General features: G+C 43.0%; 3 protein-coding genes, 1 long non-coding RNA gene and 1 pseudogene across 8 annotated transcripts in view; 1 reads left to right on the top strand and 4 right to left on the bottom strand.

The window, feature by feature from the left end:
- Positions 1 to 8452: 8452 nt before the first annotated feature.
- Positions 8453 to 10771, bottom strand: LOC135538497 (uncharacterized). The gene is made up of 3 exons (XR_010455433.1): positions 10686 to 10771; positions 9044 to 9166; positions 8453 to 8894 (listed from the first exon to the last, which is right to left on the bottom strand). It is a non-coding gene; the product is annotated as an uncharacterized LOC135538497 (long non-coding RNA).
- A 3068-nt stretch (positions 10772 to 13839) lies between these two features.
- Positions 13840 to 17215, bottom strand: LOC135538491 (uncharacterized). The gene is made up of 8 exons (XM_064964376.1): positions 17162 to 17215; positions 17010 to 17084; positions 16839 to 16877; positions 16653 to 16727; positions 16264 to 16368; positions 16039 to 16173; positions 15578 to 15859; positions 13840 to 14602 (listed from the first exon to the last, which is right to left on the bottom strand). Exons 1-8 carry the CDS (start codon positions 17213 to 17215, stop codon positions 14513 to 14515), a joined length of 855 nt encoding a protein of 284 aa, XP_064820448.1. The 3' UTR covers positions 13840 to 14512.
- Positions 17216 to 22952: 5737 nt separating this feature from the next.
- Positions 22953 to 30481, bottom strand: LOC135538492 (uncharacterized). 4 transcript variants are annotated; one of them, XM_064964377.1, is made up of 11 exons: positions 30397 to 30481; positions 30107 to 30161; positions 29959 to 30019; positions 26258 to 26319; positions 26106 to 26180; positions 25935 to 25973; positions 25749 to 25823; positions 25360 to 25464; positions 25135 to 25269; positions 24672 to 24953; positions 22953 to 23657 (listed from the first exon to the last, which is right to left on the bottom strand). In XM_064964377.1, the coding sequence occupies exons 4-11, from the start codon at positions 26309 to 26311 to the stop codon at positions 23568 to 23570; spliced, it is 855 nt and encodes a 284-aa protein (XP_064820449.1). In that variant the 5' UTR covers positions 26312 to 26319; positions 29959 to 30019; positions 30107 to 30161; positions 30397 to 30481; the 3' UTR covers positions 22953 to 23567. The 4 variants fall into 4 exon arrangements, with proteins under 4 accessions (XP_064820449.1, XP_064820451.1, XP_064820450.1 ...); XM_064964379.1 differs by lacking the exons at positions 29959 to 30019; positions 30107 to 30161; positions 30397 to 30481 and adding an exon at positions 27576 to 27641; XM_064964378.1 differs by lacking the exons at positions 29959 to 30019; positions 30107 to 30161; positions 30397 to 30481 and adding an exon at positions 26948 to 27344.
- Positions 30482 to 57715: 27234 nt separating this feature from the next.
- LOC135538498 (uncharacterized protein K02A2.6-like) lies at positions 57716 to 61533 on the top strand (annotated as a pseudogene).
- Positions 61534 to 61970: 437 nt separating this feature from the next.
- LOC135538493 (uncharacterized) overlaps positions 61971 to 65899 on the bottom strand; it is a 7886-nt gene continuing 3957 nt past the window's right edge. The window contains exons 4-12 of one of the 2 annotated variants that reach the window (XM_064964381.1): positions 65370 to 65431; positions 65218 to 65292; positions 65047 to 65085; positions 64861 to 64935; positions 64478 to 64582; positions 64253 to 64387; positions 63779 to 64066; positions 63480 to 63622; positions 62634 to 62765 (exon numbers count right to left, since the gene is read on the bottom strand). In XM_064964381.1, coding sequence (XP_064820453.1) covers positions 62720 to 62765; positions 63480 to 63622; positions 63779 to 64066; positions 64253 to 64387; positions 64478 to 64582; positions 64861 to 64935; positions 65047 to 65085; positions 65218 to 65292; positions 65370 to 65423 — 960 coding nt within the window. In that variant the 5' untranslated portion in view covers positions 65424 to 65431 and the 3' untranslated portion in view covers positions 62634 to 62719. Of the gene's footprint in view, positions 62766 to 63479; positions 63623 to 63778; positions 64067 to 64252; positions 64388 to 64477; positions 64583 to 64860; positions 64936 to 65046; positions 65086 to 65217; positions 65293 to 65369; positions 65432 to 65899 lie in introns of both variants that reach the window. The other variant, XM_064964382.1, reaches the window with a different exon arrangement.

Genomic DNA, 65899 nt, shown 5'->3' with positions numbered 1-65899 from the left:
TTTATGCAAAATAGCTATTTGTAAATAAACAGTATAACTTGAAGACATGTAATTGTAAATAAATAATAATTGTTGATTTGCTATACTTAGACTAGGGAGTAATTTATGGCTTCTCTTTACTGTGCACAACGACCAATTAATTATAAAAATGTTTTGGTGCTTTAAAAATTTTTTTTGTGACATCCAATTGGTAGTTACAGTCTGTCCCATCGCTGCAACTCCTCTACGGACTTGAGAAAGGCAAAGGTCGAGAGCAATGCGTCCCCCGAAACACAACCCTGCCAAGCCACACTGCTTCTATACACAGAAGCCAGCCGCAGCAATGTGTTGGGAGGAAACTGGCGCTGCAGAGTGCATCAGTTATTTGGAGTAAGGATACAGATCCTGCCCTGTGATGATGACGTTGTAGAGTAAGACAGTGTGTGGGACCAAAAATGTTATGAGCAGAAACAGCCAGGGCAGGGCAAACATGGGTACGCTGACCCCCAAAAGAAAGCCCTTAACCATAAGTGAGTACACTGTGGCCATACCCATAAGGGAGGGGGATACAGGGACAAACCCCTCCACTTGATTCTGGGCAGATGTACCAAACACTACCAGCCCCAGAATTGTGTACAACACCCCTGTGCTGATAGAGAGCAGCTGAAACATGAGTAGGAACCAAACAGTGCCCACACTCTTCTCAATCCCACCACAGAGGAGCACCAGAAGCCCGATGCTGAGGAGTATCTGGTTCACTGTCTTGTGGTGGAAGGGGTATGTGATGAGCTTGTGTCACTCAGCCCCTCCTTGCTAACTTACCATGCCCATTGCCAAAAACTGTAGTTCCAAGACTGAAGGCATCCTTTGATAACCTGAGACATGTATTGACAATAAACAAAACAAATGACATGATAATAACAGGATCAATGCCACTCGTTAGCCTCAACTCAGGAGTAAAACTCTTGAACCTCTGAACTACAGTTGTGGAAAATTCTATTCAAAGACTAAGGCAGGGTTTACTTACTGACTTTATTGTCCCCATGGGGAAATTTTGTTGCAGTGTCATGTACACGTTTAAAGTGGCGTTTAAATACAAAACTAAATTTACAATACAACTTTCATAACAGTTACATACCAATAAAACATTTAAAAAATGACTAGCCTGCTGGCCTTACTGATTCGATAGGAACATCAGCCCGAGCTATTTAGGAGGGATATCACACCTGGCACAAATGATTGTTTTGTTCTGTTTTTCTTGCTGAGGGGTGCCCTGTACCTGTGCCCAGTGGGGAGTAGTTCAAAGCCCGGGTAAAAGGGGTGGCTTGGGTCTAAAATGATTTTGTGAGACTTGCGGAGGGCCCTGAGCTTAAAGATCTCATCCAGGCCTGTCTGTTTGACTCCAAGTACTTTGTTTGCTGTGGTGATAATTCTATATTTAACAATGTAATAAACATATTTAATACGAACAGCTGCAGAGGAGAGCCACCTGTAATTTCACAGCAAGGATGAAATGGTTACATTTCCCTTATATAGTGGGAGGTGATAATACTATCATATTGTATTCACACAAGTGTTTTCTATAAATCAATAGTTCCGGAACACAATGGCCTTGTGTTAGGACGCAGACATACCAGTAGTCTATGAAACGCATAACACCACAGTCCAACACAGAACATATTCCTTGAGAAGTTACAACAGCTCAACCCACATTCTTCCACCACATCTTTCAAAACTGATTTTTGATGCTCAGTACATATGTCAAACTAATACCAGTGGATAATCAAGCAGAATACAAAAATGTCAGTTACGACACCTGTCCTCCAATATTGCACAACACTTTAACTAAGACAGGGTAGATCGAATGCTAAACCAAAGCAAATGTAATGGATTTCCGCATTTTTATTAAATCACGTTCACAACCAAAGTTATTTGATGTGCAGATCATGAAGTGCACTAAGGCAGTGATGCATTTAAAGACACTGCCACCTGCTGGCTTGTGCCTGAAATGTGATGATCAGAGTTCTCAACAGCCCATTTGAGTTAGATAGATATATTTGACAGTTTAGTAAAAAAAATAAAACTGTTTAATAAAATAAAACGTGTCAGGGACAACGCAATAAAATCAACGAATTCCATTGTGGTCCCTTAGTGCTTGTTACTCAATGTGCAAAATTGTTTTTTTGGGGGGCAAGGAATGGTTTCTTTCTATTGATGTCCTGTTAGCCTATCTATGTAAAAAAAAAACATCCAACCAACCATCGATACAACCATTACTCAGTCAGTAGGAAATATGCACATCACTTTCGTTATTCAGCTAGCGACAACCAGTGAGAAGACAATACCACTAGTTAGGCTCCAAACAAGCCTTTCTCTTGCGATGTATTATGTGCAGTCATAAAGCTGTGACGTATTATGACGAAACCAAGCATTAATTCCCTACATACACTGTGTTCAGATTTGATTTCATCTGTATAATCTCTTTCTTCACTCAGGTTGTTGCAGGTAACCTTTGGCCTTTTGGTGCACAGCCTTCCCAACCTGTATACAGGGTACCACATACACTCAGAGCTCTGGAAAGAATTAACAAATGCTTCTGTAATCAGCATCTCTACATGTATGGCAGAAATTCCATTCCAGTGTCTGTTGATTTCCAACACAGGCACACCTCATTCTACTGAATGGGGTACTGATTAGGTGATCACCTGAACCAAATCTTATTTAATGAGGAAAAGTATAAAAACCACTGCTGTGGTCATCACTATCCTCTTGCAATAGGACCAGCTGGATGTTTAAATCAGTGCTAGTAGTACCTCAAAAGTAATTGGGAATCAAAAAATAACCATTAACCATGCCAGAAGACTTGAAAAGGAACATTTTGAGTGAGGAAAAGAAGGGCTTCACTGGCAGAGGGATGCAGGATGCTTCCATCCTTAAAATGTCAAAGACAGCAGTTCATTGGGGTGGCAGGTAGCCTTGTGGTTAAGAGCGTTGGACGAGAAACCAAAAGGTTTCAAGATCGAATCCCAGAGTTGATAAGGTAAAAATCTGTCATTCTGCCCCTGAACAAGGCAGTTAACCTACAAAAAAAATGGCAAATGCAGCTGAGGTGAAGTGCACGGTGAGGATGGTTTGAAACAGGCTCCTAGGGGCAGGGCTGAAGTTGTGCTAGAAAAAAGCCCATCATCAATGAGAAGCAAGGAAGTGCCAATAGACCATAGGCAGGGCTGAAGTTGTGCAAAGCTCGAAAAAAGAAAACTTGCCCTTCATCAATGAGAAGCAAAGAAGTGCCAGGCTGAGGTTTTCAAAAGACCATAGTAGAGGACTGGAGTAAGGTCATCTTCCCCAATGAGTCCAATTTTCAGCTTTGCCCAACACCTGGTCATCTAATGGTTAGACGGAGACCTGGAAAGGCCTACAAGCCAGTGTTAAATTTGGTGGAGGATGGAATCGGGCAGATTTATCTTTGTGAAGGACGCATGATTCAAGCCACGTACAAGGTTGTCCTGGAAGAAAACTTGCTTCCTTCTGCTCTGACAATGTTCACCAACTCTGAGGATTGGTTTTTCCAGTAGAACAATGCTCCATGTCACACAGTCAAGTCAATCAAGGTGTGGATGGAGGACCACCAGATCAAGACCCTGTCACGGCCAGCCCAGTCTCCAGACCTGAACCCCATTGAAAACTTCTGGAATGTGATCAAGAGGAAGATGGATGGTCACAAGCCATCAAACAAAGCCAAGCTGCTTGAATTTTGAGCCAGGATGGCATAAAGTCACCCAACACCAACGTAAAAGACTGGTGGCCAAGACGCATGAAAGCTGTGATTGAAAATCAGGGTTATTCCACCAAATAATGATTTCAGAACTCTTCCTAAGTTAAAATATTAGTATTATTCGAGGTCTGACAACACCGCGTCGGTTTTTGTTATTTTGATCAGCAAATAAATGCTCTAAATGACAATATTTGAATTTGCAATTTGGGAGAAATGCCAGTAGTTTATAGAATAAAACAAAAATGTACATTTTACCCAAACACATACCTATAAATAGTAAACCCAGAGAAACGGATCATTTTGCAGTGGTCTCTTAATGTTATACAAATCTGTGTATATACACACTCACACATATATATATTATATATATATTCATACAATATTGATGGAAATGTTTCCCCCAGAAAGCAATGGATCGTAATAATGAAAGAATCAAAAGAGCTTTAAGACACAGCCCTTACGTGGTAAATATACAATACATGTCTGTTTTGTCCTGTTTTTGTTATATTATCACCTTTTAAATTGAGTGATGTGTTGACGGATGAATCCAATGAGGGTAAACACCCCTGATTCTGTGATGTGGTCAACCGGCAAGGTGCACAGAAGAACAAAGCCTATAAGTCATTTCGAACTGAAATCAGTAACATATGCACATTAGTTATACATTCTGCAATGAGCAAAGCAGTGTATAATTAATTATTTACTGTTTATAGCCAATCATTGTGAGCTGTGGGCAGGACCAGACATCTAGGGACGGATGGAACATCAATCCAGAGCCTCTCAGCCAGGTCATCTCTGCTGTTCCATTAGACACAACAGTTAGATCAATCTGTTGATTCATATGGCCATTTTGATTGGCTTGGTTGAATTGACAATCATCCATTCGAGATGCTAAAGAATCCTATACTATGGAAGGTCTTTAGCCCCACCCCTAATGTTATGCGAGTTTTCAGTTACCCATGTGACTGCATTTTCAGTTACCCATGTATTATTCACTACTTGTACAACCATGTTGGATTGCCTACATACTCTATATTTCCTTGAGGGTCAATGCCAGTGTATTCTATGGCTGCCATGAGTACATGCCTTTCTCTGTCTCCTCAGTCTGGAAGGGTGACTCGGATAATAGAGAGAGAATATCATGACGTGATCTCATCCTCCATTTCTGATGACTTTTCCATCTACTCCTTCACTGTGAATCGGAGGAAGAAGAGTTGTACCCTACCGTACATGTCTGTTGAGTGACATCACTGTTAGGAGGATGGTCTCTGACATGTTGACTGATACACAGTGTGATGATGAGGATCATGAAAAGAGGACACCACCGCTGAAAGTTGAGGATGAAAAAGTGACAAGTTTGAAGTGAGGGAAATGGATGAGGATGATGACCTGTTTGTCTCCTCCCCCCCACTTACACATTTTTGAGTAACTCTTTCACTGAATGTGGAGAATGGACTATGACCAGCTAGCTCTCTGACACACAGCTTGATGATGGCAATGATGCCTCTACTGAGGACAGTCCAGAGCCTCCAAAGGAACCACAAGGACCACTGAAGGACCATCAACTGGTAGGGATCTTTTAAATTTGTGTGTGTGCGTGTCACATCTCAGTGGTTTGACCCTATATCTGTTGAGAGTATTGTGGCCAAGCCCAACATCCTCCTCCCTGCCTCTGTGAGTGACCTGAAGAAGGTGTCACACCAGATGGAGGTGGTCCCCACTGTCCGGCCCTGCAGGCAGCAGCTGGACAAGAAGACACAGTGGACCAACACCAACGAGGAGAGTCTGAGGAGGATCAAAGAGAACCTGACCTCAATAGAACTCAACCTGGAGGAAGGTCTGAAGACGCACAATGACGGTCAGGACATCAATCAAGAGGCAGAAGAAGAATGAGGGGTGCTGTAGAGGATGGATTGCGAAGTGAATGGGGAGGAGAAAGGAGAGACTGAGGGATGAAGACGTGGCTAGGGAGGTCAAGAGGATGGGCGAGCAGGTGAGGGCACTGATCCAAGTGATGAAGAGAAACTGCAGTGAAGGTGATCTTAAGGCAGTAGACCTGGACAGTTGGCTGAATGACTTGGAGGTTGAAAGTGGCATTCAAGAAATGCACTGGAGAGATGGCTGACATTATAGACAGCATGGCAGAAATGCAGACCAGTATAGCCGAGAACAGGCTCCTCAAGTCATAAAAAAAAACAATGTCCAGAGCTTTGTAAGTTACTCCAACTTATTGAGTGTAGTCATGTATCTGCAATGTGTATAGAGTAGTTATAAAGTATATCTACAGATTGTTTTTAACATAGCCTTTTCCTGATATTTTACTTGACTTTCTGGTCCTACAAAGTCCAGGGAAGGTCTATGGTCCTGTGTCTGACAAGACTAGCCTCTCTGCTCTTGTGACCTCAGCACCCTGGACCCTGGCTGAAGCCCTACAGGCCCTGCCCTCTGCTGTGGCCCCTCCCTCCCCAGAGAATGTCCCAAGGTCTCGACTCCTCTCAGCTCTGTCATTATCACTCCGTCCGCTACAGAGAACTTCCAATACCGCCACATGCCTCACCTGGCCCCCATCACCAACCTGAGCCAGACCGGCAGGAAACGGCTCCAGGAAATGGCAGTAGTGGCCCCACAGGTGGGAGGAAATACAAGAAGGGTATATTGGCCACATGTCCTTCTACAGTATCGCAAAGCTCTAGATTTTGCAGATCAAGAGAAGAGAATCCATAAACTTACAATCCTTTATCTCCTTGTCCAAAGAATTCAGGAAGGGAAGGTCAAAAAGACAAAGGGCAAAGCCAAAAAAGTAGTGAAGCAAGAGAAGGCCAGTAAGATACAACAGATGGAAAATGTTGGAGAAAGTAAGGAGGAAAAGAAAGAGGAAAAGAAGAGTCTGAGGAAGATGTGAGGAAATAGAGGGAGAATTGAAACATAACCAGGGAATACTAGACCAGAGAATTAGAGAAATAGAATGAGGTAGCAGAGAAAGAGCATCTATCTGATGTGTACATGGACATATTGTACTTTTCATAATAACAAGTATGTTAATTGTCAAAACTATTTAGTTATCGATTTTACATTCCCTCTCCCAGTCGCAGCTTGATGTTTGTCATGAATATTGCCCTGGAGGCAGAAATTTCTCAAGATATGGCAGATGCAAAGCCAAAATTGGCAAGATTGTAAATATTTGTGGAAAATAATTGTGTTTTATGGACTTAATTTAGGGTAAGGATTAGCAGTGTGGTTAGGGTTAAGGTTAGGTTTAAAATCATATATTACTTTATGCCTGTGCCAGCTTGTGACCACTTTGCAGAACTGCCGCCAGGGCAAGATTCATGACAATAAATGCCAAACTGCATCCCAGTCATCCTCTCCCTATCTCTAAAAGGCTGCAGAACATGCAAGCTAGTGATGCAGGGATTGTCTCATAACCCACAGTCCCCAGGCGGGTGGGTTGCAGGCAGGTTCAATAAAGTGACAACAATAGGCTACATAACAAAACCCATAAATGAATAATTATTGTACAATTTACACTAAGTGTACAAAACATTAAGGACACCTGCTATTTCCATGACAGACTGACCAGGTGAATCAAAGTGAAAGCTATGATCCCTTATTGATGTCACTTGTAGATGAAGGGGACAGGACAGGTTAAAGAATGATTTCTAAGCCTGGGGACAATTGAGACATGGATAGTGTATGTGTGCCATTCAGAGGGTGAACAGGCAAGACAAAAGATGTGTCTTTGAACGGAGTATGGTAGTAGGTGCCAGGCACACCGGTTTGTGTCAAGAACTGCAACACTGATGGTTTTTTCACGCTCCGTTCCACCAACCAAAGGACATCCAGCCAACTTGGCAACTGTGGGAAGCATTGGCTTCAACATGGGCCTGCATCCCTGTGGAACGCATTCAACACCTTGTAGAATCCATGTTCTGAGGACAAAATGGGGTGGGGGGCTAACTAGATATTAGGAAGGTGTCCTTACTATTTTGTACACTCAGTGTATAACCTATAGGCTACACTGCGCAGTTAGGGGCCGTCTGTAAAGGTACTATCTTTACCAGCATCATAAAAGCTGATATTATTTCATGGGCCTATTGCAACGAAGATTGGCCACTAGAATATTGCCAGTTTATATTCATAACTAAAAGTTCACCCAATTGTATCTTCTGTTATAAAGACCATATTCAAATGAATAAAGACAAAAATAGAAAATGGTTTCCCATCTCAAGAGATTAAACAAAAAAATGACCACAATAAGTGCCTATTAAGTAAAGGCTGACCATAACAGGGCTTCATATGATATTTTTTTTCTTTTAACCCCTTTATCTCCCCAATGTTCGTGGTATCCAATTGGTAGTTATATTCTTGTCTCATTGCCGCAACTCCCTACGGACTCGGGAGAGGCGAAGGTAGAGAGCCATGCGTCCTCCCCGAAACACGACCCTGCCAAGCTACACTGCTTCCTGACAATGCCCGCTTAATCCGGAAGCCAGCCACACCAATGTGTCGGAGGAAACATCATACACCTGTCGACCGTGTCAGCATGCATGCGCCCGGCCCGCCACAGGAGATGCTACAGCGCAGTGGGACAAGGACATCCCTGCCAGACAAACCCTCTCCTAACCGACGCTGGGAAAATTGTGCGCCAACCCAAGGGGAATGGAAGCTTTTGAATTAGACAGTTCAGACAAAAAATACAATTTCTAAAAAATGTCTAGCCCCTTTATCTATTGGTAACAGGGTTGACGTATTATGCTCAACACACTAAGTTTTCCACCACAAAACAAAAAAATTAAAAAAGAGCAGAACCAGCTCACGAGCTCAACTAGCACCTGCATTTTGGAGCTATGTCTAAAAAGCTTTTTGTCTTTTACAACTCTCCCATTCACCTGTGTGAACTTCATCTTCGTTGCATGCCAGCCTTTTACCGGCTGCGGAGAGACTTTTCTGTTTGCATTTTGTTGTGCACCAGGTTTTCATGTCTTTTCATGTTCTGTTTGTGAGAGCTGGCTCTGACCCATAACAGTCAATCCTCTTTGCCGGGAACCTTCTTTAGCACTTTACATTTTCCCAAATGCTTCCAAACTGATGCTTTCTCACAGCTGCTCTTAGTCTTGGGTTGAGAAGTCATTCTCCAAACCTAATCGCAAACAAAGAAAAGATTAAAACACATGACGGTCCAACACAATAGGGGAGGGGGGCATAGGGAAGGTATAGGAGAGGAGATAAAAAGAAAAGACTTCCTCCGTGTCAGGTAAGCAGTCTCGAAGTGTACCCTCACCAACTTACCGGACTGAGTGAGTTCTGAACATCCCTCGCTGTCCTCTGTTCCTGCGTCCAAGTCTTCTTGGGTCTCTTTCTGGTGTCTGTCTTGACTCTTAATACGTTTTCTCAGTTCTTTCCCAGGCTTGCCTGAAAAACACAAAAGGATGGAACATACATAAGAGTAACAACAAATCCACGTATTAGCAAGCAACGACATTACATTTTTGTTCAGAACTCACTCAGCCTGGTAAGTTTGACGGTAGACTGCGGATGTTCCCTTGCTTACGAAAGCAGCCGGTGTCTACCGTCACAGAATTACCAGGCTGTGTGAGTTCTGAACACCTGTCACTCGAGCTTTCGCTGTCAGGTTCATACTCACTGATGCAACCGGTGTCACTCAACTGGTGTTTTGTATCATATTTGTATAACAGCTGATGAAACTATGAATAAATGTTATCAGTGTAACTTCCTGAAAGTTGCCGATTGAAAATACAATCTACATAAGACATTCTAAATCAGCAGGTTTTGCATTGGTGGAGTTTTGGCTTGCTTGGTGACATCACCAGGTGGTCTAAGTTAATAGACCAATTAAAAAGAGTTTGGAATCTCTCTGCCAATAACAGCTCATTTTGAGGCTACATTTCCCTCTCATTAGTGGATTGATCCATGTTTAACCATGTTTTGAGGCTATATAGTGTTTGTTTACATGTACTTTGTTTACCCACATTGAAGTAAAACAAGCTTTTATGCTGAGTTCTGATGGGGTACAACTGTTGAACTAAGCTCATGAAGCATTTATAAGTTATATTCTTCAAGAATCAATGAGTATATATCATTCAATTGCAGGTTCAAAAATGGATTTTGGAACTGCGGATTGCAACTTTAAAATGAAGGAAATGAGGGGGTGGTTGACGGTTGGCTACATACCTTGGCACTAGAGATTCCTGCTTTTAGATTACAATTTTAAAACAATTAATTAATAAATGTATAGTATGACAGATTACCTATGACAGCAACAACTCTCTCCAAATCAAACCTTCCCTTCTAGCACCGCACTGTCTCTGCCAGTCCTGCAGCAAATAAAACATGTTTTCACACAAAAAAAATGTAATTGGACCATCCGGATATCCATATTGATTAGTGAAATATTCCAAATGCCTTTCCCTAGCTGCCATTTCAAAATACAATCACCTCTAAACAAAATGTCTCACATTGTGACTTGCGCAAATAACTCAGCATGCCACAGGAAAGCAACCGAGCTTGGACTACATTTGCATTACAATGTAGGTACCAGTAGCTAGTTTAACATTACTCCTATGGAGTTATTTAACATTATGCACAACACAACATTCTTCCATTTGAGAACATCTAAGACATCATAGCAAAGATAAACAATGCAATAATAATCCATTCCGAAATGTATTAATGTCTATTCCAGCAACCTTTAGCAGCTAGCTGGCTAATTAACCTATCAGTATAGCCAGGAAAAATGGCTCGCTAGCTAACTGCTAGCAAGCTAACAAAATGCTACAACAGAGCTAATACTTTTCCATGCGTCTACGAAATGTAGCCCGCTACAGCTACATTGGCCGAGTAATTGTTGAATAATAACGAAGCTAGGTAAATTCATTTAAAATAATATCGCTAGTAACTGCAAAATACTTACAGCTGAAATACACTGCTGTTTTCTTTATGAGCATGGTGAACTGAGGAAGCCGCATCCACGTGTCGTGTTGTGGGGGAGGGGACAAGTTCCCCAAATAGACCCTGGCTTTGGATCAGATTTGAATTCCCCCCGCTAATGGTCCGTGTTAGGTTTGGGGAGGGGAAGCTGATCCTAGATCTGTATCTCGGGGAAACTTCGCCCCAGCACATGCAAAGAAAGAGAGTTGAGGAGAAGGGGAGGAGAGAGAGCGTCGCTCTCAGGGTTGACAGATCATGTTCAAAATCTACCAGTAAGAAATTGGTTTCAGAATATAATATATTATCTTTAGCAGTTCTAATGTCTTCATTTGCCCCATTTCATTAGTCTTGTTGATTGATTGCTGATATCTAGTTTCACAGAAAATATGGTGTTGATGAATAGCATCCATCCATGTATAGACATATAGTTCATACTAGTGGTCCTACCCATTACCCACTTCACTCCATTAACCCTAAACTTGCTGCTCACATGGTGGTTAAATGTATTTGACTTTAGGTTAGTTAAGGTTAAGAAGGTAAAGATTGTGTTTTGCTGTGTTGGGAGCACTAGTGGCAATGCTGCCTCACCCAGATCACAAATTACCCTATATAGGTATATATTGTAGCAAGCTTAACCCAACACTTACCAACCACCTTCTGATCTCTTGGTGTAATGAATAAGGTGTTGGCTTGCTTGTCGCTGGAGTCCCAGTTGGAGCTACCCCCAAGTTTGTTGCATAGGTATCAGAAGTAGGATAGTGCCTGTGAAGCCATCAAAGATGTGTGTACACGTGAGAGACTTGCTATAAAGAAGTGTGGCCGGCATGCTCTCCCCAAGGAAGGAGGTCTCAGCTGACTAACTTTAATCCAACACCGAGCGAACACATCGAGAGGTTTGGACATATTGGAGTAGGACTTAAGGTGTTGGCTTGACAGGACCCATTAAATGGACCCATTAAACAATGCCCACGTTAATTTCCCCGTCTCATGTCCTGTCCTTATATTAGTTGCATAAGTAATACAGTGTGCTATACAACAGGAAGCTTATAAGAAATCCCACTATGCCCTCCTACGAACCATCAAACAGGCAAAATGTCAATACAGGACTAAGATCTAATCGTACTACACCGGCTCTGACGCCTGGCCTGTAGGGCTCCTTGCCTTTGTTGAAGTCCGGTTTGATGGTAACCACTCAATTTCCATCTGCTCTTATCGTGCAGACAAGCATTCCTCCTCCTTTTGGCCAAGTCTGAGAAATACAATAATAAAATGCCACTTTTCAATGCCTGAATTGGAATCTACTTCAAAGTTATTACATACAAAGCAATGTAATAAGTGTATAGGCTACATAGTGGTTTTTCCCCTTGTGGTACTCACTTGCCCGCTCGTCCCAGGTTCCCCATGATGTGCAGGTTGGTCTTCACAAAGTCCTCTGAGGGGTCCCAGGTAATCAGCCTGGACTTGGGGATGGTGCGGTCACTGCAGACCAACAGAATACCACAAACACATTTTGCATACAAGGGTATGGTGTAATGTGAACATACCGGTACACTGTTTGTCTTCAAAGCAGTACGATGCACCAATGCTGCTTCAATTACATTCACTTTAATAATAATTCACTTTGGTGAGTAACAGGGACCTACACTGGGCGTCTGTCCTGTCGTCTGTGTCTGACATTGGCCATCCTATGTGCCAGTAAGGTAGGATTGGACATGACCTGCGTCACCATACTCTGGGAATGCTGTCGTGAGTATATCAAAAACAGCTTTAAAACACTAACGTTTCTTTTGGACAGAAAATAGGTAAATGCTTTGTTTTGAATAATGAAATTGTCACGTCTGCTCCAGCTCCCTCTCTTTGGCGCTTGAGGTCGCCAGGCTGCTCATCAATACGCACACCCGTCACCATTTTTATGCGCACCAGCGCTTCATCGGACTCACCTGGACTCCATCACGTGATTGATTACCTCCCCTATATCTGTCACTTCCTCAGTTTCATTCCCATGTCTGCATCAATGTTGTTTTGTTTCTCTTGTCCAGACACTGTTCGTCTTTAGTTTCATGTCTATTTATTAATAAATCCTCCCCCTATGCTTGCTTCCCGTCTCCCAGCGTCTTTGGTTACAGAACCGTTACAGAAATGGAGATTCTGTTGAAAACCACCCCTTCCAAATTGGTGGAGCAGTCAGAATCGGTGTAGGTGAAAATCCTGCAGTTCCATCTGCCCCTGGTCCGCTCCTGAGCCATGATCTATGTGTGGTATTGTCTCTCCAGCGGAGTCTGGCATACTGACTCACTCTGGAACAAAACCACTTCATATTGTGCACACACACCTTACTATGCAACATCAAACTATCCTAAACAGCAAATTCTTATTTGTTATAAGGACACTGACTGAACAGCTTCTCCTGCCAGACTACCACAAACTCCTCCTCATCATTTCTGGCTGAAACAAAACCAAGATGTTGTGGTCCATATCTAGTCACCACAAAAATGACATCTACTCAACTAAGAAGCATCTGACATCTTTCTGTTTCAAAACATCTAACATCATCTTCATGTTTCAAAACTGTGTTAACACCTGATTGAGTCTGTGAGTTGAGGGTGTCCAGCTCAATGCCTCCCCTCTCCTGTTGAGTCAAAACCTGCTGCTGAAGGTGTTGGGAGAGGGCTGCTGTGGAGGTGACTCTCTGAATACGAATCCTGTAAACACCATTGTAAATATAAACAAAGTAAACAGGATTCTAGCTAGTTAAATGCCATGTTTTCATGGCAAACTCAGGGATCAGGTCAAGAAATATACTGGGTGTTTATCATCATCTGCTTTGAGAGCTAACGACAGTGTCTTGCTTGTAATGGCAATGCAAGGACTAAAAGCCACACAAACGCCAACTGCAACTTACTTAATTGTAAGGTTTTTGACAGCATATTTATTGGTTCACTACCACCACCTACCGTGGGATACAGTCCAGAGCAACAGAACAAATCCCCCCCCCCACTGATAACAGGTAAGATAATATCAGTATAATAATATTCCCTTGATGTAAAAGTTTAAGAACCACTGATGTAATTAATTAAGACAAAAATCTGTCTGACACAAATAACTGCAATTTAGAAATCTTTATTGGAAATGCACGTTTCAAACAGCACAATTCAAGTACAGATGAGTGTAGCTAAATCAGATACATGCTAATTTAGTTTAAATGTGATGTATTCCTCCAGTCCCAGTTCATTTCTACTCTTTTGACATGCTTCAGACCAGATGCATGCTTCACGTCAGTGTACAATGGTCCAACATTTGCATATCACAGTGTTTGAAGCTTTTAAGTTCTGCATCTCTCTGCTGTCTTTCATCTGAATCCATATCCTCCAAGGTCTAAACAGGTGTAGATTTCCATCTCTGTGTGGGAGACCAGATATTGCAAGGAGACCAGTAAGGGGCCCTCAACTCTTCACTTTGGCCAAAGGAGACCGAAGACCCCAATACCAGTGACACTGCCCTAAGGTTGGTGATGTCCTTTGCATGAGACTGTGGAGACAGAGGTCTTATCTCTCTGTGGTTACTAAAGATGTCATGGCACTTATGGCATGAGTAGAGGTGTTGACCCTGCTTCTCCTGGCTATATTTCCAAGGCTAAGCATGTAAATCCAACTCATTATCATAGGCTGTATGGGGATCAATATATATATATATATATTTAATAACGCTGCATGTCTCAAAATATAAGAATGAGACCAATATATGTATTTTGCTAATCATAGTTCTTGTCTCTGAAATTACGTTTGTGTGTGTTGTAGGAATAACCAATACTCAAAATCTGTGTGTGTGTGTGTGGTAGAAGTAATAGTTGGCCATTATTTCTTTGAACATCTCAATTTGGACAGCAGCCACTGAAGAAACCTGTCAATCAAAAACCACAGGAGAATTAATAGTATTATAAACTGGGTGGTTCGATCCCTGAATGCTGATTGGCTGAAATCCGTGGTATATTTAAGCAATAAGGCACGCGGGGGTGTGGTATATGGCCAATATACCACAGCTAAGGACTGTTCTTATGCACAACACAACACGGAGTGCCTGGATACAGCCCTAAGCCATGGTATATTGACCATATACCACACACCCCCAAGGTTTCTTATTGCTATTATGAATTGGTGAACAACGTAATGAGAGCAGTAAAATTAAATAATTCGTCATATGGTATACGGTCTGATATACCACGGCTGTCAGCCAATCAGCATTCAGGGCTTGAACCACCCAGTTTATAACAGACCGTATACCACGGGTTTGACAAAATATTTATTTTTACTGCTCTAATTAAGGTGGTAACCAGTTAATAATAGCAATAAGGTACCTTGGGGGTTTGTGGTATATGGCCAATATACCACGGCTAAGGGCTGTATCCAGGCACTCCGTGTTGTGTCATGCTTAAGAACAGCCCTTAGCCGTGATATATTGGCCATATATCACACCTCCTCGTGCCTTATTGCTTAAGTTTGCACTTACACATCAGATAGCTGCTCTTTCTCTGCTACCTCATTCTATTTCTATAATTCTCTAGTCTAGTATTCCCTGGTTATGTTCCACTTCTCTCTCCTCTATTTCCTCACCTCTTCCTCAGACTCTTCTTTTCCTCTTTCTTGTCCTCCTCCTTACTTTCTCCATCATTTCCCATCTGTTGCATCTTACTGGCCTTCTCTTGCTTCAATTCTTTTTTGGCCTTGCCCTTCTTTTTCTTATTGAACTTCCCTTCCTGAATATTTTGGACAAGCAGATAAATGTAAGTTTTCTCTTCTCTTGAGCTACTATACCTACAGCTATACTATACTATAGAAGGACTTATGGCCAATATTCCCTTCTTGTATTTCCTCTCACCTGTGGGGCCACTCCAGCCATTTCCTGGAGCAGCTTCCTGCCGGTCTCGCTCAGGTTGGTGATGGGAGCCAGGCGAGGGCAGTGGCGGTATGGGAAGTTCTCTGTTCGGGGCGGAGCGACAGGGTTGAGAGGAGTCCGAGGCCTTGGAACATTTACTGGGTAGGGAGAGCCTACAGCAGAGGGCAGGGCCCGTAGGGTTTCAGCCAGTGTCCAGTGTGCTGAGGTTACAAGAGGAGAGAGGCCATTCTTGACAGATACAGGACCTGAGACCTCCCCTGGGCTCTGTAGGACCAGAAAGTAAAGTAACATATCAGGAAAGTGCTATGTTCAACACAGTCTGTAGAAATATTTTATAACTACTTTATACACATTGCAGATACATGACTACACTCAATAAGTAATTGTCTGCATAATTTCCAATCCCCCATGTATATATAAAATATTTAATATGCAGAACTTACCAGGAAGTCTGACTCATCAAAGGAGTGGAGAGACAGATCATCATCCTTGTCCATATCCCTCACATCAAGCTTTGTCACCTTTCTATTCTCAACTTTCAGCTTTGGTGTCCTCCTTTCATGATCCTCATCATCACACTGTGTATCAGAGTCAACTAATCAGAGACCATCCTCCTCCCAGTGATGTCACTCAACAAAGACATGGACGGTAGGGTACAACTCTTTTACCTCAGATTCACAGTCAGTGAAGGAGTAGATGGAAAAGTCATCAGAACTGGAGGATGAGATCACGTCATGATATTTTCTCTCTATTAGCCGAGTCACCCTTCCAGACTGAGGAGACAGAGAAAGGCATGTACTCATGGCAGCCATAGAATACATAGAATATGTAGGCAATCCAACATGGTTGTACAAGTAGTGAGTAATACATGGGTAACTGAAAATGCAATAAATGCAACTCCCATAACATTAGGGGTGGGGCAAAAGATCTTCCATAGTACAGGATTCTTTAGCATCTCGAATGGATAATTGTCAATTCAACCAAGCCAACCAAAATGGCCATATGAATCAACAGATTGGTCTATCTGTTGTGTCTCTATGGGAACAGCAGAGATGACCTGGCTGAGAGGCTCTGGATTGATGCTCCATCCATCCCCAGATGTCTGGTCCTGCCCATAGCTCACAATGATTGGCTGTTAACAGTAAAGAATGAATTCAACACTGCTTTGCTCATATTGGCCTTGAACTGTGTATCAATAAATAATATAAGGACTGTTATGTGGTTGAATTTGAATGTGACTTACAGGCCTTTTGTGGATCTGAGGGGTCTGCACTGAATTAGACTGTCAAGACAGCATTCAATGAAGTTAGATAGGGATATCTGCATTTGCTTTAATTCTGAGAACTGCAGTTTGTACATGCAGAATGCATAACTAATGTGTATGTGTTTTTGTTTCAGGTCAGATATGACTTACAGGCTTTGGCCTTCTGTGCACCTTGCCGGTTGGCCACAACACGGAATCAGGGGTGTTCACCCTAACTGGTTTCAACTGTGAACACAACACTCAATTTAAAATGTGATAATATAACAAAAACAGGACAAAACAAACAAATATTTGATATTTACCACATAAGGGCGGCGTCTTAAAGCTCTTTTAATTCTCTCATCATTACGATCCATCTTTCTTTCTGAGGGAAACATTTCCATCAATTAATAGACACAAAACACATCCTGACTCACACACAGACACACACACACACAAAGATGGCATCCCAAATGGCACCCTATTCCCTATATATGTATATATATGTTGGTAAGGAGGTGCCCCAAAAGGCCAAAGATTACCTGCAACAACCTGAGTGAAGAAAACTATTGAACAGATTAAATCAAATCTGAACACCGTTTATGTAGTGAATTAATGCATGGTTACGTCATTTTGGGTCACAGCTTTATGACTGCGCTTAATACGTCACAAGAAAAACGCTTGTTTGGAGCCGGACTGGTGGTATCATATTTTCACTGGTTGTAGCTCAATAACGAACGTGATGTGCTTTTTATATCTTACTGACTGAGTAATGGTTGTATCGCTGGTTGGTTGGACGTTTTACATAGATAGACCAACATGATATCAATAGCAAGAAACCATTCCTTGACAAATATTTTGTTGTATTATTGTTTTACTTTGAGTAACATTAAGGGACCACAATAGAAACCGTTTACTTTATTGTGTTGTCCCTGGCATGACACGTTTTATTTAATTAAACGGGTTTTATTATTTTATTAAACTGTCCAATCAAATATATCTAACTTTCTATCTAACTCACATGAGCTGTTGAGGACTCCTTGGTCATCACATTTCACGCACAAGCCAGCAGGTGGAAGGAAGTGTCTTTAAATGCAGCACTGCCTTTAACGCACTTCATGGTCTGCGCAACAGTATCTTTGTGGTTGTGAAAGTGATTAATCCAAATGCGGAAGTTCAGTACATTTGTTTTGGTTTAGCAAGCTAGCTTCTCAAGTCTTGGCTAAAGTGTTGTGCAATATTGGAGGAAAAGTGTCGTTACTGACATTTTGTATTGTGCTTGATTATCCTCTAGTAGTTTGACAAGTTTGTACTGAGCATCAACATGATCACCCGAATAGTTTAGAAAGATGTGGTTCAGAGGTTCAAGAGTTTGACTCCTGAGTTCAGGCTAACAAGTGGCATTGTTGCTGTCATTATAGTATTGTAATGAAACAGACAGGGAGCAGGTCTCGAACCCTTGGACCTTCTAGCCCGAGGTCCGGCGCGCTATCGACTGTGCCGCAAAAGCATGCTCGTGCGACAGAGTCCATTTCCGCGCTTATAAACCCAGGTTCGTTACAGTATCATCAGTTTTGTTCAGTCACTACATATTTCGGTTTATCAGAAGATGTCTAAAGTCTTGGAACTACAGTTTTTGCCAATGGGCATGGTACCTTAGCAAGGAGGGGTTGAGTGACTCAAGAATCATGCTCAGTAGCAAGCTAGCCACTTTGAATGGGTCTGTTGTAACGTTATCTAGCGTGCTACAACGTGTAGCTAACGTTAATGACGTAACATATTGTGCCAGTCGGCTTCAGCAGCAAGCTTGAGCACAACACATCAATGCCGCTGATGTCTGTCAACCCGATAATATCCGTTTAATCCTCTCCTCTTCCAAGCTCATCACATACTCCTTCCACCACCAGACAGAGACCCAGATACTCCTCAGCATTGGGGTTCTGGTGATCCTCTGTGGTGGGATTGAGAAGAGTGTGGGCACTGTTTGGTTCCTCCTCATGTTTCAGCTGCTCTCTATCAACACAGGGGTGTTGTACACAACCGTGGGCCTGGTACTGTTTGGTGCATCTGCCCAGAATCAAGTGGAGGGGTTAGTTCCTGTATCCCCCTCCCTTATGGGTATGGCCACAGTGTACTCACTTATGGTTAAGGGCTTTCTTTTTGGGGTCAGTGTACCCATGTTAGCCCTGGCCTGGCTGTTTCTGGTCAGAGTAACACTTTTGGTCCCACACTCTCTTCCTCTGCAACGCCATCATAGCAGGGGGGATCTCTATCCTTACTCCAACCTTATTGTGGTTGAAAATAACTGTGATACACTGCAGTATGTCACAGCTTTAAGTGGGCTTAATAGTGTAGTTAAGTGGTAATATGTTTATGTGCGGCGCTGTGGTCTAAGTCACTGCATCTCAGTCTACAGTCCCTGGTTCGAATCCAGGCTGTATCACATTTGGCCGTTATTGGGAATCCCATAGGGCGGTGCACAATTGGCCCAGCTCTGTCCGGGTTTGGCCAGGGTAGGCCATCATTGTAAATAAGAATTTGTTCTTAACTGACTTGCCTAGTTAAATAAAGGTTCAATTAAAATAAATAATATGCTTGAAATGTGTGTTGAGTCCTCATGCTGAACATAACGGGATGTTTTGTTTGGAAAATCTACCATCACTGTGTCACACATTCTGCTTATCTTGCTCTGGTGAAACATACGGAAGGGGCTGGAACCCACTTCTAGACATGTCTGATGCTGGAGCATCAGTCCTAGATAAGAAGATGCCTTTCAGGCTGCTGAGGGACAGCTTTGGTTTTAGAAGTGTTTTCTTTCCCATCCGGTCAGATAAATAGTCCAAACAACCAACCCAACCGTGTCCTCATGGCCCTAAAACACACTTTTGCCTCGTTTTGTATCACCTTTCAATGATACATCTGGGGGGGACAAAAATGTAGTTTCAGAATGGGGGGGGGGGGGATGTCTCCCTGTCCCCAGTGAAAGTTGTGCCCCTTAACATTGATGTCCTGTATGACCCTACATCAATAGAGAAGGAAGACGGTCCACCCACCCTGAGTACTGAGAAAGCACCTCAAGCATAGCTTTGGGTAACGGCACGAACATGAACACAGCTGCAGCCACAGTCAAGGCCATGGACATAGTCACGGACACAGTCATTGGCAGACATCTGCCTCTCAAACCAGCAGTCACTGGGCTCCAGTGGCTCAACATCTACATTCTCAACATTCTCTCCAGTCTGTCTGTCAATGCCCCCCAGAGTTTCACAGCAAACATGGCCGAGTCTGATGGTTCACCCAGGGGCACCAGTGTCTTCATTGACAGATTGATAACATAGAAAACTCATTGAATAACAGAGCTCTCATTTGTTATACGTTGAAATGTAATATACTTGGACATGGGGTTTGAGGTAGTGCTTAAAAGGTACACGGTTTCTTCACTGATGCTTTTGGTTTGAAGAGTCAATAAAACTCTGAAAGTTCAGGGTCAAATCAATGCAAGAAGGTTTAGATTGTCAGTTGAATGTAAGACCACTCCTTTTGGCTTGTACTTTGTGTTGTTCTACACATACGGTAGACAAATCTCTTGGCACTCTTGATCTATACAACCTTTATAAATCAGGCAATTTATATTACACAGATGTATTCAGTTTTTCTTAACTACTTACAGCAATGAAATGAAATAGCATCCACTCACCAGTAAATTAGATCCATTACATGCAGTTTGTTGGGCAATGCATCATTCAACATAGTAAATTCTGGAGCAGGGAGCAGTGGTTGAGGTTATCAAGAGTGTGGGCTACAAGGGCAGATTATGATGTCATCTTTAGAAACTACATGCATACCATTTCAGTCCTGGCCAACCAAGCTGTTGAGGTAGTCTTTATGACGTACATAACGCTGAAAGGAGGAAAAGAGAGGAGAGGTCATCGTCATAGAAAAGACTCTAACCTGCCTGAAAGACTATAATAATATTTCATCAGTGTACTGTATGTACATACATAAGGACAAATCTGACATGAGGCCACTTTGGGATACAAAAAATCTTCCAAGTTTTGATTTTGGGATGAACTATAATACAAGTATTATTACAGTGCACCAACAGTGAATAACACTACACACTCAGTCACTCACGTCTATATATGCACTGTTGCTGTTCCAACCTTGGGTGCAAACAAACAGCATCATAACACAGTAAATGGCTGGGAATGTATGAATTCTGCTACCAAGTAAGTAACCCTTACTTGAGCTAGGGGTAAAACATTTTGACTTCAGCGGGTGCGGGTCACTGGCCTGTAGGGCTCCTTGCCTTTGTTGAAGTCTGGTTTGATGGTAACCACTCCATTTCCATCTGCTCTTATCGTGCAGACAAGCATTCCTTCTCCTTTTGGCCAAGTCTGAGAAATACAATAATAAAATGGCACTTTTCAATGCCTGAATTGGAATCTACTTCAAAGTTATTACCTACAAATCAGTGTAATAAGTGTATAGGCTACATAGTGGTTTTTCCCCTTGTGCTACTCACTTGCCCGCTCATCCCAGGTTCCCCATGATGTGCAGGCTGGTCTTCACAAAGTCCTCCGAGGGGTCCCAGGTAATCAGCCTGGACTTGGGGATGGTGCGGTCACTGCAGACCAACAGAATACCACAAACACATTTTGCATACAAGGGTATGGTGTATGCTGCTCATCATTACGCACACCTGTCACCATTTTTACGTGCACCAGCGCTTCATCGGACTCACCTGGACTCCATCACTTCATTGATTAACTCCCCTATATCTGTCACTTCCTGTTTCATTCCCATGTCTGCATCGAGGTTGTTATTTCTCTTGTCCAGACACTGGTCGTCTTTAGTTTCATGTCAATTTATTAACAAATCCTCCCACTACACTTGCTTCCCGTCTCCCAGCGTCTTTGGTTACAGAACCGTTCCAGAAATGGAGATTCTGTTGAAAACCACCCCTTCCAAATTGGTGTACCAGTCAGAATCGGTGTAAGTGAAAATCCTGCAGTTCCATCTGCCCCTGGTCCGCTCCTGAGCCATGATCTCTGTGTGGTATTGTCTCTCCAGCGGAGCCTGGCATACTGACTCACTCTGGAACAAAACCACTTCATATTGTGCACACACACACACACCTTACTATGCAACATCAAACTATCCTAAACAGTAAATTCTTATTTGTTATAAGGACACTGACTGAACAGCTTCTCCTGCCAGACTACCACAAACTCCTCATCATTTCTGGCTGAAACAAAACCAAGATGTTGTGGTCCATATCTCGTCACCACGAAAATGACATCTACTCAACTAAGAAGCATCTGACATCATCTTCGTGTTTCAAAACTGTGTTAACACCTGATTGAGCCTGTGAGTTGAGGGTGTCCAGCTCAATGCCTCCCCTCTCCTGTTGAGTCAAAACCTGCTGCTGAAGGTGTTGGGAGAGGGCTGCTGTGGAGGTGACTCTGAATACGAATCCTGTAAACACCATTGTAAATATAAACAAAGTAAACAGGATTCTAGCTAGCTAAATGCCATATTTTCATGGCAAACTCAGGGATCAGGTCAAGAAATATACTGGGTGTTTATCATCTGCTTTGAGAGCTAACGACAGTGTATTGCTTGTATGGCAATGCAAGGACTAAAAGCAGCACAAACTTCAACTGCAACTTACTTAATTGTAAGGTTTTTGACAGCATCCCGGGAACGATAGACAGCTTCTCCCGTGTCGGTGCTCCAGCCGTCTGCCATGTTGTAACATTGGGAACTTTATTGATGGCGAGCTAACTAGCTAGGTTAGCAACATACACACACACACGTGAGCTATGTATACAGCAGCAGGCAATTGTGCCAATTTTGTTGCTAGTACTTTTTGCAAGCGTCTGCTCGTTGCATGTTAACAACTGTCTGCCAGCCTGGTTGGGTTTCTGGCGAGCAATACAACTATTTATTGGTTCACTACCGCCAACCACCGTGGGATACAGTCCAGAGCAGCAGAATAAACCCCCCCCCACTGATAACAGGTAAGATAATATCAGTATAATAATATTCCCTTGATGTAAAAGTTTAAGAACCCCTGATGTAATTAATTAAGACAAATCTGTCTGACACAACTGCAATTTAGAAATCTTTATTGGAAATGCACGTTTCAAACAGCACAATTCAAGTACAGATGAGTGGAGCTAAATCAGATACATGCTAATGTAGTTTAAATGTGATGTATTCCTCCAGTCCCAGTTCATTTCTACTCTTTTGACATGCTTCAGACCAGATGCATGCTTCACTTCAGTGTACAATGGTCCAACATTTGCATATCACAGTGTTTGAAGCTTTTACGTTCTGCATCTCTCTACTGTCTTTCATCTGAAGCCATATCCTCCAAGGTCTAAACAGGTGTAGATTTCCATCTCTGTGTGGGAGACCAAATATTGCAAGGAGACCAGTAAGGGGCCCTCAACTCTTCACTTTGGCCAAAAGAGACCTAAGACCCCAATAACAATGACACTGCCCAAAGGTTGGTGCTGTCCTTTGCTTCTCCTGGCTATATTTCCAAGCCTAAGCATGTAAATCCAACTCATTATCATAGGCTGTATGGGGATCAATATCATTTTTTGTTTAAATAATGCTGCATGTCTCAAAATATAAGAATGTGACCAATATATGTATTTTGCTGATCATAGTTCCTGTCTCTGAAATTACGTTTGTGTGTGTTGTAGGAATAACCAATACTCAAAATCTGTGTGTGTGTGTGTGGTAGAGGTAATAGTTGGCTATTATGTCTTTGAACATCTCAGTTTGGGCAGCAGCCACTGAAGAAACCTGTCAATCAAAAGCCACAGGAGAATAAATAGTATTATAAACTGGGTGGTTCGATCCCTGAATGCTGATTGGCTGAAAGCTGTGGTATATTTAAGCAATAAGGCACGAGCAGGTGTGGTATATGGCCAATATACCACAGCTAAGGACTGTTCTTATGCACAACACAACACGGAGTGCCTGGATACAGCCCTTAGCCGTGGTATATTGACCATATACCACACACCCCCAAGGTTTCTTATTGCTATTATGAATTGGTTAACAACGTAATTAGAGCAGTAAAATTAAATAATTTGTCATACCTGTGGTATACGGTCTGATATACCACGGCTGTCAGCCAATCAGCATTCAGGGCTCGAACCACCCAGTTTATAACAGACCGTATACCACGGGTTTGACAAAATATTTATTTTTTACTGCTCTAATTAAGTTGGTAACCAGTTAATAATAGCAATAAGGCACCTCGGGGGTTTGTGGTATATGTCCAATATACCACGGCTAAGGGCTGTATCCAGGCACTCCGTGTTGCGTCGTGCTTAAGAACAGCCCTTAGCCGTGATATATTGGCCATATATCACACCTCCTCGTGCCTTATTGCTTAAGTTTGCACTTACACATCAGATAGCTGCTCTTTCTCTGCTACCTCATTCTATTTCTCTAATTCTCTAGTCTAGTATTCCCTGGTTATGTTCCACTTCTCCCTCCTCTATTTCCTCACCTCTTCCTCAGACTCTTCTTTTCCACTTTCTTGTCCTCCTCCTTACTTTCTCCAACATTTCTCATCTGTTGTGTCTTACTGGCCTTCTCTTGCTTCAATTACTTTTTGGCCTTGCACTTCTTTTACTTATTGACCTTCCCTTCCTGAATATTTTGGACAAGCAGATAAAGTAATGTACGTTTATGGGTTCTCTCTTCTCTTGAGCTACTATACCTAGAGCTATACTATACTAGAGAAGGACTTATGCTATACTATAGAAGGACTTACGGCCAATATTCCCTTCTTGTATTTCCTCTCACCTGTGGTGCCACTCCAGCCATTTCCTGGAGCAGATTCCTGCCAGTCTCGCTCAGGTTGGTGATGGGAGCCAGGCGAGGGCAGTGGCGGTATGGGAAGTTCTCTGTTCGGGGCGGAGCGACAGGGTTGAGAGGAGTCCGAGGCCTTGGAACATTTACTGGGTAGGGAGAGCCTACAGCAGAGGGCAGGGCCCGTAGGGTTTCAGCCAGTGTCCGGTGTGCTGAGGTTACAAGAGGAGAGAGGCCATTCTTGACAGATACAGGACCTGAGACCTCCCCTGGGCTCTGTAGGACCAGAAAGTAAAGTAACATATCAGGAAAGTGCTATGTTCAACACAGTCTGTAGAAATACTTTATAACTACTCTATACACATTGCAGATAAATGACTACACTCAATAAGTAATTGTCTGCATAATTTCCAATCCCCCATGTATATATATAAAATATTTAATATGCAGAACTTACCAGGAAGTCTGACTCATCAAAGGAGTGGAGAGACAGATCCTCATCCTCGTCCATATCCCTCACATCAAGCTTTGTCACCTTTCCATTCTCAACTTTCAGCTTTGGTGTCCTCCTTTCATGATCCTCATCATCACACTGTGTATCAGAGTCAACTAGTCAGAGACCATCCTCCTCCCAGTGATGGCACTCAACAAAGACATGGACGGTAGGGTACAACTCTTTTACCTCAGATTCACAGTCAGTGAAGGAGTAGATGGAAAAGTCATCAGAACTGGAGGATGAGATCACGTCATGATCTTTTCTCTCTATCAGCCGAGTCACCCTTCCAGACTGAGGAGACAGAGAAAGGCATGTACTCATGGCAGCCATAGAATACATAGAATATGTAGGCAATCCAACATGGTTGTACAAGTAGTGAGTAATACATGGGTAACTGAAAATGCAATAAATGCAACTCCCATAACATTAGGGGTGGGGCAAAAGATCTTCCATAGTACAGGATTCTTTAGCATCTCGAATGGATAATTGTCAATTCAACCAAGCCAACCAAAATGGCCATATGAATCAACAGATTGATCTATCTGTTGTGTCTCTATGGGAACAGCAGAGATGACCTGGCTGAGAGGCTCTGGATAGATGCTCCATCCATCCCCAGATGTCTGGTCCTGCCAATAGCTCACAATGATTGGCTGTTAACAGTAAAGAATGAATTCAACACTGCTTTGCTCATATTGGCCTTGAATTGTGTATCAATAAATAATATAAGGACTGTTATGTGGTTGAATTTGAATGTGACTTACAGGCCTTTTGTGGATCTGAGGGGTCTGCACTGAATTAGACTGTCAAGACAGCATTCAATGAAGTTAGATAGGGATATCTGCATTTGCTTTAATTCTGAGAACTGCAGTTTGTACATGCAGAATGCATAACTAATGTGTATGTGTTTTTGTTTCAGGTCAGATATGACTTACAGGCTTTGGCCTTCTGTGCACCTTGCCGGTTGGCCACAACACGGAATCAGGGGTGTTCACCCTAACTGGTTTCAACTGTCAACACAACACTCAATTTAAAATGTGATAATATAACAAAAACAGGACAAAACAAACAAATATTTGATATTTACCACATAAGGGCGGCGTCTTAAAGCTCTTTTGATTCTCTCATCATTACGATCCATCTTTCTTTCTGAGGGAAACATTTCCATCAATTAATAGACACAAAACACATCCTGACTCACACACAGACACACAAAGATTTCATCCCAAATGGCACCCTATTCCCTATATATGTATATATATGTTGGGAAGGAGGTGCCCCAAAAGGCCAAAGATTACCTGCAACAACCTGAGTGAAGAAAACTATTGAACAGATTAAATCAAATCTGAACACCGTTTATGTAGTGAATTAATGCATGGTTACGTCATTTTGGGTCACAGCTTTATGACTGCGCTTAATACGTCACAAGAAAAACGCTTGTTTGGAGCCGGACTGGTGGTATCATATTTTCACTGGTTGTAGCTCAATAACGAACGTGATGTGCTTTTTATATCTTACTGACTGAGTAATGGTTGTATCGCTGGTTGGTTGGACGTTTTACATAGATAGACCAACATGATATCAATAGGAAGAAACCATTCCTTGACAAATATTTTGTTGTATTATTGTTTTACTTTGAGTAACATTAAGGGACCACAATAGAAACCGTTTACTTCATTGTGTTGTCCCTGGCATGACACGTTTTATTTAATTAAACGGGTTTTATTATTTTATTAAACTGTCCAATCAAATATATCTAACTTTCTATCTAACTCACATGAGCTGTTGAGGACTCCTTGGTCATCACATTTCAGGCACAAGCCAGCAGGTGGAAGGAAGTGTCTTTAAATGCAGCACTGCCTTTAACGCACTTCATGGTCTGCGCAACAGTATCTTTGTGGTTGTGATTAATCCAAATGCGGAAGTTCAGTACATTTGTTTTGGTTTAGCAAGCTAGCTTCTCAAGTCTTGGCTAAAGTGTTGTGCAATATTGGAGGAAAAGTGTCGTTACTGACATTTTGTATTGTGCTTGATTATCCTCTAGTAGTTTGACAAGTTTGTACTGAGCATCAACATGATCACCCGAATAGTTTAGAAAGATGTGGTTCAGAGGTTCAAGAGTTTGACTCCTGAGTTCAGGCTAACACGTGGCATTGTTGCTGTCATTATAGTATTGTAATGAAACAGACCGGGAGCAGGTCTCGAACCCTCGGACCTTCTAGCCCGAGGTCCGGCGAGCTATCGACTGTGCCGCAAAAGCATGCTCGTGCGACAGAGTCCATTTCCGCGCTTATAAACCCAGGTTCGTTACAGTATCATCAGTTTTGTTCAGTCACTCCATATTTCGGTTTATCAGAAGATGTCTAAAGTCTTGGAACTACAGTTTTTGCCAATGGGCATGGTACCTTAGCAAGGAGGGGTTGAGTGACTCAAGAATCATGCTCAGTAGCTAGCTAGCCACTTTGAATGGGTCTGTTGTAACGTTATCTAGCGTGCTACAACGTGTAGCTAACGTTAATGACGTAACAGATTGTGCCAGCAGGCTTCAGCAGCAAGCTTGAGCACAACACATCAATGCCGCTGATGTCTGTCAACCCGATAATATCCGTTTAATCCTCTCCTCTTCCAAGCTCATCACATACTCCTTCCACCACCAGACAGAGACCCAGATACTCCTCAGCATTGGGGTTCTGGTGCTCCCCTGTGGTGGGATTGAGAAGAGTGTGGGCACTGTTTGGTTCTTCCTCATGTTTCAGCTGCTCTCTATCAACAGGGTTGTTGTACACAACCGTGGGGCTGGTACTGTTTGGTGCATCTGCCCAGAATCAAGTGGAGGGGTTAGTTCCTGTATCCCCCTCCCTTATGGGTATGGCCACAGTGTACTCACTTATGGTTAAGGGCTTTCTGTTTGGGGTCAGTGTACCCATGTTAGCCCTGGCCTGGCTGTTTCTGGTCATAGTAACACTTTTGGTCCCACACTCTCTTCCTCTGCAACCCCATCATAGCAGGGGGGATCTCTATCCTTACTCCAACCTTATTGTGGTTGAAAATAACTGTGATACACTGCAATATGTCACAGCTTTAAGTGGGCTTAATAGTGTAGTTAAGTGGTAATATGTTTATGTGCGGCGCTGTGGTCTAAGGCACTGCATCTCAGTCTACAGTCCCTGGTTCGAATCCAGGCTGTATCACATTTGGCCGTTATTGGGAATCCCATAGGGCGGTGCACAATTGGCCCAGCTCTGTCCGGGTTTGGCCAGGGTAGGCCATCATTGTAAATAAGAATTTGTTCTTAACTGACTTGCCTAGTTAAATAAAGGTTCAATTAAAAGAAATAATATGCTTGAAATGTGTGTTGAGTCCTCATGCTGAACATAACGGGATGTTTTGTTTGGAAAATCTACCATCACTGTGTCACACATTCTCCTTATCTTGCTCTGGTGAAACATACGGAAGGGGCTGGCACCCACTTCTAGACATGTCTGATGCTGGAGCATCAGTCCTAGATAAGAAGATGCCTTTTAGGCTGCTGAGGGACAGCTTTGGTTTTAGAAGTGTTTTTTCCCACATCCGGTCAGATAAATAGTCCAAACAACCAACCCAACCGTGTCCTCATGGCCCTAAAACACACTTTTGCCTCGTTTTGTATCACCTTTCAGAATGGGGGGGGGGGTGTCTCCCTGTCCCCAGTGAAAGTTGTGCCCCTTAACACTGATGTCCTGTATGACCCTACATCAATATAGAAGGAAAACGGTCCACCCACCCTGAGTACTGAGAAAGCACTAGATGCATTTATCCTACAAGACGTGAGGTCATTAAATTAACATGATTGCTGGGTGCAAGCCAGAGTACATGATGTACTACAGTATAATGAGCAGTTTCAATAGATGATCCTCAGCTGTAATTGAATACTGTACAATAGGCACCTAGTGGTCCCCCATGATTAGTTAGAGAATCACTGTTTAGTTAGATAAGCTCTGTGTAATCTCTCCACATTCTCATTGGTTGCAGAATCATACCCAGTCCAAGCCGACGCTCCAGTTTCCTCCAACCTACAGGTTACCAAGACCACACCAAAGACATTTGAAGGCTGGGCCCACTCCTACTATACACAGGGGAGCCCTGTTGAGTTCAGGTTGTTATGTTCACAACCATGGATATGCCCTCAAGCATAGCTTTGGGTAACGTCACGAACATGAACACAGCTGCAGCCACAGTCAAGGCCATGGACATAGTCACGGACACAGTCATTGGCAGACATCTGCCTCTCAAACCAGCAGTCACTGGGCTCCAGTGGCTCAACATCTACATTCTCAACATTCTCTCCAGTCTGTCTGTCAATGCCCCCCAGAGTTTCACAGCAAACATGGCCGAGTCTGATGGTTCACCCAGGGGCACCAGTGTCTTCATTGACAGATTGATAACATAGAAAACTCATTGAATAACAGAGCTCTCATTTGTTATACGTTGAAATGTAATATACTTGGACATGGGGTTTGAGGTAGTGCTTAAAAGGTACACGGTTTCTTCACTGATGCTTTTGGTTTGAAGAGTCAATAAAACTCTGAAAGTTCAGGGTCAAATCAATGCAAGAAGGTTTAGATTGTCAGTTGAATGTAAGACCACTCCTTTTGGCTTGTACTTTGTGTTGTTCTACACATACGGTAGACAAATCTCTTGGCACTCTTGATCTATACAACCTTTATAAATCAGGCAATTTATATTACACAGATGTATTCAGTTTTTCTTAACTACTTACAGCAATGAAATGAAATAGCATCCACTCACCAGTAAATTAGATCCATTACATGCAGTTTGTTGGGCAATGCATCATTCAACATAGTAAATTCTGGAGCAGGGAGCAGTGGTTGAGGTTATCAAGAGTGTGGGCTACAAGGGCAGATTATGATGTCATCTTTAGAAACTACATGCATACCATTTCAGTCCTGGCCAACCAAGCTGTTGAGGTAGTCTTTATGACGTACATAACGCTGAAAGGAGGAAAAGAGAGGAGAGGTCATCGTCATAGAAAAGACTCTAACCTGCCTGAAAGACTATAATAATATTTCATCAGTGTACTGTATGTACATGCATAAGGACAAATCTGACATGAGGCCACTTTGGGATACAAAAACATCTTCCAAGTTTTGATTTTGGGATGAACTATAATACAAGTATTGTTACAGTGCACCAACAGTGAGCAACACGACACACTCAGTCACTCACGTCTATATATGCACTGTTGCTGTTCCGTCTCCTCTGGTCTGACGCCACACCTCCCTCTTCTCCCCCTGCGTGTCAACCTGGGGTGCAAACAAACAGCATCATAACACAGTAAATGGCTGGGAATGTATGAATTCTGCTACCAAGTAAGTGACCCTTACTTGAGCAAGGTGTAAAACATTTTGACAACAGCGGGTGCGGGTCACTGGCCTGTAGGGCTCCTTACCAGGTGTGTTGACCATGTGGCTGGTCTTCACAAAGTCCTCCAAGGGGTCCCAGGTAATCAGCCTGGACTTGGGGATGGTGCTGCCACCGCAGACCAACAGAATACCACAAACACATTTTGCATACAAGGGTATGGTGTAATGTGAACATAGCGGTACACTGTTTGTCTTCAAAGCAGCACGACGCATCACTGCTGCTTCAATTATATTCACTTTAATAATAATTCACTTTGGTGAGTAACAGGGACCTACACTGGGCGTCTGTCCTGTCGTCTGTGTCTGACATTGACCATCCTATGTGCCAGTAAGGTAGGATTGGACTTGACCTGCGTCACCATACTCTGGGAATGCTGTAGTGAGTATATCAAAAACAGCTTTAAAACACTAACGTTTCTTTTGGACAGAAAATAGGTAAATGCTTTGTTTTGAATAATGAAATTGTCACGTCTGCTCCAGCTCCCTCTCTCTGGCTCTCGAGGTCACCAGGCTGCTTATCATTACGCACACCTGTCACCATTTTTACGCGCGCCAGCGCTTCATCGGACTCACCTGGACTCCATCACTTCATTGATTACCTCCCCTATATCTGTCACTTCCTCAGTTTCATTCCCATGTCTGCATCGATGTGGTTTTGTTTCTCTTGTCCAGACACTGTTCGTCTTTCGTTTCATGTCTATTTATTAATAAATCATCCCCCCATACTTGCTTCCCGTCTCCCAGCGTCTTTGGTTACAGAAATGGAGATTCTGTTGAAAACCACCCCTTCCAAAATTGGTGTAGGTGAAAATCCTGCAGTTCCATCTGCCCCTGGTCCACTCCTGAGCCATGATCTCTGTGTGGTATTGTCTCTCCAGTGGAGTCTGGCATACTGACTCACTCTGGAACAAAACCACTTCATATTGTGCGCACACACACACACACCTTACTATGCAACATCAAACTATCCTAAACAGTACATTCTTATTTGTTATAAGGACACTGACTGAACAGCTTCTCCTGCCAGCCTACCACAAACTCCTCCTCATCATTTCTGGCTGAAACAAAACCAAGATGTTGTGGTCCATATCTAGTCACCACAAAAATGACATCTACTCAACTAAGAAGCATCTGACATCATTCTGTTTCAAAACAGTGTTTACACCTGATTGAGCCTGTGAGTTGAGGGTGTCCAGCTCAATGCCTCCCCTCTCCTGTTGAGTCCAAACCTGCTGCTGAAGGTGTTGGGAGAGGGCTGCTGTGGAGGTGACTCTCTGAATACGAATCCTGTAAACACTATTGTAAATATAAACAAAGTAAACAGGATTCTAGCTAGCTAAATGCCATTTTTTTTCATGGCAAACTCAGGGATCAGGTCAAGAAATATACTGGGTGGTTATCATCTGCTTTGAGAGCTAACGTTAGCTAACGACAGTGTATTGCTTGTATGGCAATGCAAGGACTAAAAGCAGCACAAACGCCAACTGCAACTTACTTAATTGTAAGGTTTTTGACAGCATCCCGGGAACGATAGGCAGCCTCTCCGGTGTGGGTGCTCCAGCTGTCTGCCATGTTGTAACATTGGGAACTTTATTGATGGCGAGCTAACTAGCTAGGTTAGCAACATACACACACACGTGAGCTATGTATACAGCAGCAGGCATTTTTGCCAATTTTGTTGCTAGTGCTTTTCACAAGCGTCTGCTCGTTGCATGGTAACAACTGTCTGCCAGCCTGGTTGGGTTTCTGGCGAGCAATACAACTATTTATTGATTCACTACCGCCACCTACCGTGGGATACAGTCCAGAGCAACAGAATAAATCCACCCCACACTGATAACAGGTAAGATAATATCAGTATAATAATATTCCCTTGATGTAAAAGTTTAAGAACCCCTGATGTAATTAATTAAGACAAAAATCTGTCTGACACAAATAACTGCAATTTAGAAATCTTTATTGGAAATGCACGTTTCAAACAGCACAATTCAAGTACAGATGAGTGGAGCTAAATCAGATACATGCTCATTTAGTTTAAATGTGATGTATTCCTCCAGTCCCAGTTCATTTCTACTCTTTTGACATGCTTCAGAACAGATGCATGCTTCACTTCAGTGTACAATGGTCCTACATTTGCATATCACAGTGTTTGAAGCTTTTAAGTTCTACATCTGCTGCTGTCTTTCATCTGAAGCCATATCCTCCAAGGTCTAAACAGGTGTAGATTTCCATCTCTGTGTGGGAGACCAGATATTGCAAGGAGACCAGTAAGGGGCCCTCAACTCTTCACTTTGGCCAAAGGAGACCGAAGACCCCAATACCAGTGACACTGCCCTAAGGTTGGTACTGTCCTTTGGATGAGACTGTGGAGACAGAGGTCTTATCTCTCTGTGGTTACTAAAGATGTCATGGCACTTATGGCATAAGTAGAGGTGTTGACCCTGCTTCTCCTGGCTATATTTCCAAGCCTAAGCATGTGAATCCAACTCATTATCATAGGCTGTATGGGGATCAATATATGTATATTATATATATATATAAATAATGCTGCATGTCTCAAAATATAAGAATGAGACCAATATATGCATTTTGCTAATCATAGTTCCTGTCTCTGAAATTACGTTTGTGTGTGTTGTAGGAATAACCAATACTCAAAATCTATGTGTGTGTGTGTGTGTGGCAGAAGTAATAGTTGGCCATTGTCTTTGAACATCTCTGTTTGGGCAGCAGCCACTGAAGAAACCTGTCAATCAAAAACCACAGGAGAATAAATAGTATTATAAACTGGGTGGTTCGATCCCTGAATGCTGATTGGCTGAAAGCCGTGGTATATTTAATCAATAAGGCACGAGAGGGTGTGGTATATGGCCAATATACCACAGCTAAGGACTGTTCTTACGCACAACACAATAGGGAGTGTCTGGATACAGCCCTTTGCCGTGGTATATTGACCATATACCACACACCCAAGGTTTCTTATTGCTATTATGAATTGGTTAACAACGTAATTAGAGCAGTAAAATTAAATAATTTGTCATACCTGTGGTATACGGTCTGATATACCACGGCTGTCAGCCAATCAGCATTCAGGGCTCGAACCACCCAGTTTATAACAGAACCGTATACCACGGGTATGACAAAATATTTATTTTTACTGCTCTAATTAAGTTGGTAACCAGTTAATAATAGCAATAAGGCACCTCGGGGGTTTGTGGTATATGGCCAGTATACTACGGCTTAGGGCTGTATCCAGGCACTCCGTGTTGTGTTGTGCGTAAGAACAGTCCTTAGCTGTGGTATATTGGCCATATATCACACCTCCACAGTTACACATGGAATAAACAGGTGTACAGTCAAAAACACAATAGAAAAAAAGAAATTCTATATACAGTGTGTGCAAATGGCGTGAGGAGGTAAGGCAATAAATAGGCCATAGTAGCAAAGTAATTACAATTTAGCAAATTAACACTGTAGTGAGAGATGAGCAGATTGTGATGTGCAAGTAGAGATACTGGTGTGCAAAAGAGCAGAAAAGTGATGACGTGTCATGACATCTGATGAGTTGACACTTGCAGGGCAAGGGAAGAATTATTTCATTTTAAATGGACCGCCCAGAAATGTGTCACTTGTTCATCCCACGGTTGTGTTCTCAGTCATCATGGAACTGTTGTGTGTGCCTTTTATGCACTACAGTCAATTATGATTGCATTTCATATCTTGGCTAGAAGACAACGCCTTCGCAGATCGAATGTTAGCCATCCTACTATGTCAGGTAAATCGAAAATTACAATGTATAAGTGTGATGTCAGGGAAAGTTATATTATTTAGTGTCGTTGACTATCATTAAATGTGAAGACTGTATATTATCAAATCAATTCTCTGTGTAATTTAATTACGCAATAAAACTAAATCATGTAACTTTAACGAGGAAGTCGGGGCACCACAGAAAAAAATGGTTTATAGTGTTAATTTCCCAAATATAACTCCTCAGATATTTTCATATCTTATCAAAAGAGTCGCTTATTAATAATGAATTATATTACCTCAGTGTCATTACTGAATGTCGCAAACCCTTGGATATCTGCACGAACCCTAGCATAGAATCATGAATCAGCAATATACAAATTGTCTTAATTTTATTTTTTATTTTTTTATTTCACCTTAATTTAACCAGGTAGGCTAGTTGAGAACAAGTTCTCATTTACAACTGCGACCTGGCCAAGATAAAGCATAGCAGTGTGAACAGACAACACAGAGTTACACATGGAGTAAACAATTAACAAGTCAATAACACAGTAGAAAAAAAGGGGAGTCTATATACAATGTGTGCAAAAGGCATGAGGAGGTAGGCGAATAATTACAATATTGCAGATTAACACTGGATTGATAAATGGTCATGTACAGGTAGAGATATTGGTGTGCAAAAGAGCAGAAAAGTAAATAAATAAAAACTGTGGGGATGAGGTAGGTGAAAATGGGTGGGCTATTTACCAATAGATTATGTACAGCTGCAGCGATCGGTTAGCTGCTCAGATAGCTGATGTTTGAAGTTGGTGAGGGAGATAAAGGTCTCCAACTTCAGCAATTTTTGCAATTCGTTCCAGTCACAGGCAGCAGAGTACTGGAACGAAAGGCGGCCGAATGAGGTGTTGGCTTTAGGGATGATCAGTGAGATACACCTGCTGGAGTGCGTGCTACGGATGGGTGTTGCCATCGTAACCAGTGAACTGAGATAAGGCGGAGCTTTACCTAGCATGGCCTTGTAGACGACCTGGAGCCAGTGGGTCTTGCGACGAATATGTAGCGAGGGCCAGCCGACTAGAGCATACAAGTCGCAGTGGTGGGTAGTATAAGGTGCTTTAGTGACAAAACGGATGGCACTGTGATAAACTGCATCCAGTTTGCTGAGAAGAGTGTTGGAAGCAATTTTGTAGATGACATCGCCGAAGTCGAGGATCGGTAGGATAGTCAGTTTTACTAGGGTAAGCTTGGCAGCGTGAGTGAAGGAGGCTTTTTTACGGAATAGAAAGCCGACTCTTGATTTGATTTTCGATTGGAGATGTTTGATATGGGTCTGGAAGGAGAGTTTGCAGTCTAGCCAGACACCTAGGTACTTATAGGTGTCCACATATTCAAGGTCGGAACCATCCAGTGTGGTGATGCTAGTCGGGCAAGCGGGTGCAGGCAGCGATCGGTTGAAAAGCATGCATTTGGTTTTACTAGCGTTTAAGAGCAGTTGGAGGCCACGGAAGGAGTGTTGTATGACATTGAAGCTCGTTTGGAGGTTAGATAGCACAGTGTCCAATGACGGGCCGAAAGTATATAGAATGGTGTTGTCTGCGTAGAGGTGGATCAGGGAATCGCCCGCAGCAAGAGCAACATCATTGATATATACAGAGAAAAGAGTCGGCCCGAGAATTGAACCCTGTGGCACCCCCATAGAGACTGCCAGAGGACCAGACAGCATGCCCTCCGATTTGACACACTGAACTCTGTCTGCAAAGTAATTGGTGAACCAGGCAAGGCAGTCATCCGAAAAACCGAGGCTACTGAGTCTGCCGATAAGAATATGGTGATTGACAGAGTCGAAAGCCTTGGCAAGGTCGATGAAGACGGCTGCACAGTACTGTCTTTTATCGATGGCGGTTATGATGTCGTTTAGTACCTTGAGTGTGGCTGAGGTGCACCCGTGACCGGCTCGGAAACCAGATTGCATAGCGGAGAAGGTACGGTGGGATTCGAGATGGTCAGTGACCTGTTTGTTGACTTGGCTTTCGAAGACCTTAGATAGGCAAGGCAGAATGGATATAGGTCTGTAACAGTTTGGGTCCAGGGTGTCTCCCCCTTTGAAGAGGGGGATGACTGCGGCAGCTTTCCAATCCTTGGGGATCTCAGAAGATATGAAAGAGAGGTTGAACAGGCTGGTAATAGGGGTTGCGACAATGGCGGCGGATAGTTTCAGAAATAGAGGGTCCAGATTGTCAAGCCCAGCTGATTTATACGGGTCCAGGTTTTGCAGCTCTTTCAGAACATCTGCTATTTGGATTTGGGTAAAGGAGAACCTGGAGAGGCTTGGGCGAGGAGCTGCGGGGGGGCCGGATTTGTTGGTCGAGGTTGGAGTAGCCAGGCGGAAGGCATGGCCAGCCGTTGAGAAATGCTTGTTGAAGTTTTCAATAATCATGGATTTGTCGGTGGTGACCGTGTTCCCTAGCCTCAGTGCAGTGGGCAGCTGGGAGGAGGTGCTCTTGTTCTCCATGGACTTCAGTGTCCCAGAACTTTTTGGAGTTGGAGCTACAGGATGCAAACTTCTGCCTGAAGAAGCTGGCCTTAGCTTTCCTGACTGACTGCGTGTATTGGTTCCGGACTTCCCTGAACAGTTGCATATCGCGGGGACTGTTCGATGCTATTGCAGTCCGCCACAGGATGTTTTTGTGCTGGTCGAGGGCACAAAAAAAATGATTTATTTACTAACTTAATCACAGAATTACATAAAACAATTACATAAAACACTCACAATTAGTTCATACATGGGTTACTTAACATGTTGCTGTTTCTCTCTGTTGTCGCAGGTCCATCTGCTGGAGGGAATCGACAGAAAAGTCTCTGGTTGCGTTCCTAGTGGATACATCAGGCATACCCATGTTGTCGCATAGAATAGGTGTTTCGGAGGTTGTCGGTATTCTTCGTCCTAGGCTACGTACATTTCCAGCTGCAGACTGAAGAGGCCTCGTATAAGATTTGCTCCTTCTGTGGCAATGTTTTAGAGTTTAACAATTTCTAGTCGTGTAGCCAACGCTACAAGCTGTATGGTCTTAGAAATTCAACCATTTACAACCTTAGCTTACACCGTGGTCTAGTGTGAATTGCGTCACAGGGGCTTTTATACTTGGGTAGAAAAGGGGCCGTCTCATCATGTCTGTGCTCACCTGGGCGTGGCTACTGACTGTGCATAAATTACCATAAAACAACCAATTCTGATTTAGAAGACTAAATCTCATTGTTAACTTTTCAAAAGTATTCTTATACTTATTCATTCATCTTATACAACATTCAGATGTAAAGCTGACAGCTGGGAAATGTACACTTTAAGAGATAGAGTTATGTGTGTTTCCTGTCCTTCATGAGCACCAAATTAAACACACTCGTCATGACTATCCCTTAAGTGTCCACGGACCATTCCCACACTCTCAAAAATATAAATATTGTTTAATTCTCCCATTTTGGGGATCAGGAGTTTTTTATTTACATTTGCTTCTACTTACACTTGTATGTTGACTTCTCCATATTAATGTTGGTTTTAAGTTTTGGCTGACTTTGCTAAGCGGATCATCATCATCGCAAATTGAATTATGGGGCTAATTGTACAAACTCAAATTTACAATTGTAAGTGAAACTCGACAAAAACAGAGGTGATTATGAAATTAAATATTTCGTCAGAACATGTATCGTGCTGTGAAGATCCCCACAATTTGTTTTATCTTGTAAATTAACTAATTTCAATGTAAGGCATTGAAAGCATTCTATATTGGCAGTCTGTAAATGTATTTACAAAATTCAACATGGCTGTCTATTCAGATACCTTAGGAAGGTTGTGTAAATACAGAGAGAAGAGTAAGATTAGAGTAAAATATACATATTTGTAGCACATTCATATTGTACCATGTATTGTTAAATTCGTACATTTAAATTGCAGTAACTATTTAGTAATTGAGCCTTGTTCTTCATCAGTTCATTAAATAATAGGTATTAGATTAAGTGGTGGTCAAATGTAAAAGTGTCCAGGTGTTTTTTTTCTCACACTCTCTGACTTTAAGGCTTAGTGCCAACTAGATATGTTTAAATGGACACTACTACAGCATATAGGCAATGCAATATGTGTTGGTTGTATGTCCACTTTCAGTACAACATGAATACGTCTATTAACTGTCATTTATATGTGTTCTGATAATCACTACCTCTGGTGTGTAGTATACAAAACATTAGGAACACCTCCCCAATATTAAGAAAGCCTCAATTCGTCAGGTATGGACTCTACAAGGTGTTGAAAGCGTTCCACAGAGATGCTGGCCCATGATGTCGCCAATGCTTCCCACAGTAGTCAAGTTGTCTGGATGTCCTTTGGGTGGTGGACCATTCTTGATACACACGGGAAACTGTTGAGCGTTAAGAACCCAGTAGCGTTGCAGTTCTTGACACAATGAACCCGATGCACTTGGCACCTACTACTATGCCACTCAGTAAGTATTTTATCTAGGTGTCTTTCTATGCTGATGGTTGGTGGTCCGATACAAAATATTTACTTCAACTTGAGGTTCTGCTGAACATTAACTGTATGAAATGGATGATATAAGGGTGATGTTCAGCAGTTTCTTTTAATAGAGAAACCCCTAAACTATTGTAGTGATACGGCAGGGTTCATGTGTGACTTTGAACTTTTTCTCTTGCATTACTGATATTGAATAATGTGTTCCATCATGACCTGTTACATTACTTTTACCACTTGATCCAGTTGTTTATGCAAAATAGCTATTTGTATATAAACAGTGTAACTGGAAAACATGCATTAGTAAAGAAATAATCAGCCTAGGTAGTAATTTATGGCTTCTCTTTACTGTGCACAACAACCAATTTTTCTAAAAATGTTTTGGATCTTTTATTAATTTTTGATGATATCCAATTGGTAGTTACAGTCTTGTCCCATCGCTGCAACTCCCCTACGGACTTGGAAAAGGCAATGTTCGAGAGCCATGCGTCCTCCGAGAACACAACCCTGCCAAGCCACACTGCTTCTTCACACAGAAGCCAGCCGCACCAATGTGTTGGGAGGAAACTGGCGACTGCAGAGTGCATCAGTTATTTGGAGTAAGGATACAGATCCTGCCCTGTGATGATGACATTGCAGAGTAAGACAGTGTGTGGGACCAAAAATGTTATGAGCAGAAACAGCCAGGGCAGGGCTAACATGGGTACGCTGACCCCAAAAGGGAAGCTCTTCACCATAAGTGAGTACACTGTGGCCATACCCATAAGGGAGAGGGATACAGGGACTAACCCCTCCACTTGATTCTGGGCAGATGCACCAAACACTACCAGCCCCAGAATTGTGTACAACACCCCTGTGCTGATAGAGAGCAGCTGAAACATGAGGAGGAACCAAACAGTGCCCACACTCTTCTCAATCCCACCAGAGGAGCACCAGAAGCCCAATGCTGAGGAGTATCTGGGTCACTGTCTTGTGGTGGAAGGGGTATGTGATGAGCTTGTGTCACTCAGCCCCTCCTTGCTAACTTACCATGCCCATTGCCAAAAACTGTAGTTCCAAGACTGAAGGCATCCTTTGATAACCTGAGACACGTATTGACAATAAACAAAACAAATGACATGATAATAACAGGATCAATGCCACTTGTTAGCCTCAACTCAGGAGTAAAACTCTTGAACCTCTGAACCACAAAATTCTATTCAAAGATTAAGGCAGGGTTTACTTACTGACTTTATTGTCCCCATGGGGAAATTTTGTTGCAGTGTCATGTACACGTTTAAAGTGGCGTTTTAATACATAACAAAATGTACAATACAACTTTCATAACAGTTACATACCAATAAAACATAAAAAAATGACTAGCCTGCTGGCCTTACTGATTCGATAGGAACATCAGCCCGAGCTATTTAGGAGGGATATCACACCTGGCACAAATGATTGTCTAGTTCTGTTTTTCTGGCTGTGGGGTGCCCTATACCTGTGCCCAGTGGGGAGTAGATCAAAGTCCGGGTACAAGGGGTGGTTTGAGTCTGAAATGATTTTGTGAGACTTGCGGAGGGCCCTGAGCTTAAAGATCTCATCCAGGCCTGTCTGTTTGATTCCAAGTACTTTGCTTGCTGTGGTGATAATCCTATATTTAACAATGTAATAAACATATTTAATACGAACAGCTGCAGAGGAGAGCCACCTAATTTCACAGCAAGGATGAAATGGTTACATGTCCCTTATATAGTGGGAGGTGATAATACAATCATATTGTATTCACACAAGTGTTTTCTATAAATCAATAGTTCCGGAACACAATGGCCTTGTGTTAGGAAGCAGACATACCAGTAGTCTATGAAACGCATAACATCACAGTCCAACACAGAACATATCCCTTGAGAAGTTACAACAGCTCACCCCAAATTCTTCCACCACATCTTTCAAAACTGATTTTTGATGCTCAGTACATATGTCAAACTAATACCAGTGGATAATCAAGCACAATACAAAAATGTCAGTTACAACACCTGTCCTCCAATATTGCACAACACTTTAACTAAGACAGGGTAGATCGATTGCTAATCCAAAGCTAATGTAATGGATTTCCGCATTTTTATTAATCACGTTCACAACCAAAGTTATTTGATGCTCAGATCATGAAGTGCACGAAGGCAGTGCTGCATTTAAAGACACTGCCACCTGCTGGCTTGTGCCTGAAATGTGATGATCAGACTTCTGAACAGCCCATTTGAGTGAGATAGATATATTTTGACAGTTTAGTAAAAAAATAAAACGTGTCAGGGACAACGCAATAAAATCAACGAATTCCATTGTGGTCCCTTAGTGCTTGTTACTCAAAAGAGCAAAATTATTTTTGGGGGGGGCAAGGAATGGTTTCTTTCTATTGATATCCTGTTAGTCTATCTATGTAAAAAAAAACATCCAACCAACCATCGATACAACCATTACTCAGTCAGTAGGAAATATGCACATCACTTTCGTTATTCAGCTAGCTACAACCAGTGAGAAGACAATACCACTAGTTAGGCTCCAAACAAGCCTTTCTCTTGCGATGTATTATGTGCAGTCATAAAGCTGTGACGTATTATGACGTAACCAAGCATTAATTCCCTGCATACACTGTGTTCAGATTTGATTTCATCTGTATAATCTCTTTCTTCACTCAGGTTGTTGCAGGTAACCTTTGGCCTTTTGGTGCACAGCCTTCGCAACCTGTATACAGGGTACCACATACACTCAGAGCTCTGGAAAGAATTAACAAATGTTTCTGTAATCAGCATCTCTACATGTATGGCAGAAATTCCATTCCAGTGTCTGTTGATTTCCAACACAGGCACACCTCATTCTACTGAATGGGGTACTGATTAGGTGCTAGTAGTACGTCAAAAGTAATTGGAAACAAAAAATAACTATTAACCCTGCCAGAAGACTTGAAAAGGAACATTTTGAGTGAGGAAAACAAGGGCTTCACTGGCAGAGGGATACAGGATGCTTCCATCCTTAAAATTTCAAAGACAGCAATTCATTGGGGTGGCAGGTAGCCTAGTGGTTAGAGCGTTGGACTAGTAACCAAAAGGTTTCAAGATCGAATCCCAGAGTTGACGAGGTCATTCTGCCCCTGAACAAGGCAGTTGACCTACAAAAAGAATGGCAAATGCAGCTGAGGTGAATTGCACGGTGAGGATGGTTTGAAACAGGCTCCTAGGGGCAGGGCTGAAGTTGTGCAAAGCTAGAAAAAAGCCCATCATCAATGAGAAGCAAGGAAGTGCCAATAGACCATAGTAGAGGACTGGAGTAAGTAATTTTCAGCTTTGCCCAACACCTGGAAAGGCCTACAAGCCAGTGTTAAATTTGGTGGAGGATGGAATCGGGCAGATTTATCTTTGTGAAGGACGCATGAATCAAGCCACGTACAAGGTTGTCCTGGAAGAAAACTTGCTTCCTTCTGCTCTGACAATGTTCACCAACTCTGAGGATTGGTTTTTCCAGTAGGACAATGCTCCATGCCACACAGTCAAGTCAATCAAGGTGTGGATGGAGGACCACCAGATCAAGACCCTGTCACGGCCAGCCCAGTCTCCAGACCTGAACCCCATTGAAAACTTCTGGAATGTGATCAAGAGGAAGATGGATGGTCACAAGCCATCAAACAAAGCCAAGCTGCTTGAATTTTTGAGCCAGGACGGCATAAAGTCACCCAACACCAACGTAAAAGACTGGTGGCCAAGACGCATGAAAGCTGTGATTGAAAATCAGGGTTATTCCACCAAATAATGATTTCAGAACTCTTCCTAAGTTAAAATATTAGTATTATTTGAGGTCTTTTGGGAAATGCCAGTAGTTTATAGAATAAAACAAAAATGTACATTTTACCCAAACACATACCTAAAAAAGAGTAAACCCAGAGAAACGGATCATTTTGCAGTGACAACACCGCATCCGTTTTTGTTATTTTGATCAGCAAATAAATGCTCTAAATTACAATATTTGAATATAGAAAATATGATGACATGATCTCAAACCCTTCATTTCTGATGACTTTTCCATCTACTCCTTCACTGTGAATGGGAGGAAGAAGAGTTGTACCCTACCGTACATGTCTGTTGAGTGACATCACTGTTAGGAGGATGGTCTCTGACATGTTGACTGATACACAGTGTGATGATGAGGATCATGAAAAGAGGACACCACCGCTGAAAGTTGAGGATGAAAAAGTGACAAGTTTGAAGTGAGGGAAATGGATGAGGATGATGACCTGTTTGTCTCCTCCCCCACTTACACATTTTTGAGTAACTCTTTCACTGAATGTGGAGAATGGACTATGACCAGCTAGCTCTCTGACACACAGCTTGATGATGGCAATGATGCCTCTACTGAGGACAGTCCAGAGCCTCCAAAGGAACCACAAGGACCACTGAAGGACCATCAACTGGTAGGGATCTTTTAAATTTGTGTGTGTGCGTGTCACATCTCAGTGGTTTGACCCTATATCTGTTGAGAGTATTGTGGCCAAGCCCAACATCCTCCTCCCTGCCTCTGTGAGTGACCTGAAGAAGGTGTCACACCAGATGGAGGTGGTCCCCACTGTCCGGCCCTGCAGGCAGCAGCTGGACAAGAAGACACAGTGGACCAACACCAACGAGGAGAGTCTGAGGAGGATCAAAGAGAACCTGACCTCAATAGAACTCAACCTGGAGGAAGGTCTGAAGACGCACAATGACGGTCAGCACATCAATCAAGAGGCAGAAGAAGAATGAGGGGTGCTGTAGAGGATGGATTGCGAAGTGAATGGGGAGGAGAAAGGAGAGACTGAGGGATGAAGACGTGGCTAGGGAGGTCAAGAGGATGGGCGAGCAGGTGAGGGCACTGATCCAAGTGATGAAGAGAAACTGCAGTGAAGGTGATCTTAAGGCAGTAGACCTGGACAGTTGGCTGAATGACTTGGAGGTTGAAAGTGGCATTCAAGAAATGCACTGGAGAGATGGCTGAAATTATAGACAGCATGGCAGAAATACAGACCAGTATAGTCGAGAACAGGCTCCTCAAGTCATAAAAAAATAACAATGTCCAGAGCTTTGTAAGTTACTCCTACTTATTGAGTGTAGTCATGTATCTGCAATGTGTATAGAGTAGTTATAAAGTATATCTACAGATTGTTTTTAACATAGCCCTTTCCTGATATTTTACTTTACTTTCTGGTCCTACAAAGCCCAGGGAAGGTCTCTGGTCCTGTGTCTGGCAAGACTAGCCTCTCTGCTCGTGACCTCAGCACCCTGGACCCTGGCTGAAGCCCTACAGGCCCTGCCCTCTGCTGTGGCCCTTCCCTCCCCAGAGAATGTCCCAAGGCCTCAGACTCCTCTCAGCTCTGTCATTATCACTCCGTCCGCTACAGAGAACTTTCAATACCGCCACATGCCTCACCTGGCCCCCATCACCAACCTGAGCCAGACCGGCAGGAAACGGCTCCAGGAAATGGCAGTAGTGGCCCCACAGGTGGGAGGAAATACAAGAAGGGTATATTGGCCACATGTCCTTCTACAGTATCGCAAAGCTCTAGATTTTGCAGATCAAGAGAAGAGAATCCATAAACTTACAATCCTTTATCTCATTGTCCAAAGAATTCAGGAAGGGAAGGTCAAAAAGACAAAGGGCAAAGCCAAAACAGTAGTGAAGCAAGAGAAGGCCAGTAAGATACAACAGATGGAAAATGTTGGAGAAAGTAAGGAGGAGGAAAAGAAAGAGGAAAAGAAGAGTCTGAGGAAGAGGTGAGGAAATAGAGGAGGGAGAATTGAAACATAACCAGGGAATACTAGACTAGAGAATTAGAGAAATAGAATGAGGTAGCAGAGAAAGAGCATCTATCTGATGTGTACATGGACATATTGTACTTTTCATAATAACAAGTATGTTAATTGTCAAAACTATTTAGTTATCGATTTTACATTCCCTCTCCCAGTCGCAGCTTGATGTTTGTCATGAATATTGCCCTGGAGGCAGAAATTTCTCAAGATATGGCAGATGCAAAGCCAAAATTGGCAAGATTGTAAATATTTGTGGAAAATAATTGTGTTTTATGGACTTAATTTAGGGTAAGGATTAGCAGTGTGGTTAGGGTTAAGGTTAGGTTTAAAATCATATATTACTTTATGCCTGTGCCAGCTTGTGACCACTTTGCAGAACTGCCGCCAGGGCAAGATTCATGACAATAAATGCCAAACTGCATCCCAGTCATCCTCTCCCTATCTCTAAAAGGCTGCAGAACATGCAAGCTAGTGATGCAGGGATTGTCTCATAATCCACAGTCCCCAGGCGGGTGGGTTGCAGGCAGGTTCATTAAAGTGACAACAATAGGCTACATAACAAAACCCATAAATGAATAATTATTGTACAATTTACACTAAGTGTACAAAACATTAAGGACACCTGCTATTTCCATGACAGACTGACCAGGTGAATCAAAGTGAAAGCTATGATCCCTTATTGATGTCACTTGTAGATGAAGGGGACAGGACAGGTTAAAGAATGATTTCTAAGCCTGGGGACAATTGAGACATGGATAGTGTATGTGTGCCATTCAGAGGGTGAACAGGCAAGACAAAAGATGTGTCTTTGAACGGAGTATGGTAGTAGGTGCCAGGCACACCGGTTTGTGTCAAGAACTGCAACACTGATGGTTTTTTCACGCTCCGTTCCACCAACCAAAGGACATCCAGCCAACTTGGCAACTGTGGGAAGCATTGGCTTCAACATGGGCCTGCATCCCTGTGGAACGCATTCAACACCTTGTAGAATCCATGTTCTGAGGACAAAATGGGGTGGGGGGCTAACTAGATATTAGGAAGGTGTCCTTACTATTTTGTACACTCAAGTGTATAACCTATAGGCTACACTGCGCAGTTAGGGGCCGTCTGTAAAGGTACTATCTTTACCAGCATCATAAAAGCTGATATTATTTCATGGGCCTATTGCAACGAAGATTGGCCACTAGAATATTGCCAGTTTATATTCATAACTAAAAGTTCACCCAATTGTATCTTCTGTTATAAAGACCATATTCAAATGAATAAAAACAAAAATAGAAAATGGTTTCCCATCTCAAGAGATTAAACAAAAAAATGACCACAATAAGTGCCTATTAAGTAAAGGCTGACCATAACAGGGCTTCATATGATATTTTTTTTCTTTTAACCCCTTTATCTCCCCAATGTTCGTGGTATCCAATTGGTAGTTATATTCGTCTCATTGCCGCAACTCCCTACGGACTCGGGAGAGGCGAAGGTAGAGAGCCATGCGTCCTCCCTGAAACGCGACCCTGCCAAGCTACACTGCTTCCTGACAATGCCCGCTTAATCCGGAAGCCAGCCACACCAATGTGTCTTAGGAAACATCATACACCTGTCGACCGTGTCAGCATGCATGCGCCCGGCCCGCCACAGGAGATGCTACAGCGCAGTGGGACAAGGACATCCCTGCCAGACAAACCCTCTCCTAACCGACGCTGGGAAAATTGTGCGCCAACCCAAGGGGAATGGAAGCTTTTGAATTAGACGGTTCAGACAAAAAATACAATTTCTAAAAAATGTCTAGCCCCTTTATCTATTGGTAACAGGGTTGACGTATTATGCTCAACACACTAAGTTTTCCACCACAAAACAAAAAAATTAAAAAAGAGCAGAACCAGCTCACGAGCTCAACTAGCACCTGCATTTTGGAGCTATGTCTAAAAAGCTTTTTGTCTTTTACAACTCTCCCATTCACCTGTGTGAACTTCATCTTCGTTGCATGCCAGCCTTTTACCGGCTGCGGAGAGACTTTTCTGTTTGCATTTTGTTGTGCACCAGGTTTTCATGTCTTTTCATGTTCTGTTTGTGAGAGCTGGCTCTGACCCATAACAGGCAATCCTCTTTGCCGGGAACCTTCTTTTAGCACTTTACATTTTCCCAAATGCTTCCAAACTGATGCTTTCTCACAGCTGCTCTTAGTCTTGGGTTGAGAAGTCATTCTCCAAACCTAATCGCAAACAAAGAAAAGATTAAAACACATGACGGTCCAACACAATAGGGGAGGGGGGCATAGGGAAGGTATAGGAGAGGAGATAAAAAGAAAATACTTCCTCCGTGTCAGGTAAGCAGTCTCGAAGTGTACCCTCACCAACTTACCGGACTGAGTGAGTTCTGAACATCCCTCGCTGTCCTCTGTTCCTGCGTCCAAGTCTTCTTGGGTCTCTTTCTGGTGTCTGTCTTGACTCTTAATACGTTTTCTCAGTTCTTTCCCAGGCTTGCCTGAAAAACACAAAAGGATGGAACATACATAAGAGTAACAACAAATCCACATATTAGCAAGCAACGACATTACATTTTTGTTCAGAACTCACTCAGCCTGGTAAGTTTGACGGTAGACTGCGGATGTTCCCTTGCTTACGAAAGCAGCCGGTGTCTACCGTCACAGAATTACCAGGCTGTGTGAGTTCTGAACACCTGTCACTCGAGCTTTCGCTGTCAGGTTCATACTCACCGATGCAACCGGTGTCACTCAACTGGTGTTTTGTATCATATTTGTATAACAGCTGATGAAACTATGAATAAATGTTATCAGTGTAACTTCCTGAAAGTTGCCGATTGAAAATACAATCTACATAAGACATTCTAAATCAGCAGGTTTTGTATTGGTGGAGTTTTGGCTTGCTTGGTGACATCACCAGGTGGTCTAAGTTAATAGACCAATTAAAAAGAGTTTGGAATCTCTCTGCCAATAACAGCTCATTTTGAGGCTACATTTCCCTCTCATTAGTGGATTGATCCATGTTTAACCATGTTTTGAGGCTATATAGTGTTTGTTTACATGTACTTTGTTTACCCACATTGAAGTAAAACAAGCTTTTATGCTGAGTTCTGATGGGGTACAACTGTTGAACTAAGCTCATGAAGCATTTATAAGTTATATTCTTCAAGAATCAATGAGTATATATCATTCAATTGCAGGTTCAAAAATGGATTTTGGAACTGCGGATTGCAACTTTAAAATGAAGGAAATGAGGGGGTGGTTGACGGTTGGCTACATACCTTGGCACTAGAGATTCCTGCTTTTAGATTACAATTTTAAAACAATTAATTAATAAATGTATAGTATGACAGATTACCTATGACAGCAACAACTGTCTCTCCAAATCAAACCTTCCCTTCTAGCACCGCACTGTCTCTGCCAGTCCTGCAGCAAATAAAACATGTTTTCACACAAAAAAAATGTAATTGGACCATCCGGATATCCATATTGATTAGTGAAATATTCCAAATGCCTTTCCCTAGCTGCCATTTCAAAATACAATCACCTCTAAACAAAATGTCTCACATTGTGACTTGCGCAAATAACTCGGCATGCCACAGGAAAGCAACCGAGCTTGGACCACATTTGCATTACAATGTAGGTACCAGTAGCTAGTTTAACATTACTCCTATGGAGTTATTTAACATTATGCACAACACAACATTCTTCCATTTGAGAACATCTAAGACATCATAGCAAAGATAAACAATGCAATAATAATCCATTCCGAAATGTATTAATGTCTACTCCAGCAACCTTTAGCAGCTAGCTGGCTAATTAACCTATCAGTATAGCCAGGAAAAATGGCTCGCTAGCTAGCTGCTAGCAAGCTAACATAATGCTACAACAGAGCTGATACTTTTCCATGCGTCTACGAAATGTAGCCCGCTACAGCTACATTGGCCGAGTTATTGTTGAATAATAACGAAGCTAGGTAAATTCATTTAAAATAATATCGCTAGTAACTGCAAAATACTTACAGCTGAAATACACTGCTGTTTTCTTTATGAGCATGGTGAACTGAGGAAGCCGCATCCACGTGTCGTGTTGTGGGGGAGGGGGCAAGTTCCCCAAATAGACCCTGGCTTTGGATCAGATTTGAATTCCCCCCGCTAATGGTCCTTGTTAGGTTTGGGGAGGGGAAGCTGATCCTAGATCTGTATTTAGGGGAAACTTCGCCCCAGCACATGCAAAGAAAGAGAGTTGAGGAGAAGGGGAGGAGAGAGAGCGTCGCTCTCAGGGTTGACAGATCATGATCAAAATCTACCAGTTAGAAATTGGTTTCAGAATATAATATATTACCTTTAGCAGTTCTAATGTCTTCATTTGCCCCATTTCATTAGTCTTGTTGATTGATTGCTGATATCTAGTTTCACAGAAAATATGGTGTTGATGAATAGCATCCATCCATGTATAGACATATAGTTCATACTAGTGGTCCTACCCATTAGCCACTTCACTCCATTAACCCTAAACTTGCTGCTCACATGGTGGTTAAATGTATTTGACTTTAGGTTAGTTAAGGTTAAGAAGGTAAAGATTGTGTTTTGCTGTGTTGGGAGCACTAGTGGCAATGCTGCCTCACCCAGATCACACATTACCCTATATACGTATATATTGTAGCAAGCTTAACCCAACACTTACCACCTTCTGATCTCTTGGTGTAATGAATAAGGTGTTGGCTTGCTAGTCGCTGGACCGGGGTTCGAGTCCCAGTTGGAGCTACCCCCAAGTTTGTTACATTGGTATCAGAAGTAGGATAGTGCCTGTGAATCCATCAAAGATGTGTGTACACGTGAGAGACTTGCTATAAAGAAGTGTGGGGGCATGCTCTCCCCAAGGAAGGAGGTCTCAGCTGACTCACGTTCTGTAGCAACTTTAATCCAACACTGAGTGAACACATCGAGGGGTTTGGACATATTGGAGTAGCACTTAAGGTGTTGGCTTGACAGTTGATGGACCCAGGTCCAAAACCTGTTTTGGGACGACCGCCTGAATTTACAAAAATATATTTGTTTGCCTACGGCAGTCCTTCTCAAATAGTGGGGCGCGCCCCCGTGGGGGGGCTCGGAGCGATGCCAGGGGGGGCGTGTGTGATCCCGGGGAACATGCTTTTTTTTGCCGCAGGGAGTAGGTTTTTTTTGCACCGAACAAAAGCACACAGTACAGAGCAGGAGATATGAAGTGCAGATAACAAATCCTTAAGAGACACCATGGAAAAATATTTAACAGGGATGAAAAGAAAGGCGGAGAGAGACGGAGATAATGACAAACGTAAGTCTCCCGAAAGCTAAGACGAAGCGTATGTAGCGCTTGGCTTCACTGTGACTACGGTGGGAGACGAGGAAAGACCGGTATGTTTACTGTGTATAAAAATGTTGGCAGCGGACAGCATGAAGCCAAATAAATGAAGGCGTCACTTAAAGACATTTACACCCCAATCAAGCCGCTTGAGTTTTTTCAGTGAAAACGTGCCGAATATTGCCAACAATCGTCCCGCTTTGTGAATGCTACTTCAGTAAACCAGCGAGCACTGTTAGCATCATATAAGGTGGCATAGCAAATTGCTCAGTGCAAAAAAAAACTCCATATCAGAGGAGCTGATACTGCCTGCAGCATTAGACATGGTCTCTGTCATGCTGGATGACGCAAGCGCTGCAAAAATAAAAACTATCCCTCTGTCCAATGACACTGTCGCTAGATGTATAAATGACATTGCTAACGATCTTAAAACAAACGTTTTGCCTTACAGTTCAATGAAGCAACAAAGACTGTTTGTTTATCGCTTATGTACGTTTTGACATGACAAACTCCCTGTGAGAGGATCTACTTTTTTGTAAATATGTCAGAGACAGAGCCACAGCTGAAGAGCTATTCAAAATGCTGGACTGCTTCCTGACTGAGAAAGGGCTAAAGTGGGAGAACTGCATTGGTGTTTGCAGTGATGGTGCACAGACCATGGCAGGGATGAGAAAAGGACTTTAGGCACTCATCAAGAAGGCCTCACCTAATGCTGAGTGGACACACTGTGTTATACACAGAGAAGCACCGGCATCAAGGCATATTTCCTCTGAATTAAGTGAGGTTATGACTGACATTATAGGTGTAGTCAATTTTATAAAGACCAGACCACTAAAAACAAGAGTCTTCTCTGATATCTGTGAGGAGATGGGAGCTAAACATCAAGCTGTGCTGTTTCAAAGTGAAGCAAGGTGGCTGTCACGAGGAAAAGTCTTGTCCAGAGTTTTTGAGCTCAGAGAGCAGATAAGAATGTTTTCGGAGCAGGAGCACAAGTATGACCTCGCAGAAAAATTTAGTGATGAGAACTTCCTGGCAAAACTGGCCTACCTGAGTGACATATTTGGAAAGCTAAATGAACTAAATCTACAGCTTCAAGGGAAAGACCTCCCTCAGTCACAGACAAGATCAGCTCTTTCACTCGAAAGCTTGCAACGTGGGGCAGGCGACTTGATGAAGGAAATACTGATTCATTCGAGAACCTGCATGAATTTGTTGACACTACTAACTATGATGCCACCTCAGTGATTCCATATATTAAGGAGCATATTTCATTACTGATGGGATTCTTTAAAAACTACTTCCCTGAAAACAGTTCCCAATATGACTGGGTGAGAGATCCTTTCAATGCACCAGCTCCAACTGGTTTCAGCTCTGCAGAGGAGGACCAGTTCAATGATATGACGTCTGACTCCACATTGAGACTGAGGTTCACATCACAGACACTGAGTGAATTCTGGCTGAGTGTAGAGAGGCAGTATCCACTCTTAGGGCAGAGGGCAATGGGCATTCTTCTTCCTTTTGCAACATCTTATTTTTGTGAGACTGGCTTCTCTGCTGTTGCTGCACTGAAGACCAAGTACAGGTCCCAGCTAAACATTGAGCAGGAGCTGAGAGTTGCAGTATCATGCTTCAAACCCCGCTTCGAAAAGCTGTGCTCTGCAAAACGTGCTCATTGTAGCCATTAGTCCTGACTTCCTCATTTTGATAAAAAAAAAATCAACGCAAATTGTTTTATTCATTTTTGTTTTATAGGCCAAAGTGTTTTATATATTGTGCTCCTGAGTTAATGTTGTTGATCAATTTTTAATAAATAATAATTCTATTATTTATTGATTATAGTTTATTTTATTTTTCAGTATCAAATGGTCAAAGAATGTTTACAGTTTAAATAAGGATTTGTTTATTTTGTTCAGGCAAATTGATGCACTTTAAGTCTGTTCTGTTACAGACTAAACAACAATGTTAATAAAGTTATTATTTGTTGCAAGTTGATCTATATTTCTTTTTTCTTTTTTTGTTTTCTTTAATGTTAATTGTCAGGATTTGGCCAGGGTTGTTCCGGGTTTTGGTCACTAGATGCCCCATTGTGCTTTTTGACCTTATGTTTTTTCCCTTGTTCCCCATTATTATTTGCACCTGTGCCTCGTTTTCCCTGATTGTATTTAAACCCTTAGTTTCCCTCAGTTCTGTGCTCTCTGTTTGTATGTTAGCACCCAGCCCTAGTGTTCTGTGTTTTCTTGTCGATTCCGGTGGATGCTCTTGTGGAATTCTGTTTTTGTTTTGTAAGTCGCTCTGGATTTGTAAGTCGCTCTGGATAAGAGCGTCTGCTAAATGACTTAAATGTAATGTAATGTTTTTGAGTATCTCTTGAGGCTTTTTTGTGCTATTCCTACCACCTTTTGGATTTGCCATTTTTGTATTGAAGGACTTCTCCTTTTTACTTTATTAAATACACCGTCTTAAGTACTGCTGTGTCTGTCTCATATTCTGGGTTCTGCTGACTATTTGTGGCTCAGTTGGTTAAGTGACTGTTTCTCACTCCGGAGACCCAGGTTCGTAACCGGGTCCTGACAGTTAATAAGGATACAATGTTATGCAGAGGTGTAGTTATAACAATTTTATTTACAGTTGCGGCGGAGAGTTGGGGGGCGCGAAATGTTTACTTCTTCCTAGGGGGGCATAACAGAAAATAATTGAGAAGCACTGGCCTACGGGCAGGGAGACCCGGGTTTGAGACAAAAAGGGGCATTACACCATTGCTGTTTGCAAAAAAACACTACATTGGTGGAAGCAGTGGAATTGTGCTTTGGGAGAGGTGTGCACATTTCATGGGCAGGATCTGTATCTGGGCCTCCTATGGGAAAAACCAGTGTCTTGACCATTAGACCAAGAGGTCAGTGTCTCGAGCTGAGGGTGACACTGATTTTAAAGTTGCACGCAGGACTACCTCATTACCAGATCATGAGACAGACTCATGTTTGCTACGCACATGGGATAGTGAAAAGGGAACTTTGCCTAGGAAGCCCATGCTAGAAGTGTTAGAAGGCGGAAGATAGATAATTAGTCCAGTAACTGAAAGGTCACTCTTTTGAGTCCTGAGTCAGGCAACAAAACGTGTGATTTGATCTGAACTGGCAGATCTGTGACCAACCCCTTCAGAAAAACAAATTCCCTTTGTTCCCCGTAACATGGACTAATAAAGTTGTACTGGCACCAGAGAGGATGGCTGCCGTTTTATTGGCTCTTAACCAACCAAGCTATTTTGTTTGATTTTTCTCTTTGATTGAAACTTATTTTGTACATACTGTTGCTGCTACCGTCTCTTATGACCGAAAAGAGCTTCTGGACATCAGAACAGCGATTACCCACCTTGAATTGGACAAAGAATTTTTATTTATTGAGTCAGACGAGAGGGATTTACTCCAGACACCTGAACAGGCCCTTATCCCCATCATTTGTAGGAAAAAATATGTAGATTTCGCAGAAGGAGATCCGGGTGGCATGTGAGGATTTATCGACAAGTGGCTAATCTGTCTTGCCATCCGTACTGTTGGCCAACGTACAATAGCTGGAAAATAAATGGGACAAACTAAAAGCACGTATATCCTACCAACGGGACATTAAGAACTGTAGTATCTTATGTTTCACAGAGTCGTGGCTGAACGACATCATAACATACAGCTGGCGGGTTTTACACTATCGGCAAGATAGAAAAGCATCCTCTGGTAAGACAAGGGGTGGCAGTCTATGTATATTTGTAAACAACAGCCGATGCCCGATATCTAAGGAAGTCTCAAGGTTTTGCTCGCCTGAGCTAGAGTATCTCATGATAAGCTGCAGACCACACTATCTGTGCTCTGACCTCTTTCTCCCCTCTCTCTCCAGATGAAATCTCGCTTCTTGTGACGGCCGGCCGCCCAACAACCTGCCCGCTTGACCCTATCCCCTCCTCTCTTCTCCAGACCATTTCCGGAGACCTTCTCCCTTACCTCACCTCGCTCATCAACTCATCCCTGACCGCTGGCTACGTCCCTTCCGTCTTCAAGAGAGCGAGAGTTGCACCCCTTCTGAAAAAACCTACACTCGATCCCTCCGATGTCAACAACTACAGACCAGTATCCCTTCTTTCTTTTCTCTCCAAAACTCTTGAACGTGCCGTCCTTGGCCAGCTCTCTCTCTCAGAATGACCTTCTTGATCCAAATCAGTCAGGTTTCAAGACTAGTCATTCAACTGAGACTGCTCTTCTCTGTATCACGGAGGCGCTCCGCACTGCTAAAGCTAACTCTCTCTCCTCTGCTCTCATCCTTCTAGACCTATCGGCTGCCTTCGATACTGTGAACCATCAGATCCTCCTCTCCACCCTCTCCGAGTTGGGCATCTCCGGCGCGGCCCACGCTTGGATTGCGTCCTACCTGACAGGTCGCTCCTACCAGGTGGCGTGGCGAGAATCTGTCTCCTCGCCACGCGCTCTCACCACCGGTGTCCCCCAGGGCTCTGTTCTAGGCCCTCTCCTATTCTCGCTATACACCAAGTCACTTGGCTCTGTCATAACCTCACATGGTCTCTCCTATCATTGCTATGCAGACGACACACAATTAATCTTCTCCTTTCCCCCTTCTGATGACCAGGTGGCGAATCGCATCTCTGCATGTCTGGCAGACATATCAGTGTGGATGACGGATCACCACCTCAAGCTGAACCTCGGCAAGACGGAGCTGCTCGTCCTCCCGGGGAAGGACTGCCCGTTCCATGATCTCGCCATCACGGTTGACAACTCCATTGTGTCCTCCTCCCAGAGCGCTAAGAACCTTGGCGTGATCCTGGACAACACCCTGTCGTTCTCAACCAACATCATGGCGGTGGCCCGTTCCTGTAGGTTCATGCTCTACAACATCCGCAGAGTACGACCCTGCCTCACACAGGAAGCGGCGCAGGTCCTAATCCAGGCACTTGTCATCTCCCGTCTGGATTACTGCAACTCGCTGTTGGCTGGGCTCCCTGCCTGTGCCATTAAACCCCTACAACTCATCCAGAACGCCGCAGCCCGTCTGGTGTTCAACCTTCCCAAGTTCTCTCACGTCACCCCGCTCCTCCGCTCTCTCCACTGGCTTCCAGTTGAAGCTCGCATCCGCTACAAGACCATGGTGCTTGCCTACGGAGCTGTGAGGGGAACGGCACCGCAGTACCTCCAGGCTCTGATCAGGCCCTACACCCAAGCAAGGGCACTGCGTTCATCCACCTCTGGCCTGCTCGCCTCCCTACCATTGAGGAAGTACAGTTCCCGCTCAGCCCAGTCAAAACTGTTCGCTGCTCTGGCCCCCCAATGGTGGAACAAACTCCCTCACGACGCCAGGACAGCGGAGTCAATCACCAAATCAAATCAAATCAAATTTATTTATATAGCCCTTCGTACATCAGCTGATATCTCAAAGTGCTGTACAGAAACCCAGCCTAAAACCCCAAACAGCAAGCAATGCAGGTGTAGAAGCACCACCTTCCGGAGACACCTGAAACCCCACCTCTTCAAGGAATACCTAGGATAGGATAAGTTATCCTTCTCACCCCCCCCCCCCTTAATGATTTAGATGCACTATTGTAAAGTGGCTGCTCCACTGGATGTCAGAAGGTGAATTCACCAATTTGTAAGTCGCTCTGGATAAGAGCGTCTGCTAAATGACTTAAATGTAAATGTAAATCTACCTAGAGAGTTTTCATCTGTATTTTAGGTAGCTGTCTACACATCACCACAGACCGATGCTGGCACTAAGATCGCACTCAATGAGCTGTATACCGCCATAAGCAAACTGGAAAACGCTCATCCAGAGACGGCACTCCTAGTGGCCGGGGACATTAATGGAGGGAAACTTAAATCAGTTTGACCTCATTTCTACCAGCATGTTAAATGTCCATCCAGAGGGGGAAAAAACTTTAGAACAACTTTACTCCACACACAGAGATGCGTACAAAGCTCTCCCTCACCCTCCATTTGGCAAATCTGACCATAATTTTAACCTCCTGATTCCTGCTTACAAGCAAAAATCAAAGCAGGAAGCATTGGTGACTCGGTCGATAAAAAAGTGCTCAGATGAAGCAGATGCTAAACTACAGGACTGTTTTGCTTGCACAGACTGGAATATGTTCCTGGGATTCTTCCGATGGCACCACATTAGTCACCGGCCTCATCAATAAGTGCATCGATGACGTCATTCCCACAATGACTGTACGTACATACCCCAACCAGAAGCCATGAATTACAGGCAACATCTGCACTGAGCTAAATGGTAGAGCTGCCTCTTTCAAGGAGCGGGACTCTAACACGGAAGTGTAATGATATTCTAGTGTGGTCCCATTAGGGCACCTGTAAACCCCCCTTGCTTACCTACGTTGATATGCTTGGAATGTTCTCCCTGTGAAATGCATTAAACAATGCCCACGTTACTTTCTACTCCCGTCTCATGTCCTGTCCTTACATTAGTTGTATAAGTAATACAGTGTGCTATACAACAAAACTGGCGATGAGGAAGAAACGTTCTCACGCTTTGCTCATCATCTTCTGCAGAAAGTCTGAGGTAAATTCGTAATTTTTTTGGGCTGTAGAAAGGCTCAAACAAAACGTGGAGCGAGCCAGTCGAGTGATGCTAGCTAGCCTTTGATGTCACAGCAACGAGAGCCTCGAGGGATAGGAAGAGTTTCGCTGAGGGAGAAAGTGAAGTCAGCGTGAGTTAAAAGAAAGGAAAAAAAGGCTCTGGGAGTAAAGGATCGTCTGAAAAGTGTGAGAGAGAAAAATAAACTGAAAATGTCTGCATTGATTGGAAATGTAGGCACATTTGATGAATCTGTGGAACAATGGAGTTCTTACACAGAACGTTTTGAGTACTTTGTGTTGGAAAATGGAATTAAAGCAGAAGTCGTTGTGCCAACATTTTTGACTGTTATGGGAGGAAAAACATTCAATCTACTGCGCAGCCTCGTAACGCCTGAAAAACCTGGTGATAAATCATATGATGAAATTGTGGCTACCTTAAAAGGACATTATTCTCCCAAACCACTGATAATCTCAGAGAGATTCTGGTTTCATAAGAGAAATCAAGAGGAGGGGCATCAATCTCACAGTTTGTGGCTGTATTGAAACAGTTATCTGAACACTGTGAATTTGGGCGATCAATGAGTGACACTATACGTGATAGGTTAGTGTGTGGCATGCGCAGCGATGCAATTCAGAAATGCCTTTTGACTGAGAGTAACTTAACATTGCAGAGAGCAATAGAAGCGAGTACGTCAATTGAAATGGCAAATAAAGACGCACAACAGCTAAGTGCATCGACCAAAGTGCATAAGGTGTCTACGGAGTTAAAAAACAAGGCAGGAGGTGGGAAGCCATGCTATCGCTGCGGGAAACCAGGTCACCAAGCAGAGGAGTGTTGGTGCAGAGACTTAGACTGCAGAAGTTGTGGAAAAAAGGGTCACATCGAACATGCCTGTCAAAACAAAATGACCCAATCAAACAAAAGTACTGAACAAAGGAAAAGAGACATCTGGAAGTACAAAAAGAAAGTGCATAAAATGGAGCACACAGCTGATGAACATAAAGATGACGCTGAAAACATACACCGGTGAGATTGTTCCAGTGAGAGGAAGTGTGATTGTTACAGTGGAGCTCAACAAACAGAAGGTAAAGATATCACTCTACATTGTGAAAGGCAACCATCCAGCATTGCTAGGACGCACATGACTGGAAAAGATCAAACTAAACTGGCAGGAAATTCACATGAGGACACAAACCTACAAGGGATATTGAGGAAACACGCGGATGTGGATGTGTTCAAAGGAGACCGTGGCAGTATGAAGGACATAACAGTTAAACTGACCGTGAAACCAGACAGCAAGCCAAAATTCTTCAAAGCTAGACCTGTCCCATACGCCATAAAACCAAAAGTTGAAATTGAGCTAAACAGACTCGTCGAGAGTGGAGTATTGGACCCAGTGAATGTTAGTGAATGGGCTACACCCGTTGTTCCAGTCATAAAAAAAGATGGATCACTCTGTGGTGATTTCAAAGTCAGCATTAACCCAGTCTTGACTGCTGAAAAATATCCACTACCCATCATTGACAACCTCTTTTGTGGTTTAATTGGAGGACAAAAATTCAGTAAGATAGACTTATGTCTACGGATGCATGTAGACCAAGAGTCACAAGAACTGTTGACCATAGTGTCTCACAAAGGACTGTACAGGTACCGGAGGCTTCCTTTTGGAATCACCTCAGCTCCGGCCTTGTTTCAGAGAGCTATGGACCAGATACTGAGCGTGCTCACTGGGGTCCAATGTTACCTAGATGATCTACTCATCACCGGCATAGACGCGGAGGCAGGAGCACCTGAGAAACCTGAACGCTACACTACAGAGATTGGAGGAGTACGGTCTGAGGGTCCGGAAGGACAAATGCAAGTTTTTCCGTCCCTCTATTGAGTACCTGGGCCACGTCATCGACAGTTCGGGGCTCCACAAAGCGCCATCGAAAGTGAAGGCCGTTGCGGAAGCTCCATCCCCACAGAACATGAGTCAGCTGAGATCATTCTTAGGACTGCTGACATACTACGCAAAGTTTGTGCCAAACCTAGCTAACTTGTTAAAGCCACTGCTTGAACTTTTGAACAAAACCAAACAGTGGAAGTGGACAGACAGATGAGAGCACCTCAGCGGAGAGAACCATCGAAGAGCTACGGTCAATCTTCAGTCACTTCGGCTTGCCAACACAACTCGTTAGTGATAATGGCCCCCAACTGGTGTCTGAAGAGTTCTGGTCATTCATGGAAGCAAATGGAATTCAGCACATCAAGTCAGTGCCGTATCACCATGCAACGAACGGCCTCGCTGAAAGGTTTGTCCAAACGACGAAGCAAGCTTTAAAATCATCACAAGGGAACGGCTCCCTCAATAGGCATCTAAACACCTTCCTGTTAACCTACAGAAACACTCCCCACTCTACAACCAAAGTGGCACCCGGGTCAGCCATGAAGAAAAGATATCTTCGCACGCGACTCGACCTCCTGGGACCTCCAAAGACGAGACAGGTTGTACAGACACAACAGAGAGCACAGGTGGAGAGACGGAGCAAAGCAAAAGACAGAAGCTTCATAGCTGGAGAGAGAGAGTTCTTGCTCGGAACTACTGCAAAGGTCCAAATACCAGCCACAGTGGTTGCACAAACAGGACCTGTTTCCTACACAGATCAACTGTTGCCAGGAACCAACCTCAGAGATGACTCCTGTCAAGTGACAAACCAAGATCACCTACTGGAGACCTACCATGACTCTCACCTGAACATCCACTGCAGCAACCTACAAATTTGGAAAGTGCTCCAGACTCACCTGAACCAGCCAGAGTGTCTACTCAGGGTACTGTTGCACCCCAGTCTGGGCATACACCATCACCACTCAGACTCAGAAATAATGTGACTGTAGACTCAACTGTATGTCGTCATTACCCTGCAAGAGAAAGAATACCCCCTGACAGGTTGACTATTTAGTTCAGACTAACCTCCGACATTAGGGAAGAATACACCCCAGGGTTAAGTCTGGGGACTAAGGCAGTCTACCCTCTATTCCTAGTTTAGAAAAGGTTGTTCTGAAAAGTTCATTTATTTACATTAAGAGAACTTATATATCTTACCTGTTATCAGTGTGTGGGGGGGGTTATTCTGCTGCTCTGGACTGTATCCCACGGTAGGTGGCGGTAGTGAACCAATAAATAGTTGTATTGCTCGCCAGAAACCCAACCAGGCTGGCAGACAGTTGTTACCATGCAACGAGCAGACGCTTGCGAAAATACTAGCTACAATATTGGCAAAATTGCCTGCTGCTGTATACATAGCTCGCGTGTGTGTGTATGTTGCTAACCTAGCTAGTTAGCTCGCCATCAATAAAGTTCCCAATGTTACAACATGGCAGACGGCTGGAGCACCGACACGGGAGAAGCTGTCTATCGTTCCCGGGATGCTGTAAAAAACCTTACAAGTAAGTTGCAGTTGGCGTTTGTGTGACTTTTAGTCCTTGCATTGCCATTACAAGCAATACACTGTCGTTAGCTAAGGTTAGCTCTCAAAGCAGATGATGATAAACACCCAGTATATTTCTTGACCTGATCCCTGAGTTTGCCATGAAAACATGGCATTTAGCTAGCTAGAATCTTGTTTACTTTAATTATATTTGCAATGGTGTTTACAGGATTCGTATTCAGAGAGTCACCTCCACAGCAGCCCTCTCCCAACACCTTCAGCAGCAGGTTTGGACTCAACAGGAGAGGGGAGGCATTGAGCTGGACACCCTCAACTCACAGGCTCAATCAGGTGTTAACACAGTTTTGAAACATGAAGATGATGTTAGATATTTTGAAACAGAAAGATGTCAAATGCTTCTTAGTTGAGTAGATGTCATTTTCGTGGTGACTAGATATGGACCACAACATCTTGGTTTTGCTTCAGCCAGAAATGATGAGGAGGAGTTTGTGGTAGTCTGGTAGGAGAAGCTGTTCAGTCAGTGTCCTTATAACAAATAAGAATTTTCTGTTTACGATAGTTTGATGTTGTATAGTAAGGTGTGTGTGTGTGTGTGCACAATATGAAGTGGTTTTGTTCCAATGTGAGTCAGTATGCCAGACTCCGCTGGAGAGACAATACCACACAGAGATCATGGCTCAGGAGCGGAGCAGGGGCAGAACTGCAGGATTTTCACCTACACCGATTCTGACTGCTACACCAATTTGGAAGGGGTGGTTTTCAACAGAATCTCCTTTTCTGTAACGGTTCTGTAACCAAAGATGCTGGGAGACGGGAAGCAAGTATAGGGGGAGGATTTATTAATAAATAGACATGAAACTAAAGACGAACAGTGTCTGGACAAGAGAAACAAAACAACCTCGATGCAGACATGGGAATGAAACTGAGGAAGTGACAGATATAGGGGAGGTAATCAATGACGTGATGGAGTCCAGGTGAGTCCGATGAAGCGCTGGTGCGCGTAAAAATGGTGACGGGTGTGCGTAATGATGAGCAGCCTGGCGACCTTGAGTGCCAAAACAAAGCATTTACCTGTTTTTTTGTCCAAAATAATCGTTAGTGTTTTAAAGCTGTTTTTGATATACTCACTACAGCATTCCCAGAGTATGGTGACGCAGGTCAAGTCCAATCCTACCTTACTGGCACATAGGATGGCCAATGTCAGACACAGACGACAGGACAGACGCCCAGTGTAGGTCCCTGTTACTCACCAAAGTGAATTATTATTAAAGTGAATGTAATTGAAGCAGCATTGATGCGTCGTGCTGCTTTGAAGACAAACAGTGTACCGGTATGTTCACATTACACCATACCCTTGTATGCAAAATGTGTTTGTGGTATTCTGTTGGTCTGCAGTGACCGTACCATCCCCAAGTCCAGGCTGATTACCTGGGAGCCCTTGGAGGACTTTGTGAAGACCAGCCACATGGTCAACACACCTGTACAGACCATGCACATCATGGGGGACCTGGGACCAGCGGGCAAGTGAGTCGCAAAAGGGGAAAAACCACTATGTAGCCTATACACTTATTACACTGCTTTGTATGTAATAACTTTGAAGTAGATTCCAATTCAGGCATTGAAAAGTGGCATTTTATTATTGTATTTCTCAGACTTGGCCAAAAGGAGAAGGAATGCTTGTCTGCACGATAAGAGCAGATGGAATTGGAGTGGTTACCATCAAACCAGACTTCAACAAATGCAAGGAGCCCTACAGGCCAGTGACCCGCACCCGCTGAAGTCAATAATGTTTTAACCCTACACCTACCGTGGGATACAGTCCAGAGCAGCAGAATAACCCCCCCCCCCCACACTGATAACAGGTAAGATAATATCAGTATAATAATATTCCACTAATGTAAAAGTTTAAGAACCCCTGATGTAATTAATTAAGACACAAATCTGTCTGACACAAATAACTGCAATTTAGAAATCTTTATTGGAAATGCACGTTTCAAACAGCACAATTCAAGTACAGATGAGTGTAGCTAAATCAGATACATGCTAATTTAGTTTAAATGTGATGTATTCCTCAAGTCCCAGTTCATGTCTACTCTTTTGACATGCTTCAGACCAGATGCATGCTTCACTTCAGTGTACAATGGTCCTACATTTGCATATCACAGTGTTTGAAGCTTTTACGTTCTGCATCTCTCTGCTGTCTTTCATCTGAAGCCATATCCTCCAAGGTCTAAACAGGTGTAGATTTCCATCTCTGTGTGGGAGACCAGATATTGCAAGGAGACCAGTAAGGGGCCCTCAACTCTTCACTTTGGCCAAAGGAGACCGAAGACCCCAATACCAGTGACACTGCCCTAAGGTTGGTGATGTCCTTTGCATGAGACTGTGGAGACAGAGGTCTTATCTCTCTGTGGTTACTAAAGATGTCATGGCACTTATGGCATGAGTAGAGGTGTTGACCCTGCATCTCCTGGCTATATTTCCAAGCCTCAGCATGTAAATCCAACTCATTATCATAGGCTGTATGGGGATCAATATCATTAAAAAAAATAATAATGCTGCATGTCTCAAAATATAAGAATGAGACCAAAATATGTATTTAGCTAATCATAGTTCCTGTCTCTGAAATTACGTTTGTGTGTGTTGTAGGAACAACCAATACTCAAAATCTATGTGTGTGTGTGTGTGTGTGTGGTAGAAGTAATAGTTGGCCATTATGTCTTTGAACATCTCAGTTTGGGCAGCAGCCACTGAAGAAACCTGTCAATCAAAAACCACAGGAGAATAAATAGTATTATAAACTGGGTGGTTCGATCCCTGAATGCTGATTGGCTGAAAGCTGTGGTATATTTAAGCAATAAGGCACGAGAGGGTGTGGTATATGGCCAATATACCACAGCTAAGGACTGTTCTTACGCACAACACAACACGGAGTGCCTGGATACAGCCCTTAGCCGTGGTATATTGACCATATACCACAAACCCCCAAGGTTTCTTATTGCTATTATGAATTGGTTAACAACGTAATTAGAGCAGTAAAATTAAATAATTTGTCATACCTGTGGTATACGGTCTGATATACCACGGCTGTCAGCCAATCAGCATTCAGGGCTCGAACCACCCAGTTTATAACAGACCTTATACCACGGGTTTGACAAAATATTTATTTTTACTGCTCTAATTAAATTAGTAACCAGTTAATAATAGCAATAAGGCACCTCGGGGGTTTGTGGTATATGGCCAATATACCACGGCTAAGGGCTTTATCCAGGCACTCCGTGTTGCGTCGTGCTTAAGAACAGCCCTTTGCCGTGATATATTGGCCATATATCACACCTCCTCGTGCCTTATTGCTTAAGTTTGCACTTACAAATCAGATAGCTGCTCTTTCTCTGCTACCTCATTCTATTTCTCTAATTCTCTAGTCTAGTATTCCCTGGATATGTTCTACTTCTCCCTCCTCTATTTCCTCACCTCTTCCTCAGACTCTTCTTTTCCTCTTTCTTGTCCTCCTCCTTACTTTCTCCAACATTTCTCATCTGTTGCGTCTTACTGGCCTTCTCTTGCTTCAATTCCTTTTTGGCCTTGCACTTCTTTTTCTTATTGACCTTCCCTTCCTGAATATTTTGGACAACCATATAAAGTAATGTACGTTTATGGGTTCTCTCTTCTCTTGACCTGCCATACCTAGAGCTATACTATACTAGAGAAGGACTTATGCTATACTATAGAAGGACTTACGGCCAATATTCCCTTCTTGTATTTCCTCTCACCTGTGGGGCCACTCCAGCCATTTCCTGGAGCAGCTTCCTGCCGGTCTCGCTCACATTGGTGATGGGAGCCAGGCGAGGGCTGTGGCGGTATGGGAAGTTCTCTGTTTGGGGCGGAGCGATAATGACAGGGTTGAGAGGAGTCCGAGGCCTTGGAACATTTACTGGGTAGGGAGAGCCTACAGCAGAGGGCAGGGCCTGTAGGGCTTCAGCAAGTGTCCGGTGTGCTGAGGTTACAAGAGGAGAGAGGCCATTCTTGACAGATACAGGACCTGAGACCTCCCCTGGGCTCTGTAGGACCAGAAAGTAAAGTAACATATCAGGAAAGTGCTTATGTTCAACACAATCTGTAGAAATACTTTATAACTACTCTATACACATTGCAGATACATGACTACACTCAATAAGTCATTGTCTGCATAATTTCCAATCCCCCATGTATATATATATATAAAATATTTAACATGCATTACTTACCAGGAAGTCTGACTCATCGAAGGAGTGGAGAGATAGATCATCATCTTCGTCCATAACCCTCACATCAAGCTTTGTCACCTTTCCATTCTCAACGTTCAGCTTTGGTGTCCTCCTTTCATGATCCTCATCATCACACTGTGTATCAGAGTTAACTAGTCAGAGACCATCCTCCTCCCAGTGATGTCACTCAACAAAGACATGGACGGTAGGGTACAACTCTTTTACCTCAGATTCACAGTCAGTGAAGGAGTAGATGGAAAAGTCATCAGAACTGGAGGATGAGATCACGTCATGATATTCTCTCTCTATTATCCGAGTCACCCTTCCAGACTGAGGAGACAGAGAAAGGCATGTACTCATGGCAGCCATAGAATACATAGAATATGTAGGCAATCCAACATGGTTGTACAAGTAGTGAGTAATACATGGGTAACTGAAAATGCAATAAATGCAACTCCCATAACATTAGGGGTGGGGCAAAAGATCTTCCATAGTACAGGATTCTTTAGCATCTCGAATGGATAATTGTCAATTCAACCAAGCCAACCAAAATGGCCATATGAATCAACAGATTGATCAAACTGTTGTATGGGAACAGCAGAGATGACCTGGCTGAGAGGCTCTGGATTGATGCTCCATCCATCCCCAGATGTCTGGTCCTGCCCATAGCTCACAATGATTGGCTGTTAACAGTAAAGAATGAATTCAACACTGCTTTGCTCATATTGGCCTTGAATTGTGTATCAATAAATAATATAAGGACTGTTATGTGGTTGAATTTGAATGTGACTTACAGGCCTTTTGTGGATCTGAGGGGTCTGCACTGAATTAGACTGTCAAGACAGCATTCAATTAAGTTAGATAGGGATATCTGCATTTGCTTTAATTCTGAGAACTGCAGTTTGTACATGCAGAATGCATAACTAATGTGTATGTGTTTTTGTTTCAGGTCAGATATGACTTACTGGCTTTGGCCTTCTGTGCACCTTGCCGGTTGGCCACAACACGGAATCAGGGGTGTTCACCCTAACTGGTTTCAACTGTCAACACAACACTCAATTTAAAATGTGATAATATAACAAAAACAGGACAAAACAAACAAATATTTGATATTTACCACATAAGGGCGGCGTCTTAAAGCTCTTTTGATTCTCTCATCATTACGATCCATCTTTCTTTCTGAGGGAAACATTTCCATCAATTAATAGACACAAAACACATCCTGACTCACACACAGACACACACACACACAAAGATGGCATCCCAAATGGCACCCTATTCCCTATATATGTGTGTGTATATATATATATATATATATGTGTATATATATATGTGTATATATATATATATATATATATATATATGTTGGGAAGGAGGTGCCCCAAAAGGCCAAAGATTACCTGCAACAACCTGAGTGAAGAAAACTATTGAACAGATTAAATCAAATCTGAACACCGTTTATGTAGTGAATTAATGCATGGTTACGTCATTTTGGGTCACAGCTTTATGACTGCGCTTAATACGTCACAAGAAAAACGCTTGTTTGGAGCCGGACTGGTGGTGTCATATTTTCACTGGTTGTAGCTCAATAACGAACGTGATGTGCTTTTTATATCTTACTGACTGAGTAATGGTTGTATCGCTGGT

The sequence above is a fragment of the Oncorhynchus masou genome, unplaced genomic scaffold (genome assembly GCF_036934945.1).
Source record: "Oncorhynchus masou masou isolate Uvic2021 unplaced genomic scaffold, UVic_Omas_1.1 unplaced_scaffold_973, whole genome shotgun sequence".
NCBI lineage: Eukaryota > Metazoa > Chordata > Actinopteri > Salmoniformes > Salmonidae > Oncorhynchus > Oncorhynchus masou.
Note: the sequence above shows the minus strand (reverse complement) of the source record. Positions and strands in the feature narration are given on the sequence as shown.

Coding starts and splice junctions, on each gene's coding strand:
- LOC135538491 (XM_064964376.1), bottom strand. CDS start 17,215: ATGGATCGTAATGATGAGAGAATTAAAAGAGCTTTAAGACGCCGCCCT. Junction 16,369..16,652: donor ATCCAGAGCCTCTCAGCCAG/GTCATCTCTGCT, acceptor CTGTCTCCTCAG/TCTGGAAGGGTGACTCGGCT. Junction 14,603..15,577: donor TGGCTGGAGTGGCCCCACAG/GTGAGAGGAAAT, acceptor TTTGATTGACAG/GTTTCTTCAGTGGCTGCTGT.
- LOC135538492 (XM_064964377.1), bottom strand. CDS start 26,311: ATGGATCGTAATGATGAGAGAATCAAAAGAGCTTTAAGACGCCGCCCT. Junction 26,181..26,257: donor TAAGACGCCGCCCTTATGTG/GTAAATATCAAA, acceptor TTGTGTTGACAG/TTGAAACCAGTTAGGGTGAA. Junction 24,954..25,134: donor TTGATGAGTCAGACTTCCTG/GTAAGTTCTGCA, acceptor CTGGTCCTACAG/AGCCCAGGGGAGGTCTCAGG.